We start from the raw sequence: 72,089 nt of genomic DNA on the forward strand, positions 1-72,089 counted from the left end.
GAGAGAGTTGGGGAATGTCCTCAGTTTGAGTTCTAGATGAGACTGGTTCTCTGCAGAGAGGGGACTCTAGGAAGGAGCCCGGGAGGGCTGTGCTGGAAAACTCTAGTGAAGAACCCCAGGGAAAGCCTTGAAAAGAGAGGGACAACATAGTAGAGACCATAGGAAACAATAAAACATGGGGGTCTGGGTTGAGAGTAGGCACCCCTTCACAGTGTCCATAGTAGGGGGCAGGTGGGCATGGGCCTCTCATTGGTGCCACCTAGAGAAGTGGGGTAGAGACCCTTGTACTGAAGGGTAAAAGACTGTTAGCCCAGGTAGGCTAAAAACTATTGAGGCCCTGTAGTCAAGGGCTGAAGGGCATGTTTGTGGAAGGCCTGTTTGTTTTGTATTTGGACTTTTGACTTGGGCATAGGTTCAAATCACTAAACTAAACATCATCAGTCGGAAAGTGAGGCATGAAAGAGATAAAACTGAGGCATGATTGTGCAACTGATGTTGAAGAGGTAAGCCATATCCTCCTCACAATGACCAGTGTACACTTTCTCATTTTTTAAGTGCAAAGGACTAAAATTATTTGCAGAGTTAAAGTTGTCCTCAGATGGGCATTCTGCTCCCGTTGAAGTCAATACTGTACAAGCTGTTGCTCACCAAAGCTCAGACTATGACCCAGAGTTTTTTTTACTTGGTTTAATGGTGGTGTCAGTAAACTTTAGAGTAACTATTTAGCACAGAACTTTTTTTTATTCCTCCCCTGATTATACAATAGCTAAAAATTACAAAGTTTACACAACTATTAGCACATAGTACTGAAAAGGCTCCTCTTATTTTACCTCTCACTCTTCTGCTGCCCCTGCATTTACACTGATATTACTATTGTCTCATTTCACACTCAATCCAATTCCTTGAAGTGAGTGGAAGTTTTTCCATTGATTTACTGGGAGTGAGATCAAGCTTTTTTCTTATCTGTACAATGGAGGTAGCATTACCTACTTACTTACTGAAAAAACACCCCCCTGAGCACAGCAAGTTTCAGCGCTGTAAAGCGCCAGTATAGACAGTGAACCAGTGCTGGGGGCCGTGCTCCCAACGCTGGTAGCTACGCCCCTCGTGGAGGTGGTTGTTTTAGAGTGCTGGGAGAGCTCTCTTGCAGCTCTGCGCTGCGACTACACAAGCCATGTTAAAGCGCTGCCGCGGCAGCGCTTTAACATTGCCAGTGTAGACTAGCCCTAATTCTCTCATTAGAAGGAGGATTCATTAATCATCATTATCATGCTGATGCCACCACTTCTGCTGAGGCTTTTCAGCGTGTGTTTAGTGTGATTAAGAAACTGTTCAACAAAAGGAGTGCTCCTCAGGAACAATGTGTCTATTTCAATAAGTCCAAGAGGCTACTTGAATTCAAAAGATGATGGACAGCATTTCCAAAGTGCCCACTAAAGTTGGTGCCCAAATTTGAGTCACCCAAGATGCTTAAGGCTGGAGGTGGCTTAGAAATATAAAACTAAGCGAACAAAAAGAAATATAAAAATAAGATAATTAATTGCTAAATTCAACTACACAAGCAAAATGAAGAAAAGTTCTGGTTTATTCCAGGACTCCATCCACACAACTTCCCAGATGGATACTATGGGCAGATCTACACTACAGCCTAAGTCGATATAGCTTACGTCACTCAGAGGTGATGCAAGTTTCGTGCTGTCCACACCGGTCGGCAAGAGACGCTCTCCCACCTACATAGTTTCTGCTTCTTGCCGAGATGGAGTAATTATGCCAATGGGAGAGCACTCTCCTGTCAGCATATTATGTCTTCACCAGACACACTACAGAGGCACAGCTGCACTGATGCAGCTGTGACAACGTAGCACTGTAGTGTAGACTTACCCTGAGTTACTAAGCTCTCAGTGACTCAAAAAAGAGTAGCATTATATCATCAGAACACTCACTGGTTGAACATATCCTGAGGAGAGGACAATACTGACTGGCAACTACTGAGAGCTGCTGGATTTGCAAATTAACCTTTTCAAGGGTGATTCATATATCACAATCACTTTGTAAAAATATTTGTATTTTCACTGATACCTACTAATGGATCAGAAATATTTATATTATTATAATTACTAAAATTGTCCATCAAATAATTTAATACAAAAAGAAAATAGTATCTAGAGAAGAATAAAGATGAGATTATCTTGGATATACAATGAATGTATTGATATAACATAGACAGACAGGGTATGTGAAGTAATATTTTTTTATTGGACCAACTTCTGTTGCTGAGACAGACAAACTTTCATGAAACACAGAGCTCTTCTTCAGGTCTGGGAAGGGTACTCGGAGCATCACAGGCACAGCTAAATACAAGGTAGAACAGATTGTTTTAGTATAAGTAGTTACCACATATTCTACGGGACCATTCAACACCTCTGCAGTCATAGGACAAAAAGGGGGGTTAGTGGGTTACAGATTGTTGTAATAAGTCATAAATTCAGTGTCTCCGTTCAGTCCATGATTTTTAATGTTTAGCAGAGTTATGAATTTAAGGTGGTAGGCTTATCTTTTGAAAATGTGCAGGTTTCCTTTGAAGATGAGGACTGAAATGTCAGACATAGAGTGATCACTTTGTGAAAAGTAAAAACAATGAGGAGTCCCTGTGGCACCTTAGAGACTAACAAATTTATTCGGGCATAAGCTTTCGTGGGATATAACCCACTCCCTTATGCCCAAATAATTTGTTAGTCGCTAAGCTGCCACAAGGACTCCTCGTTGTTTTTACTGATACAGACTAACACGGCTACCCTTCTGAAACCTGTCACTTTGTGAAAAGCGTTCACCCATACATGATAGGGTGTTTCTGTCTTTTATCATTTTCCTATGTGAGTTAATTCAAGAGCGTAGTGATTGTCTGGTTGATGTAACAGTTATACACATACAATCAGCCACCAGTCAATTCAATATACAACGTTCTCACCTGTTATTTCTGACCTTTAAACTCAACCGTTTACCCTTTTTAACAGTACTAAAATAACTAAGAGGGATAGTGTCCCCTCAGGGCTTCCATGCAACTGCTATTAACGCTAATAGTAGTTAGACACATGTATAAAAGGGGAATACACCCCAGAAGATTTTACAGATGATTAGATGGCATTCAAGATGCTTTTGATCTTACACTTTGCATTTAAATGTTATTATCTAGAACAGGTTACAGTATAAAAAGATTAGGATATATGTGTCTTTAAAATCTTTTCTTTAACTCAAGCCACCTGTACAATTTTTAACCAATTGATATATGTTTTCAGCAAGTAACATCTTGGACTTAGAAAAAAGCTCTCTGTCTATAACTTTTAATCTTATATGCTTTTTTTTCCCAAAAAGAGTCTAACAGCCCTGATGATGAATTCAGAAAACCAGGTGGTTTCAATTCTGAAGACTTACATTTAATGTTATGTCAGTTCTTCATTGTGGTCAATGGCCATAGCTCAGAAACATCTTGTTGTAAAAAGAAAGGCACCTCAAATGTTTTTGGCTTTGGGTTAAGATTTAGATTTGAACCCACCTCAGAAGTTTGGGAGACTCCAAATCTAACATTCCAGTTCAGCCTATTATAAATCTTAATCACAAAATTTAAGATCTAGGTTTGGGTCTGGATTTTAATCTTCCTCAACAAAGCACCAATTTGGATTCAGGCTTCCAGTTTTGGCCCCCCGAGCAATAATGCATTTCTAACTATAGTTAGCTGAACACTACAAAATACTATTTCCAAACATTCTTTTGAATTAAATTCAACCATGTTCATGACCTATTGCTATCACTCTTCACAAACATTCACATGATGAGTTGTTTTTTCTCTAAAGAGTTTGGGAAATGGCTATCATATAGGAATTACCAAATTGGACCAACTCCATGGGCCAGCTATTCAGTATCCTGTCTCCAACAGTGGGCAGCACCAGCTGATTCAGCAGATGTTCAAGAAACCCCACATTTGCCTAATGTGGGATAATCTGCCCCCAGGAAAGTTTCTTCCTAGCCCCTAATGGTTAGATATTGGCTTAAGCCTTGAAGCATGAGGCTTTGCAGCCCCAAACTATTTTATACAGATACTGTATTTGTATTTGAACAAAGGTATTTGTTTATGAACAAGAAAACTCATTCATTATTTGCTATTCTCTCGTTTAAAAAGTTTTAATTGTCCAGTTACGGAACAGAAACAACATCACATGACAAGGTATCAATCAAACACCACAAATAATAAACACCAAATATTCAAATTGAACAGTTTAAGAACAACCGTAGGCTGAAAAAAGCTTGGTCAAACTATTCAGTGAATAGATATGAATATCAAATACATTCACAGATATGAAGATGGGTTCAAGGATAATTCACACCAAAAAAAATATTTAAATCTGCAGCTAATATTATTCAAAATGCATCATTTGACCACTTCTATTTCCAATAATTTTCCTTAAAAAATGTGTATTCTTTCAATGCTAATGCTTCCTATGTGCAGCAAGCTTCATCCAGAGCTTTCTTCTGAAGTGAACAAATGTGAAGTCATTTGACTCAGTATTCCGCTTATGTACATACCACTAAACAGGATAAAAAGGTGGTTTGATGGTTAAGACACAGGTCTGGGAGTCAAGAAATCTAGGTTTTATTCCTCTGTCAGCCACAGATTTCCTGTGTGACCTTGAGCAAGTCTCTCAACTTTTCTGTGTCTCCTTTTCACTATCTGTAAAATGGGATACAAGTGCTTTGAAGTTTAATTTTTTGTTTGTGAGGAACTAAAATACTACAGTAAAGACCATCATAGAAATGCTTTTAAATAAAGACAAGTTTGGATTCAGGATTGGGTTTTACTTCTTAAAATAAGATTAAAGGATATAAAGGCATTTTAGTCAATAGAAGTTAGCCAGAATGGTAGGAGAGCTAAGTTAAGGTGGGAAAGGTGAGAAGACAATGATGAAGGTAGGCTGACTAACTTCTGATGTAACCCTCCCTCCACCACCAATGAGCTATTCATAGGGCTGCAAAAGAGGGAGAAAAAAAGGTAAAAAGAGGAAGAGAATAGAAGGTGATGGGGGCAAAATAAAGGGAGGGGAGAAGAGAGAAGGAGGGAAAACAAGAGAAGAGGGTCAACAGCAACAAGAGAAGAGAGTCAACAGCAATATGGGACAAGCTATCAACTATAGTTCTAATACTTTGCTTTCTGAAAATCATAAGCTATCTTAATTCATTAAGCATCTACCAAGCTCCTTTTTAGATGCTAAAAAAATCCCCTGGCTCCAGCAAACTTCATGAGAGACTGTGCATGGCCTCCTTTGTCCTACATATAACTTATTTTTACTTCAAAAAATCTTGTGTGTTACTTCCCCAGACTCTGTGATGTTATCAAGCATTACTGCAGATTCCAGTATCTCAAAGGCACAAAATACTATAAACTTTACCCAGGCTTTGCTGAGCACGGTAATTTTCCGTGCAAACAATACTTAAGTTTTAGGGCCTGTGAACATAGGGCACCAAACTTTGCTAGTGAGAATGGTGAGTGTCCACACTCAACACAGTTCAGAACAGTAGTGTTTAGAACTAAAGAGAAATGAGGACAGTAACACAGTTTTGCTAATAGAATTTGGAGACTCCATCCTGACCTTATACAACTGAGTTGCAATGCGAGCAATCAAGTTAACCATATTATGTCCATAACTGGACCCTTACACATATTCTAACATGAGTGCTGAACATGGTTATCACAATGCAGCTTATAACCAGGAGCGCCTATGCAAACAAAACTCCAACAATGTTTGGGCATAATAATGTTTGAAAATGGTTTTAAGAATGTTGCAAGCACTAGTGTGGATAAGACCAAAGATTTTGGTCCCTTCTACACTGTAAAATGACAGGGTTGCAGGACACAGTTACAACAGGTCATCAGTCTCCCAGTAAGAATAAAACATGCTTCAGAATGTAGCGTAGATGAGACAGAACTATGTTTTAAGCATGTTCATGGCCTGTATCACAGCCCTGCTAAAGTCTACAGCTGTACAGTTCACATCTAAATCACGGGTCAGTGGTCCCCTCTACTGTGCAAGACCAAACCATGTTTTAACTGTGCTGGAGAAGTGTCATATTGTATATAACTGGGTACCCCAACCTGGTAGTCACAATGTAGCTAGGACCTTACACAAAAGACAAAACCAACAACTTTTCAGGGCTAGTCTATGCTAGAATCGTTGCAGCAGCACAGCTGTACTGATGTAGCTGCACCACTGTAGTGCTGCTAGTGCAGATGGTCTATGCTGATGGGAGAGAGTGCTCCCATCTGCATAGTTACTCCACCTCCCCAAGCGGCAGTAGCTGTGTTGGTAGGAGAGCTTCTCCTGCTGACATAGCACTGTCCACCCCAACGCTTAGGTCGATGTAACTTAAATCACTCAGGGGTGTGAAAAAGCCACTCCCCCTGAGCAACGTAAGTTACACTGAAGTAAGCTCTAGTGTGTACAAGCCCTCAGCCTCCCTCTACCTGGATCTCTGTATATTTCCAGTGTTTCTCTGTCCTAATCTAGATAGATTCAGTGAGTTGGAGAAGTATAATAATAACAAAAGGTGTAGGAACTTTCAGGCAATATTCACAGGCTCACTCACAGTGTCTGGGGTTACACTGGGGCTACACTGACAAATATAATTTCCTATTCCTTTTCAGTTTAAAAATATGTATTTTTCCAAAATGGAAGATAAAGCACTTAACATACAGAACAAACTTTCAGCGGGTTTAAAACAAACAAAAGGAAGTATTTCTTTACACAATGCACAGTCAACCTTTGCCAGAGGATGTTGTGAAGGCCAAGACTATACCAAGATTAAAAAAAGAACTAGATTAATTCATAGAGGATACGTCCATCAATGGCTATTAGCCGGGATGGACAGGGATGGTGTCTCTAGCCTCTGTTTGCCAGAAGCTGGGAATGGGTGATGGGATGGATCACTTGATGATTACCTGTTAAAAGGAAACAGTCCTTGCCCCAAAAAGCTTGCACACCTGGTTCAACTGTATTAGTTATGATTGTTTGGTGTTTTTGGAGGGAATACAAAGTACTTTGCTCAGTGATTCTTGAATGGCTCCTGATGCCTAGCCATTGCTGTAGAAAGCTAATTTTGGATGGCCACATCTAAATTTGGTAGTGAACAGGTTTTAAGAAGATTTGGACAAATATCAAGAAAAAACATGTGAATATATTGTGAATGTTAGGGTTTCAGTTTGATTCATCCCTGTTTGAGCCCTATAAAATTAATGAAGTTTTGGAATAGACCTGCATAATTTAGTCATACGTATATTTGGTATCTTTAGTATCTTAGTCATTAATACACATATTTGAAGTAGACCATGTACATGCAGTTTACCAGTGACTTTTGACTGACTAGTTTTGAAGTCTAAATATTGAATACCAACACTGGATACTTCATGCATAATCCACAGACTGCTACTTCTTTACTTGTGATATTCATCAAATATTTTCAAATATTACATAATTTGCAAACAGTGGGAGTGGTTCATGAATGTGTGAAAACCAAAGAAAGCCAAAATGTGTCAAACTTTCTCTGCTTAAGGGACTCTCTGATTTTTTCATAGTGTGGACAATGTATTAACAAAAAGATGGTCTGGTGGGCCCCCTGGCCACTAATTCATAATCATATAACATCCCTATAGCAACTACAGTAATTGCCAACATAAAAAAAGTATTAAGGCTCACATGTTCAGAAGTGGTCACTGATTTTGAATGCCTCAGTCTGGAAACCCTGAAACATCGAAAACCTGAAAACTTTTTGATTTTCAAGTTTGCATTTTTTTGATGAAAAACTGAAAATTTTAAAGGAAAGGAGATATGTTTGGCAAAATTTGTCATTTAGTCAAAACCCAATATTTTTGTTGAAAAAAGATTTAGATAGAAAATTTTCAACCAGCTCTAGTCACAAGTTCAACCCCAAGTCAGTGAGCACTTCTGAAATTTTTGGTCATAATGTATTTTCATCTGTCTTTAATGTAAGTTAGCAGCTGAAGATAAGGAGGAGAGCCAGCCCTATGTAACCATTCAGCTTTCTACAGTTCTCAGTATTGCCAATCCTATGCATTCAAAAAACATGAGTCAGTCCCCCAAAAGCCAGGAGATAAACTTAAAACTCCTGAGATTTTTTTAAATTATTTTTTGCTGTTTTTATTAACATTTCCAAGATTTTCTTTGCAACCACGTGAGCTAAATATGTAATCTTTTTAATGAAAGCTGAAATTTTCATGTAATAACATGACTCCAGGAGCTGAGGCTTTAAGAAAAGACACTAAATATTACAAAACTTGGGCTAAAATCATGAGAGGTGGCAACACTGCCATCAGCAAATGCTCTGTTGCTCACTGGGGGTTCACAGACCACAACTTGAGAACTCTTCTAGTTTTAAGCAGCCTGATGTCTTGGATCAGAATCAGATGTTACAGTCAAATAAATCCAATAAACTAACAGTGGCAAAACTGTCATGCAATCCAGAAAATATAAATATTGCCATGACTCCATGGATTCATGGGGAAATGATGAGTGGTTTTGAAAATTCAATTAACAGAAACTTAGAAGAAGCCTGCCATTTAAATTGGTCTTTCCTCATTCCATAGGTCAAAGAAAAAAAACTCTGCTTATCTGCAGTGAGGACAAAGGGAAAAACAGAATTAAATCATCATTTTTGTAAGGTTTCTTAAAGCATTATTCAGCTAGCAATGCCACAGTCCAGGGGACATCTGCTGTATTACTTTCTGCTCAAACTCCCTCCTGGGATAATAGAAAGATATCACAAACACTCAATTCACTTGTTTGCAGCAAAGGGCCTCTAAACAAAACAGCTTTTGGCTATCCTTTTTTCCTAACTTGGATTTGAATGTCTAGCTTTCTAATCCAGAAAGCAGATGCTTTTACAATGCCTGGGAAGTGATTTTTAACATGTTTTGTATGAGCTAAACATGATCCAACCAATAGAAACTCTTACTGGAAGTTTTACCTCTTTTGGGGGATTTTTTTTTCTAGTAGATTTAGTGTTTAACATAGAACAGCTGGATACTGTAACATTTTTGGCACAAGAGGACCAACACGGAAAGTTCTTTCCCAGTACAAAATTGTTTGCACTCTTTGTCCTCACAGTGCCACCTGACTCCCTCTGGAAGGATTAGATTTCTTCACATCCATCATATCCAAATAGTGCAATGTCAAGAGACCGGCAATACCCTTTGCTTGCCCATCCATGACTGACATTCAGTACATTGTTTTCTGAGTAGACCAAGAGGTTGACGTAAAGGTAAATTCCAGACCAATGTCTTAGGACACAAGCCCTTTTGTATTCTGACTTTCTTCTACCCCTTCTAGCATTTTTGTTACCTCTGTTGGTGTTAGAGCACTTTCAAGTGCAAGCTTGCATGCTATCACTTTTCTAAAAATTCTAGCTCATAACCATTTGCATTCAGCTCTAAGTAAAAAGATATGCCAGCAAAAAAGCCAAACACAACAATTAATGTGTCAGGATCCAAAGTGCATTTCGCAATACCAGATCATATTACAGCTGATGTCAAAGCTAACACATTGTTAATCTAATAAAAGTGCACTGTCATTTATCAACATGCCTGCCCTGCCTATACTAAGATTTTATTTAAGAATTTGAATGAGAAACAAAAAAGTACGATTTTCTGTTAGCTTGTAATCTAAATTAACTAGTGATGAGCAAGCCTTAAGAGGTCTGAGTTTGAATAAGCACCAAGAAGCATGGAGGTGGAACTGTAGCTTTTTCAAACTGTCTGAACCTTTTAAAAATGCAAAAGAAATTAGGCTGGAAATTCCTAAGAACATGCATTTGCTGTTTTCTGCATCTATGCTATCATGAGGCCTCTCATGCTATCTTGTTATCTGTTGAGAGATTCCAACTGATCCTCTGCAAATACATCTGAGCCTTGGTTCTTACTACCTGCAGTATGACGGTTTCTTTTTAATGTACAATGAAGTGCATTTAATTGTATATGAATTACAATTCATACGAAATTTCATATGACTTCAGTGGGAGTTGGGTGCTTAGATGCTTTTGAATATCACATTAGGTGCCTATCTGCAGTTTAGGTGCCTAAATACCTTTACAAATCTGGCCCTAGAAGTCTACTTTCCACTAGTTTTCAGTTAAACAAACTCCTATTGGCCTAAGTCACTTCTGAAAATAGAACGGAGGCTCCTAAGTCACTGAGGTGCCTTCAGAAATGTTGCCTTAGGTGTCTAACCTACTTAAGTGCTTTGAAAAATCCCACTAGGTACCTAAATACCTTTGAAAATCTGGTCCTCCCTGCCTAAGTCCCTTTTCAAAAATGGGACTTAGGCTCCGAAATAACCTAGGCAATATCCACAAAAGTATTTAGGCACCTGCCTGTCTCTTTAGGCACTTCAGTCCACCCTTTAGGCTCACTGACATTCCCCAAACTGCTGCTCAGCTAGTCCCCTATGTACCTGAATTTCTTCCGGTTGGCATTTGCAAAGCTGCCTAAGTGCTGGTGCTGCTCCACAGCTAACAAGCTACTTAGACCCCGCGCTCAAGCAAGGTGTGGCAGCAGGATTGTCAAACTAGGCAGGGGAATGTCTATCATGCCAGCAGGGCCGAATCCCATATGTGTGCTCTGAGAACACATAAGACCTCTCACAAAGACAGTTGGTGCAAACAGGGCAGAAATTTGTGTATGTCCCCTGCTGGTTAAGGTGCACACCTGGGATGTGGGAAATATGGATTCAAGTCCCTGATCCAATTAATAATTTTTATTTCAAAGTGCAACAGCTCCAACAGGAAAGATTGAGAAACCCACCCCAGGGTATCCAATAGCCCAGTGGTTAGGGCACTCACCTGAACTGTGGGTTCCAGTCTCTGCTCTGAATCAGGCAGAGCAGGGCTTTGAACCCAAGTCTTCCTCCTACTACGGGAGCCTCCTAACCACCAGGCTATTGGGTATTTTGGAGGCATTCTCTTGCTCTAGTTTTTCCACAAAACTTGCAAACAAGATTGTCAAAAAATTAGTTTCTTCCAAATGGACTTCAGCTAGAGCAACTATCTAAGGAGCTGGCCTGGCTTAGGTGCCTAACTCAAGAAAAGGGTTCATGGCTAAGGATCCCACGTGAAGGGAGGCACCTATCAGGCCTGTTAGTCAGGAGATTAAGGCCCAGATCAGTGGGAGTTAAGTGCTTAAATGACTTCGAAGGTCTGCTACTTTCCTCTGTATTTTGTTCCTGGCTAGCTTAGGCAGCTCGCTGCTCATCATGCTGGTTTCTGAGGAGTCCCCTCTTTGATTCCTAACTCTCCCCATGTGTTGTACAGGGAGCTGGGGACGTAACACAGAGCTATGAATTCCATTGTGCAGCAGGGCCCCATTGTGTAACTGGCCTAGGTACTTTTGAAAATTCAACCATATTTAGAAATCCCACATGGTATAACGTGTCTTGTTGTGACTGCAGTGGACATTCTAGTTTTTTTAATAAACGTATACAATTATTAATATATTCAATTATTAAAAAAAAAATTCTTAGGCCACACAAAATAGTTCACAAAGATATAGAGCTCAGTTCAGTGACATTTACTTATCTGTGCTGCCACTGAAGTCAATGGGACTCCTTCCAAATGTAAGGGGAGAAAAAATGGGCCCACGTCCTGCAATAAACTATAAAAAATGCAAATTTAGTAAAACAGATGTCTTTTCTTTAATGTTTATTAATATTTTCTCTCCTTATTTTAGGCTTTATAACTCCTATTCCATTTTAAAAGTTCCTCCTTCCTGTAGCTGCTCTAGCATGGACATAATTGTGGGTCTCCCTAATGCTCCCATCTCTCCTGAAGCACCCCATGGCATGATTAGCTTCTTACCCAACCAGTAATGAATAAAACAGACCCAGTTACCAGATTTCCTGGGGTAGAAAATGGTGGAGGAAAGGAGGCAAACGGAACTTGACACAGCACTTTGAAGTTTTAAAGTATTTTTTCCTTCTAATGCAGTCTGGCAACAGCAGTTTTCTTGTAGATTCCACAAATGAAACCATTTATTTTTATTGTACATTCTGGCAAAATACAGATTCACCCTTCATCCCCTAGAGAACTGTCTGCGGCCTACAGTACTTTGCCTTGATGAAAAGAAAAACAAATTCTGATGATGATTGCACCTGACTTGTTGAAATATTTCATCTCCTACGCTGTGCACGACAAAAGCAAGTGGAATGTTTAAAGCAGGGTTTTCTGGGGATTCTCATTGCACATGATGGCCTTATAGCTGACTGGAAAGAATAACATATGTAGTTAAAAATACCTAATAAAGAAATAGAATCATAAGTGCAAAATTGCTAAAGATGGCTGCCACACTGTATTCAGGTGAGGATTTGAAAGCTCACCATTTCAAATGAGAAGTGAATTTTGTGAGCGGACTTGTGAAATTTTGAAAATATCTGAAAGAAGTGGCTGAAATACTGGGGAGATGGAAATATCAGGAGCTGCTAGCAGGGCGGCTCCAGGCACCAGTGCAGCAAGCAGGTGCTTGGGGCGGCCAACGGAGAGGGGCGGCACGTCCGGCTTTTCTGTGGAAATTGGGCGGCGGGTCCCTCTCTCCCTCTCTGAGGACCTGCCGCTGAATTGCCACCGAAGAACGACGCGGAAGTGGTAGAGCTGCCGCCAAAGTGCTGCCGATCGTGGCTTTTATTTTTTTTCCCGCCGCTTGGGGCGGCAAAAACGCTGGAGCCGGCCCTGGCTGCTAGCTCCTCAAATGTAACATGTGATCTGAAAGCCAGGCTGTGCTCTCTCTGCTCTTACCTCATCACCAGTCAGAAGGACTCTATAACTCAGTGGTTCTCAAACTTTTGTACTGGTGACCCCTTTCACATAGCAAGCCTTGAGTGAGACTCCCCTTACAAATTAAAAACACTTTTTAATATATTTAACACCATTATAAATGCAGGAGGAAAAGCAGGGTTTGGGGTGGAGGCTGACAGCTTGTGACCCCCTCTGTAATAACCTCACGACCTCCCTGAGGGGTCCCGACCCCCAGTTTGAGAACCCCCGCTGTAACTGTTTCTTAAGACAAGAAAGTAAGGTTTGCATGGGTCTCAAGGACTGATAGGAGGAGGTAGTTGGGATGCCCGGGGTGTGGTTCTTGAAGGTTTGAGTTCCCAGAGAATCAACAGGGATTGGCCCACTGATTTCACATAACAATATTTAATGTTTGAGCTGCAGATAAATCCCAGATTTTCCAGCAGAGTAGATATTGTTATAGAGACAGGTCACCTTGTGCAAAGACTCTCAGTTCTGCACTGAGGTGTTAAGCATTCCTTGCTCTGCTAAAAGACATTTATATTCACTTCATACATGAACTAGACACAGGAAAGAGCAGAGAAAGTTGTAAAATATAATCAGAAAAGTTGGTGTACATACCAAGACCCTTAAGGATTTTATGATCAAAGTACAGCAATAGTTGCATATGCATTCCCCTGAGACCCAATGTCTATGCAATAATCCCTGCCATTTTTACCAGGCAATAACTCATTGTTAACTGAATACTAAATCTTTACTGATAATAGTTTGGTCTAGTTCTAGAATTGGGGTTTAGAGGTTATGAACCAAACTTTCTCTATACAAACTCTTCTACAACACAGGTAGCACAGCAGGTTCAGCTGCCAGGCAGCCATTGGCTTCTAAGTCATGGGTGCATTCTGTGCTGCCTGGGGGTTAGGACTTGATCCCATTCCCACTGATGTCAATGGTGAAACTCCCCTTAATGCTTCTATGATCAGAATTAACTTTTTCACACACTCTTAAGGCTACTTTGAAGGGTGAACATGCTACACAGTGTGGTATTTCCTGAATCTTTTCCCTTGCTGCTGACCACTGACTCAGGTTCCACAGACCTGAAGAAGAGCTCTGTGTAAGTTGAAAGCTTGTCTCTCTCTCTCTCTCTCTCTCTCACCAACAGAAATTGGCCCAATAAAAGATATTACTTCACTCACCGTGTCTCTTAATTTATAGTCTGTCATCTCTAAAAATCCAGAATAGAGCCAGGAAAACAAACAATTTATTCAGTGAATTTAACCCTTTCCTCTTTTTGCAAATTGTGTGTGAAGAGAGTTCCATTTTTACTCATTTGTTTCCTGTTTAAAATTAATTGAATATTTTTATCTTAATACATTTCAGCTTATAGATTGCTGATGATCTGTCTGGTTTAAGTAATTCTGTATTTGCAATTCAATATTCCAAGTATGTGACTGCTCATCTAAATCATATAGTATTGTTTCTGTTCCTTAAACAAATAACAAAACCTTTATAAAATATTTCCCTTCTTCCCAAAGTGAATTTTCGTATGACATGCAACCTATTTTGCTTTGTGTTCGAACAAACGGAAAAGGGTGAGAATAGTTGTTACAAAATTCTATTTATTTTTCTAGTACTTATTTTAATGTATAGGCACACACAAAAGAGAGAGACACACACAAAGAAAGAAAGAAAGAAAGAAAGAAAGAAAGAAAGAAAGAAAGAAAGAAAGAAAGAAAGAAAGAAAGAAAGAAAGAAAGAAAGAACACCTATCCTCAATTCTAGGTGCCTTCAACAATATTTATTCTAGGAGCCTTCAACAATATTTTATAGTGTAACAGTTCTAATGTATAACTCCAATCCTAACTGCTCAGATTAAATAAAACAAACATTTACACATACTTGCTCCCCTCACTACCCCATGGAGAACAGATTAGGCTTTGCACGTTTGCAACACAACCTAATAGTCAGCAGACCTGGGATATTTGTAACTAGAGAGGGGAAGGGGAAGGAGTGATTTCCAAAGTCAAGAGGCCCTCACTTGTTAGCAACTCCCTGTCTTGTATACTGTGGGAATATAGCTTGAATGTCCCAGCTGATTGTAACTTCCAGCACTATGGCAGAGGTGAAAGGTGATTTCTCAGGTAGGCAGAGGTTGCCAACATTTTGCAAATATTTTTCTCGCTGTTCACCCAGCTCTAGTTGTCCTAAAGGTCCCATGAGTTGGTTGTGTGTCAACACAAAGAATGAGACATAGGAGACAGATGCCATGTCCTTTGAAGACAATGGCAGATTTCCCTTTATTTCAGGGCATTTTGGATCAAGCCCTAATGGAGAAATAGTGCAATTTGTCCAAAACAACAAAATTATAAATACTCTTTTCTGCCAAAAGGGGTACAAGGGAAGCAAGCTCATAAATTAGACCTGATCTGGCAAAGCAAAATTATGCGCTAACTATAACCCCCATTTGATCCTACTTCCTTCTGACTGTACTAAATACTATTTCTAGGCCCCAATCCTGCAAAGATTCAGAGTTTGTCTGCACTTGAAACACTACAGCGCTACAGCTGTGCCACTGAAGCGTTTCAGTGTAGACACTACCTACACTGACAGGAGGGATTCTTCCATTGACCTAGTACTGTCTACATGGGGACTTAAATCAGCTTAACTACTCCTCTCAGACGTGTGGATTTTTCACACTCCTGACCGCATAGTTAAACTGACCTAATTTTCTAGTGTAGACCAGGCCTTACCCAGGGACTACTCCCTCAACTAGGATGCTGCAGAAAGTTAAGCATGTGTGTAAGTCTTTACAGGATATGGGACTACACATAGATTAATCAAAGGCCAAGTTATTATACTTGTAATTGGCTTATCTTACAGACCTTGTTTGAAATTTTAAATAAATTGTGATTTTTCTCCTCTTGACTTTATTAATGAGATTTCACTTGAAGGAATATTTTTAAGAATACCTTATTTCTGGCTTGTGGCCAGCCCCAAAAGCAGTTGTTTTTTTCACAGAAATGCAGATCTTCACAAAAAATAAAACTTTTCAGCTTGTAATTCCCAAGCGACAGCCTCTCTAGCCAAATCACCCTTGGAAATATATTTTAAACCATTTGAGCAGGGGAAAATATTTGAATCTTTGCCTGTTTTGCTAAGGCTCAGCATCAAATTACACACACAGAGCTTCTGGTTCTTTTAAAATGTTTTATGTCTATACTATTTTGAAGTACATGGAAAGCGGTATTTTCTTAAATAAAATAAAGCTTACTGGCGCCAGTATTACATCAGTGACTGTAACTATTGTGTATGTTATATCCTTCTTATGGATTTCTCAGTCTTAATGCAACTGACTCAATACACCAAATTAGATGGACGAGGAGATGGGAATGCAATTGAGTTCTTCTGGAAAACAACAGCACTATTACTACTTGATTTATTATTTTCAGTTGATGTATGCCACATCCTTCATCTCATAATGGAGACTATGACTGAAAACTGGGATCAAAGCCCAGTTTTATGTTAGAAAGTTTTTTCATTAGCAAATAAGAGCCAGGAACCTGCTACACTTAATAATGTGAATAATCATGAGTGTAATTTAAAGCTTAGAGTAAGGTGTGTAGACAGAGAAGACATAGAGCCAGAACTTTAGCTGGTGTAAAATGGCATAGCTCCATTGACTTCAGTCGACTCCAATGGAGTTAAACCAGTCTTAAAGGTGCCACAGGACCCTCTGTTGCTTTAAACCAGTTTACATCAGCTGAAGTCCTGGCCCAAAGATGTGTGTTTGTGTGGACCATATATGTAGATGTGATATCCAAGTGATATATTACATTGCAAAGGCATGTGATAAATAAATATCTGAGCAATTTATCAAAAACCTATGATTGTATCACCTGCCCATTAATCTGTCTCCCAGGACTCATTATAACATTCCAAACTCCTGAGCTACTTCAGACAGCACCATTTATTTTTTAAATCCACCTGCCAGAGAATATTTCCTCCTCCCCCCGCCCAAAAAAAAGTGGAATTTCCTGACAATTTAGACCTGCCAGAGGTCCATGACAGACAAGATTCAATCTTTTACCAGTAACAGTTTTTCCAGACATAAAAATATCATATCTTTAAAATCCAATATCTCATGGTCCTGCAGGTCTTCAAAAAGGAGCATTATCCTATTGGAAGTGGGAGATTCTTAGCAGCTTCCCAATAGCAGTCAGCCAGCACTCACTTTTAAGGCCTGAGATTTAAAGGGCCTTAGATTGGACTTTAGAACTGTGACGTTCTTTTATATGGAAAAACTACTTTAAGGTTATTTTTAGAGGTGTTTTACATTTATTATTTTTAATTTTCCTTTCCCGCATTGTAATTAAAGGACCTGGCTTTACAGGCCAAGGGATACAAGAAATAGTCCTTCTAAGATGCTTTTTCTTAAAAGCTCTAAAACATTCTTAAAGAGTTTGTATGTAATATATGTGGCATATACAACACACAGCATGTGCTTTGGTGCAAAAGTTTTAATGACACTTGTTTGGGATGACGTCGTAAACTCACATGTGGCATAATACAACCACCCCAAACTCACGCTGATAAAACCATTAAGCCATACCATGGTCAGTGTTTCATATATATATAAACAACCAAAAAAACCCCAGCACAACCCTATGTTAAAAGAATGTTAAAGTTGCAAAGTCAAGCACTCAAAAGTTAGGACACGCCAGACTTAAAGGGTCTTGTGCAACCTTAATTTGGCCCCCTTGTGAATATACATTATGACAGAGTCTTGAATTACATGAAAAAACAACGAGGAGTCCTTATGGCACTTTAGAGACTAACATATTTATTTGGGCATAAGCTTTCATGGGCTAAAACCCACTGCATCAGATGTATGGAGTGGAACATACAGTAGGGAGATATAAATACACAGCATATGAAAAGATGGGAGTTGCCTTACCAAGTGGGGGGTCAGTGCTAACCAGCCAATTCAATTTAAGTTGGAAGTACTGTAGGCAATTCTCAACAGTTGACAAGACTTTTTTTAATTGACATTTATTTACATGATCACACTATTTTTCCCCACAGGACCCCTGCCTCATTCAGTGAGTAGATAGTTATTCAATGTTTATTTTTTTTTCTTCACATTCAATGTGTGGTCCCAGGCCTATTTAACACACATCATCCAAAACCTGCACTGAGTACAAAATTATTAATTTCCTCCTGGGTGTTTTTGTGGTGCTCTCACCAGAGTAGCAGTCGGTACGGCTACGCTGCAGTTGGGAGCACACCTCCCAGCCTGGGTAGAGAGACTTGCGCTATCTTGGCTTGAGCTAGTGCACTAAAAATAGGAGTGTGGATGTTGTGGCATCAGCGGAGATGGGGCTATCCAATCCCCGCCCAGATCTCACCACAACACCCTGAACTCCTATCCAATCTATCACACACAGACTGGCTCTTTCCCTCCTCCACTTCTACTCCTATCTCACTACACCCGACACACACCCCAGCTCCTCTCTTCCTCTCCCTTTGCTTCTATCCAACCCACCATCACCTGGCTCCTGTCCACATATATCCTCCCCAACTGCGGCTCCCTCTACACCTCCCCACCCTGTGGCTCCTTCAACACTCCTCTCCGCAGCCATTCATCACTCCTTTGCATTCCAGTGCTGCTTCTCCCTCCCTCGCCTCTGCCTGGGCTCAGCAGAGGAAGCGTCAAGAGCACAGGAGAGCCAGTCTTCCTTCCCTCAGTTCCTGGGCTCAGCCCCATAGAGACACACAGCAGACAGGAGGAACAATTGTAGGGAAAATACTGCTCAACTCCTGCTTCCCTGGGCTGGAGAATGTTCAGTGCAGAGGATATCTTTGGGGACTTTATCTCCTAAACTCTAACAAGTCCTTACTAAGAATGTGTGAACTGAGATATTTCAAAGACTTATAACTTGGCCAGATGTGGGTATTCTTTCACATGGACCACAAATGACACATCACTGACATCAAGGCAACTCCCCTTACAAATGTCAAGTCTTTGCTTCAAAGTATGGGTGCACTAGTACTTCTCAATGAAGTAGCAATACGATTAGTTTTAACATGAGCAAAACAGTGTATTTTTTCCTTAATACCATTCTCAGAGGCAGCTGAATCCTTTTAGCTGAAATTTCCCCCCAAAATTCAGCTTTAAGTAGAAATACAGTATAGAAAATTTCAGGCTGAACAGTTAAAATTTGGCTAAATTATAAGCAACTAAAAGCAGGGGCTTATAGTGGGAACCATACCTAGAGGCATAGCTCTGCCTATATTATATAATGTTGAATGTGAAATGGGTCTAAAATAGAACACCAGATTCAAACTTTAGCCAAAGTGTGATCCTAATCCAGACCTTAAAGAAGACTTCATTATTGCAGTCTCTTATTTTTTATTTATTTATACAGCATCCAAAACTGTGCTAGACACTTTACTACAAAGCATACCCAAGCAATAAAAAAATAAAATAAAACAAAAGGTCCCTGCCCTGACAGCTTGTAAACCAAGTAGACATGACTGGAGAACACAAAGACCTAGAGGATGGGTAGGAAGCAGGGGCCAGGATTACAAATGTAAGATCGTGAGTTGGCTTTGGCATGTGTCCTGGAGTTTTTTTGTTTGTTTGTTTGTTAATGTGTGCATTGTAGTAACTGATTTTTTTGTTTTTGTTTTTGGTGGGAAGGAAAGAGGTTGTGTGGGCTGGATGTGGATGGGAAGGGAAATCGTGGGGGCTTGTGGTGATTATAAGGCAGAGAAAAGGAAGGAGGAAGAGAAGACGAGAGACAATGGGCTGGGGAAGTGAGGATTGGCAAACTAAATTATAGCCAAACCTCCGCTTTTCCCAACACCTCTCTCTCTCTCATCTCTCTGGCAGAGAATATAAAATTTTATTGCATTCATTAATTTGTTTTCAAGAGTCACAAATTATGCTGAGATTTTATCTGCCAAGTCTGTACAAGGAGCTGGAATGCTACTGCCAAACCCTACTTGATCAGAGTAAAAGCTGGCAACACCCAAGGTTCTTCAGCTAGTAAAAGAACTCGTTAGTTCACATTGCCCCTTTGCTCGAGAAGGGCGGTTCCATGTTTCTTCACATTTCGGCTTCCTCGCTGCCTTGTGAAGGACACCATGTTGCAGTGATCCTCCCTATTGCCAAGGAATCCTGGGCGTAGCTCCCTCCGGAGTCCAGTTATTTCAGGTGTTGGCCAGAGGGAATTTTCTCCCCCCCAGGGCCTATCAGACAGCATTTGTGATGCTCCCATAAATTAAACCCTTCTCTTTTACCATTTTTTCCCCAAACCAACTTCTCAGTTGAGCTACAGAAGCTCAGAAAAATATGACACGGTGGATAAGAGCTTGACTTTTGATTTTTTTTAAAAACCTCAAAGTTGAGGAACAGTCCAGTGGCAAGGAACTCATTCACAGTAGCCAACAGAGCGAAATCTCTATGAAATGCTAAAATAAACAAGTAAATGATCTCACAGCAGCTGCACTGCTCTCTCTCTTGCTCCCTACTGCAACAGGACTATCTGACAAGATGACTGAACCATCCCAGGCTTAAATAAATGTGGTCCAGTGGTCACAGCAGACACTGGGATTCATGGGTTATGTTAAGAGTTCTCCTTATAGACTTGCTGTGTGACTTTGGGCTCTGTGCTACAATTTAATCACCTGTAGTATGGTTATAATGATCCTTACCTCTCACAGTGGAGTTCACTAATATATGTGGAAGAAGGAACTAATATTTGCATAAAGGAGTATTTGTTATGTGCCCTTTTAAAGCATGGTGGACCTGTCACTTTAATGTGTGGCACTCCAGGATGAATTCTGGCTGAGTTTGCCAAAGATTAGTCCAAGGATCCCAAAAAAGAGAGCCTCTCCACAGCCCTTCTATTGGCCATGGTTTAAAGCCATAATATGGCCCACAGTAGTTAGAAATGGAAACAGTTTATAAAATCATACAACCCATATCCTTGCAAATGCAGGATTATTATCTACACTATATTCTCTTGTGTTTTGTCCAGTCTGGTGTTAATAGCTAGAAGTGATGGGGCTTTCACCACTTCCCTTTCACTGTCTGATATATCCCAGTCTCAGGAAATTTTCCCTTTCTTAATTTCATCCCACTGCTCTTAATTATACCCCTGTGTACTAACCTAAATATTTATTCTCCCTTCTTGGTGTTTATAAGTATTGGACCAGATCCTCAGCTGGTGTTAAACCATTGAAGTAAGTAGTTATGCTGATTTATACCAACTGAGGATTAAGTCAGTGGAGCTACACTGATTTGCACCAACTGGGGATCTGACCTTTCCAATATTTGCAGACAGTTATTTTGTCCCCTCCCTCCGCCCCCACTTAGTCATCACTGTACCAAGCTAAACAGTCTTAGCTCTCTTAGGGTTGCACATGGTATACCAATGGTAAACTTAGTGTATATGAGCTTCTGACAAACAGATCTTGGCAGTTCTACCTCCCAAATCCTAGTGCTTTTACAATAGACAGAAAACACAAAGGACAGAATGTCCTTCTGGAAAAGGACCAAATATTAACTGTTAAAATTCAAATAAGGGAATACGAGTCAGGCAATGAAGATTGCAGATTGTGATTTTTTTCCGATCAGAAATGAGAAATGAAATCCAGTTTGGATTTTTATTAAAAGCTGTAGCTGTCTGTGCTCTGAAACACCCTGGAGGTCTATAGATGATATCAGTATATAAATATTCAGGGCTTCCTGAGTATTTTTTTCAAAACAGACTCCATCCCCTCCCCTTCAATTTCTTTGACCTTTAGAAAACAGTCATTATTTGTAGCTTGATTTTTTCAAGATGTTCTCCAGTACATAAAGATGGCAGTGAATTCAATTTAAAAGTCAACTCGAGAAATGCAGTATAATCGTCAGAAGATAGCATTGCTTTAGGCATGATTTGATTAAGTGAACAGCCATTCAAAATATTTTACCTTGAAGCATATTTTATCCTATTCAAAGGAGCTGACTTCCTTCAACACTGCAGCCAAAGTATTTTACAAGCGATACGATATTTGAATTATCCACAGGCATATGTACAGATACTGTATATTGCTGTATCTGAGATGACTCTTCTATGCTGTTGCTATAAAATACTGTAGAAAGGACTGATATATCCAAAGTTTTTTTTTTCTCTCCCTTGAAGGGAGTAATGCTTTCATGATTTCCCACAGAACAGCTGCAAAAATACCCTCAATCTGGCATCTGGAATTCTTGAAAGTGACTTGTGGATTTGTGGCTAATGAAACATTGCAAAATAACACTCACCATGTTGTAAAAAAATACCCGTAATGGTTTATTAGCCTTTTGCATGACAAAAATGAAAGGTGCCCCAAGCGTGTTATTCTGTTATAATTATAAAAAGCATAAAATGAGAAAGAAACAGTGCGAATACCTGAATGTTCTGCAATAGAACCTGATGTGGAGACATGTCTTTATAACCTCAAAAAGGGATTAAAGACTGTGTGGCATTAAAAATCATAATAAGATGACTGGAGAATCTCAGTGAAAATCAGAGGAGTTATGCCTGATTTGCATCAGAATGAGATCAAAATCTGGCCCCAAATATTTGCACTAATTCTATATTATCCAAGACAAGAATTTGTTTTTAAGATATGACCAGATTATGGTGGACATAGTAATCCATTACTAGTCAGGGCCGATAGTAGATGACTATGCCTGGCAGCAGGGAGGGGAGAGGGAAAGAACTGTTTCTTCCAAGGTCTCCTCAGCTCATTAGACACAACACACACCTATCATGTACCTATATATTCCTTTCAGAGATTTCAATTTTTTATCATTACAAAAGAGGACATAGCAAGATACCGTACATATTCCTATTTCCAATTATATAATTATCTTGTGCACTAAAATGTTTATTACATAAACTAGCTTTTGCATCATAAACAAATAAATGTTCTGGTCAGTTTGCTTAGTAGCAGCTGCATTTCTAAAATGTTTATTACATAAACTAGCTTTTGCATCATAAACAAATAAATGTTCTGGTCAGTTTGCTTGGGAGAAAGAAAGCCTTATTGATTTGTGCTTTATTGCAAAATTGATTACTGAAGCTGATCTTGGGTATGCTTTGTAGTAAACTGCCACTTACTAGGTGTTCTGAGGGAAACTGATATGGAGTTTGGCACAGATTGGCACACTCGATGGCAGAACAAGAAGGTATTAGGTGGAGCAGCCCAAGGAAGTTGCAGGGGCATGAGCAATGGCTCTACAACTATGGGGATCCACTGGCCATAACTCACATAACACATAGATTTCAGCAGCCACAGAACAGCTATACTGAGACTCTCACTCTGCTGCCCCAAGTTGGGGAGGAAGAATCTGCTTTCTCATTGTCCCCCTGTAGGTTCCATGCCCAAAGCTTTGCTCAGGGACCAAGATCTGCCCCTTGAGTGACTATTCACCCCAGTGCATAGAACCATCACAAAGGCCATGAATCATGTCGGTTCACTAAAGCCCAATTTGGGGTGATTAAATTGGACTTCAGTAGTGCATAGGCCTTGTGGCACTACAGCTGGGAGGTTTGATTCCCAGTGTGGGTAGATAGACTTGTGCTAGCTCCGCTCCAGCCAGTACTCTCAAAGTATCAATGTAGATGTTGCATGGGCAGAGGCTCAGGCTAGCCACCCAAGTTCAGACCTAGGGGGATGGGCGAGCTCAGACTTGGGTGGCTATCCTGAGCCACCACCCACGCTGCAACATCCATGCTGCTATTTTTAGCGCACTGGCTTGAGTAGAGCTAGCACAAGTCTTTCTACCCACGCTGGGAATCAAACCTCCCAGCAGCAGTGCACACCTATTCCACAAGGTCTATACACTACTAAAGTCCAATTTAAACACACGCAGGCTGCCTCTCCGCACAGGAGTGAATTGCACTCTTGGTGACCATAAATAACTATTGGCTTCAGAAGGAATAACTTGTGCTCTTCTTGAGCCCATTCAGATGTGTAGCAAGTAAGGAGTTGCCTGAATATATGAATATTTTAGAGTTAATACAGAGCTCCAAATGCATACTCTCACTCTCACAAATATCGTGTGGATTTGAACACTCCTTGGACAATGCTGGATCCAAAAATCATGCTTGTATGAAAACAATAAGAGTTTTCAGCATTTAACATAAATATTAGAAGAAAATTATTTTGATATCTGCAAGACACATCTTCTTATTTTATCTCCATAATTAGAACTTTCAAAAGACAGAAGGTTTTTTAACCCTAGATAAAATATGAAATAATTTAAATGATCTTTTACTACACCTTAAAAAACAAGCGAGATAGAAGGAGACGAGATAGAAGAGCAATTATTCCACCCAGCATCCTCAACACTCTTCCTCCATTTCTTTGCTTTCCCAGCTTCCTCCTGGCTTCTTTTACTGACCAATATCTTGCCATCTGTTCCCTACATCAGGGTTTCTCAACCTGTGGGTCATGACCCAAAACTGGGTTACCAGAATGCATCAATGAGTCACAAGGCTAGCTAGGCTCAACTCACCACTCCGGGCATTGCGCTGCTCTGGTTAAGACCAGCCTCCCATCTACATGATGACAGGGGGCTGGCCAGGCCAAATTTGAGCAAGTGGTGCTGCAACATGTGCCCGGTTGCAATGCCACTAACAAATTTTGTCTCAGGCAGCTCCCGCACCCCATCTAGCATTCATATTCTCAGTGATGTCCCAAAAGTGGGTGTGATTTGAGCCCAAAGTGAGAGTTTTCAATCTTGTGCATCAATTGTTTATATACTACCATCTTGGGCTGGGCTCTGCCTAATTTTGAGCTCCTTGAACTTCATGGGTTCAAAAGTCCAACTCAGACACTAATATTATATTATTAGGTTCACATTCCACTTAGGAGGCACTAGAGCTCCCTGAACTATTCATACCAAGCTATTTATTTGACAATTTAGTCCCATTTTCTGTTAACAAATTATCCACAGACAGACAAAGATTTTGACACATTTGTTTATTATTCAATGAATGGTTTATAAGAATGTATTTCAGTCTATGGAATGCTTACAACTATTTGCCATGATTTCAGCTTCAAGCCTTTACTAATTGTAATTTGCAATTTATGCTGTGATTGTTCACATCATGCTGTTTCTGCTCCCTGTTTGGATGACTCCAAAATTCACAAAGAGCTTTCAAGATGGCTGCATTGAACAGTGCTGGTACAAATACTCATGCAAATATTCACATACTGGTATGGGGATTGTGATGTGTCATTCCATATTCTTTATGAAAATATGCATATGATACAAATATAACATAACTGAGATATACTTTATGCAAGATGGCTCATGTGAGATATCATGATTTACTGCTAACACTTCAGGTACGACAGTGGAGAAGCCAGACAGGGCGGATGGCCCATCAGTGAGGACAATAGACTGTGAAAAGCTTGGCCTTCCTGTGGATGCTCCATACTGCCACTGACTCAGGGATGCTGTGATCCTACAGAGTCAGGTGGTCTTGTCACCTGATACTAAAACATTACCTGGGACTTCTTGTAACTTTCCACTGTAAGGGAAGGGGGGTCAAGTCTGGGAAACAAAGGATTCCCACCTTATGTAAATCCTATTTAAGGGTGGGGAGGAAGGCAAACAGGACTCCTCCTTTCCATGGCCGGTCTGCCCAAGAAGAAAGACAGCAAAGGAGAAGGCAAGGGGGAAGTCCAGACTGAGACAGGGGTCTAGTCTGAAAAGGAATATAACTGGAACTCTGAAGCACAGGAGCTTTGCAAACTGCCTGCAACAATATCTAGGGTGAGAAATACTATTTGTATCCAATTTCTTTAGTGAAACTAGCTTAGTTTGTGTGTTTGATTTCATTTGCTTAGTAATCTGCTTTGTTCTGTTTGTTACCCCTTTTACCACTTAAAATCTGCCTTTTATAGTTTTGTTTATTATTGAACCCAATTTCTGTAATTTCTAATGGGGGGGGAGAAGTGTGCACACCTCTCTCCACACTGAGGGAGGGGGGCGAATTTCATAGTATATCTTTGGGTCATAGTATATCTTTGGGTCTGCACTCGGAGGGAGGTGGACATCTGAGTTCTGGAGAAAGTCCCTTAAGCTGAGTCTTCCCAGAGCGGATCTCTGTCTCTCTGTGCAACTGGCTTGTGCTTGGCTGGAAAAGGCTGGGGAGCCGAGCCCAGCAAGACCAGGTAAAAGAGGGCCCAGGCTGGCAGAACAGTCTGACTCAGCGGCATCCCAGCCCACCAGGTGACATCCAGGGGGTCTAACCCGTCACAGGGATTTGCAATACTTTTCTTTCTGCAAACATCTCTGTGAACAAAATTTCAATCCAATGAACATCCTTGAAAAGCAAATAAAAGGGGTCACAAGAGAATCAAAGCTAATTTATGACTTATGAAAATAAATACTGCAAAAAAAAGTCTCTCTCAAGTTTTGGAAGGAACTACCAAAAAAAAAAAAAAAAAAAAAGAGAGAGAGAGAGAGAGAAAGAAGGTGGCAGAGAGCATAAATGGGGTGGGGAGTGGAATAGAGAGTAGACAGAGTGATAAATATAGAGACTGGGATAAAGGGAACAGAGATGGAATAAAGAAGAAATGTTAATGAAAAATGACTACAGCATGTGTGTATACACACATACACACAGCCTGTTTCCAGGCCAGTCGTTTGTGCTAGTTTAACTTTTTGAGCCTCTGTCTCTTTATATAGAAAAAAAAATGCTCCCAAAAAATCAGACATGCTATTGCAAAAAAATTTGTTAAGTCTGTAGGGGGAAAAAAGTTCTCAAAATGAACTACTTTGCAACCCCAAAAAGAAACAGCTTGAGAGTGTTGCAAAATCTCACATTCCATAAAGTTTTCCTCTCCATATGAAAAAATTTCTTGAGCATAGCTTATAGTAGACCTTTGCTCTAATAAGCAAAGCAGACTTGAGCCTCCTTAGATGTGTAGCCACTAGGGAGTTGTCTACCTTTTCTAGCTAAATCAGGGATTCTTATGCAAAGGGACATCATATAACTCAGAAATGTTATTTTCTCATATAATATTAAGCTCTGCTGCATTTCTTGTCTATGTTGTGCCTTGTAGATAAATGGCTAGGAAACTTGTCTTAGACTAAACACCAGTGTGCAGTACATGATGGTAGCCAAAAAATGCATAAGGAGCCCCATACATAGGTCTAGAAGTATAGGTGGAACATTGATTATATTTGCCAGAACAGTGGCTAAGGAAACCCTGCCCAGTCACATCTGCACTGGCAGAACTACCAAGACAGAGCCATATTATAGAGTTGTGGTATTGGTAGGGACACTATAAAACAGAGGTGGTAAAAATTTTGCTGCTTTTATAGTGTGTGAAGGCAATTCCTACTCGGTCCCAGCTAGTCCATCAGCTGTGCACACACTACCCTCATTGACTTCAAAGGGAGTTGCACACACACAACTCAAGGGACTATGAGGGCACTTATTCAAACAGAACTGAACACCCTTTTTGCCGCCCCATCCAGGTTGTGGGGGAATTGAAGTAGAACTGGGGCAGCCCAAGTGGCCTGGTCTCCCCAGCCACCACGGCTCCTAGCGCAGTGTGGCCTAATAGTTGGGCTCATTGCAGCAGTCCTTTGATGAGATTCCAAGTCGCTAGGGCTACCCTTCTGGGAAGGGCCATGCGGCCTAACAGCTGGAGCCAATAGGACCACCCTCTGCAGCAGGGCAGCATGGCCAAATGGATGGAGCCAATAGGATTACCCTCTGTGGCAGGGCACAACAGTTTCACAGTTCCAGGTTGTATCCCAGGGACCCCATCACAATCTGCTTGGTCTTGAACACTGTCATATGATCTAACACTGAAGGATATGTGTGTGTCTAGCAGAATACCACAGGCATTGGCATTGCTAAGGAATTTTTTAAGGTGAAACAATGAAATATATCTGGGGATAATGAGGCAAAATTAATATAGGTAAAATTTGGGCTGGCTATCAGGAATGCTTCCTAACAGTGAGATCCACTGGGTTATAGAATGGTGTCCCCAGGGAAGTGGTGGAATGAAATCCCATCTATTTTCATTTAGGACATTAAAAATAGGCTGGACAAAGCACTAGAAAACATATTGCAAGGAATAATCCTGTACTGGGAATGGAGGTCTTCTCCATCTCTGATTTCTTGGTTATGCCATTAAAGCACAGCCCTGGATGGAGCTACACCACTCCAACGGCATTGTGTCTGCAGCAAGCACCTATCTTTTGGAGTTTTGGAAAATGCAGAAATGCAGCTGCTACTAATCACCTTGTTCCAGCATGTAGTGTAGCATATGTTCTCCATTGCATCCAACTAGCTTAGTTTTGCATATCCTGACACATTCTCTGCCCCTTTGGGAAAGATGGAAAGGAGTGTGTGCCTCAAGAGAACACAAGGCCTGTGATTGGGTTTACATTAGTTTAAAAGCCAATTTGAGTTAAACTAGTACAACTTTTGTGTGTTTACTGTTATGTGATGAAGCAAGGATACCAAGCTCAATAGACTTTGGACATGCTTCTGGGTGGTACCTTTCATTATAGCTATCTTAAATTACTATTCTAAAAGTTGATTTTCAGGAAACAGAGCAATGGGAGATCACATTAGTTAAGAACCCTACCCAGAACATAGTTGAGGCCATAAATATGTTGAATCAGTTATTGTGGTAGACTTAGTGTTGGCTGAAGCCATAGAAATGAAACTGTAACTCCTATTTTTGGTCCTGGAGACAGTGGTTCTACAGAAGGGAATTCTTTGCTTTATCTACAAAGATACTTGCTTCCCAGGACTCATCAGGTTGAGAAACTCAAGACTTTCCCATTTCTTCCAACTTCTATTATACTGCTTTAAAGAGGCACATCCAGAAAATTAAACATAAAACTTAGTAGCCATTTTAGGGAGTTTGCTCCTGTCAATTTTTAGAAAATCTGCTAATCAGAACAGCCTAAAAAACAGCCAGCTGTTTTTGTGTGTGTATATATTGACATGTCCAACAAATAACTCCCCTAATACTGTGATGTTTGAAATTGTTTTTACATATAGACAACGGGTGTGGCTTAAATTAATCTTTGTAATATATAGTTTTGTAAAATCTTTTTTGTAAGTGGCTTAACAGGTGACCAGAAATGTACTTCTTTAACAGTTATTTTCACTGTTGTCAACACCAAAAAAGGGCTTTAATTCCTACTCTCTTTTTAAACTTGCTTTAACAACATGTGTGGTCTAGTTTGTAGTTTAGATTGGAAGAGAGTTCAATAAAGCAGAGGTCCAAGTAGCATTGTGCAATATTTCCATGTTTACTGTACTGGATGCATTGGGCAAATACCCTCAAAAATACTTACTATTTCATATATAAATAACAATCTCCAATTTTATGAGGATGCCAATTAATTTCTAAGTAAATATTGTAAATTAAGAAGGAAAATCTAAAAGAGAGCCTTAAAATGAAACAACTTTTTAAGGCAGTTTTTGTACACAGTTAACCCTTACAGCACCGCATTTTCAGGAATCTTATCCTTAATGTTCTGCAATGAGAAACTTAGTAACAATCACCTCCCGCTTCCAACTCCTCCAAACCAAACAGTACCACTCCCCACTCTCCTGATCCTTTCTGCTCCCTCTCAAGATAAGATCTGCTCAATTTCTCTTCTTGACCACCCCAATACTTCAAGCAACAGAATGTGATCACCTCCTAATGGCTGATTCACTACTTTCCCCTATTTTTGCATGATGCACTGCTAGCCCACCTACTTCCCCCACTGCTGAATGGTGTCCTGCCAGCCCTTTGAGATGCTGATGCAATTGGCCTCATTCCTGATTCCCAGGGGAGTTGGAAATCGATAGCAGAGGAATTGGGGTGCATTGGGAACACCACTTGGAGGATGGGGAGGGGAACTTTCTGTGAGATGGGAAAGGCACGGTAAAGTCAAAAGTCCCAACCCTTAAATCCTTTAGAAACAGACAGTTCCCAGAAATCATATCACTGGGAATCAGCCAGTTTCCTAAGGGTTAACGCATTCCAGTTTGTACGTTTGTTACTGATTATATACACCCCTTCACTGTGCCTTTGTATACCAGTTTGACATATGTTGACTGATGAATGCATATACTGGAACATTATTTAGCTTAGAAATTGATAATCAATTTTAAAAATTGAAGGATCCACTTATAAGAGAAAAAATCATTATTTAAGATTTGCATGTAATATATTTTAAACTTTCTTTAAAAAACCTTGCAAAAATGTCATTAAAATGGACCAATCTGTGCACCAAAAATTTTTTTCCTGCTCACCCTTTGTCATGATGACAGGGATGAAAAAATGAATGGTCCCAACTCCCCAAGTACTGCCAAGGAATTCACAAAACACCTCAGGAGGAAAGGTGGCCTTTTGCTGCCTTGATTCTGAGACAGCTGTGAACCTGGCCAGTACTCCAGCATAACTCAAGTCTCAAAGCATCCTGAAGAAGTCCTCTACCTTGTATAGGATTCCCCTAGGAGCAACTGAGGAAACCTGGTAGTACTGCTGAGGAGTAACAAGGCATGGGTGCTGGGGCCTCAGAGCACCCTCCCCCCCTAAACAAATGACTGTGGCCTCCCATAAATCTAATCCTCTGTTTGCAAGGATACTTTGAAAAATATGAAGCAAGTATAACTGATACAGTGATGTCTGACTGAGTCTGCAGAGCCTAAAACAATAGCTCTAAGAGGCATGAGCTTTCACTCAGTGGGGTGTTAATTCACAAATATGATTGTTTAAATGTCAGCATTTTTAACTATTTCTCTGCTGACCAAAGGGAAGAAGAGACAGGATTATAATATGAGGATCTGCACATTCTACTGAGAGTAACAGATCATTTTGTTGCCATGAATAGGTGGCACTTGGGAGAATTTCAACTCCCTCCCCATCCCCCAATCTAACCTGGGAAGCCAACAAGCCAAAGGCGAGAAGCAGAGTTTGCACAGGTATCTGAGCCCCACTGAAGAGAAGCAAAACCCCAGGAGCCTAGCAGAGCACCTGAGACCCACTAAGGGAGAGCCAAGATTGAGAATCTGATCCTCAGTGACTGGAGGCCCAGCAGGGTTAAACTAGGCATCAGAGTCTCATTGAGCTAAGTCTGTGGAGCTCAGCAGACTATCTGAATCCCACTCAGATGAAGAATCCAGAGATTATCCATGCCACACTGAGGGGCAGCCAAATCCAATGAGGCCAGCTGAGTATGCATTGCCATATTTACGAACAGCTGCCCAAGCTACTGTGAGTGGCATCTGATTTAGGCATCTCAAGTGGGTGGGCCTCAGTCTCTCGCTGGAGTGTTGAAAACTACCACTAACTTCCCGCTCCCCCTCTCCCCATTCAACCCCTGCAATAGGGTGACCAGATGTCCCGATTTTATAGGGACAGTCCCGATATGCAGGGCTTTGTCAAATATAGATGCCTATTACCCCCCATTCCCGTCCCGATTTTTCACACTTGCAATCTGGTCACCCTACCCTGCCATCACAGCACCAACATCCATAGAGAGCTTTTTTATTGGGTGTCGGGGAAGGCGGAATTCACTGCCGCAAGATGTTTGAGCCTCCTTTCAGCACAGGATGGAGAGACAGTTAAGCACTGGAATAAGTTACCTGGGGAGGTTGTGGAATCCCTATCACTGGAGGTTTTTAAGAGGTTAGACAAACATGTCAGGGATGATCGGGAAGGAGGAATGGACTAGATCAGAGTTTCTCAACCTTTTTGATACCAGGGACCAGCTTGCTTCCTTCCTAAACTATGTCAGGTCTCAGGGACCGGCGCCAGGCCGCGGATTGGATTGTTGAGAAACACTGGACTAGATGACCTCTTGAGGTCCCTTCCAGCCATACATTTCTGTGATTCTATGATCACGTGCAGCCAAATACAGATTTCATTAATATTACTGGGCTCCAGAACGGTAAACTTAGCTGGGATGAACACCGCAAATAAATTAGCTGACTATTTTACAATGGCAGTTTTAAATCTGCTGAAATCCAGAAAAGACAATATAATCCACAAATTTGCCTAGGAATTACTTGACCATTAACCAGATATACATGTATTTTTCGATTACGTGTGAATGTGAACTGCTGAATTGTAATGTTGTCTCCTTTGTGTGTGTGATTTTTTTATTTATCTGAACACTCCCAAAGTATAAAATAGCTCTGTGAGAAAAGGTGACAAAAATGTAAGGATGAGAAAAGAGTTGGAAAAGAGATCCACCGGGAAAGATAGTAAAAGACAGCAAGACTAAAGAAAATAAAAACATGCGCATGAGTGTTTATTGTCAATACATAGCTATAATACACTGGCCTTCCTCACAGCCAAGATGATCTTGCAGTGATGCCCATATAGAAAACTGGTGTAAAGAACTGCATAAACTGTCATTCCAGGAAAGGGCAATATACAGAAAACATAGCAGACTTCCAAATTTTTTAAACCATTTGGCCTTTATTTTTCAACTTATACAGCCTTTGCTGGCTGTATAAGTTGAAAAATAAAGGCCAATTAAAAGTCTATACAGGATGCTTTGAAAATGGAAATGCAGAATAAGAGTTGCATTCTTGTTTACTCCTAGAGCTATTCGATTTCAGAAACCTAAAATTGGACATGACAAAAACAGGTCAGCTGTAGGAAAACTTGAACTCATAAGAGGGATTCCAAAGAGTAGTCTCTCTAGACCCTGTACCACATGAGGAAGATTTCCTTCCTCCAAGGGAGAACAATGAGTTCCCATTCCTGACCACTCTGGCAGCTGTTATCCTTCGGGAGTGGTTATACTTGGGAACAGAATTTGCCCCTAAAAAACAAAAAAGTATGCTTCTCAAACATGTGTTTAGACCCTGGTTTTTGTTAATTTCTTTACTAAAATTGAGGGCATAAAAACCTGACCAAATGCTACTTTGTGTGCACAAACAGATAGCACACGCAAGTTACCTATTTTGCATGCTCAAATGCTATTTTTGCGTGTATAAATGGATATGGCCACCTATTTTGTGGACATATTTTTGTACGCTGTTACTGTATGATATTGTTGTTAATAAACTTTTATTAAAGTCCACATTTACTATGGTTATTAGTATGCGACTTGCATTCCTAGGTCAGTTAGGTGCTTTTGCAAATCCCATCCTACACTAAAAACCTAATGCTTCATGCCCTGCAAGAACTTTTTACCCAACACCTAAAATGAAAATGATCGCCAATATAATGGACTCTGGCCCATCCTCTGCCCCTAATCTGGCTTCAGGAAGAATCAGAATGATCAGCTCCCAGTCAAGAGAGAGTCTGGGGATTGTGGTGGAAGCTCCTCTATTCCCCCTACTAACAGGTCCTAGAGACAATTTCTTTCATTCTTTGCAACATAAATTTATTTAGCAATTAAACACACCCTTTTTCTGCTTCCTACTCAGAGAGTGAAATACAGTTGGAGCAAATGAGTTTTGCAGATCAAAACATGGGTTGCGAGGAGGACACAGTTCAGCCCACAAACCCCAGGCCTGAAGTCAGGAAGCTCAACAGTAACATCTATTATTTCAGTCCCTGGGCTAGAATAGGGCTTTCTGTATCCCCTGCGTGAAAGTTTGCAAATCTGTATAATTGTGGATTCATTGGCCCCTCTCTCAGGCTTCTCTACACTTACAGCGCTGCAGCTGCGCCACTGTAGAACTTAGCGAAGATGCTACCTACGCCGACAGGAGAGCTTCTCCCTTTGGTGTACATACTCCACCTCCCGAGAGAGAAGACCTCCCATTGACATAGTGCTGTCTACACTAGGAGTTTGGTTGGTATAACTACGTTGCAAAGGAGGGTGGAAAATCCACATCCCTGAGAGACGCAGTTATACCAACATAAGTCTGTAGTGTAGTTCAGGGCTTAGCTCATGGCTGTGGGCCTGAAACTCTCACACTCCCATTACTCCCTCTGCAATAGTATATTTGGGGCAGACGTGAATGTACCTCCTTGGCAGACAAGTGGTAAAGAAACCCCTGGCTCAGTAGCTCAATATGTGATCTGCCCCACTCACCTTTATTCAGGAATACCTCTAGGTTTTTGGCATAACTCTATGAGTGGCTGAAGTTCAATAGTGAACACACTGTTGAAGAAATGCATAGACTAGACCTGCCCAGTGTGTGGTATGTTCACTACTGCGGAGGGGCAAACACTAGAGGGAATTAACCAGAACAAACACCACCACCATTAAAGGAATGTTTAAAACAAATACATAGAACAGCAATTACATTTGATACCTAAGTTTTGTTGACAGCAAATTTTTAGCTTTATATTCTCATTGCTTTAAAAAGCGAGCAAGCAACCATGAGTTCTGCTTGTATAGCAGCAGTAGAATGAGAACTGCTGCACTGGAGAAACACAAACCAAGCGTAAAACTGATCACAATAGAACAAATGTTGATGAATGTTTTGCAACACAATCAATCATATTGATTTCTAATTGTATGGCACTTCTATTCCACCTTGCATAGGATTTCAGAAAGACAGCAATCCACGTAGGATAGAAACCCAAGTTCCCTTTGGTTCTGAAAAGTAGATTTAGTCCTAATTTTTGTGACAGATGGGGTTGATAGTCTCCCGATGAAAAAAGCGCCAGTTTTTGACAGGCAGCAGACACTGATGCCTCTTGTGGTCAAAGCCCATGTTGCTCTGGAATTAAGGTAGCACTAAAATTAAAAGAAACACCTACAAATGCACTATCACCAACTCTGCAATGTACAGCTTATGCTGGTCTGAACATTTTATATTATATTTGTTATTTTAATCTTATCTTTTCTTTTAATCAAAGGAAGAATTAAAAATGTAATGAGAATTTTAATGCCTCCATGACCAGTCTTTTATCTCAGTTAATAAATTTCAGGCAACTTTTAATAGCTAGTAGATCCCAATAAAGAATTCAAATAACCATTTCAGACATTGGGAAACATATTTCAGTGTTCTATTTGCAAAATCTATTGTTATAAATAATGTATATAAGAGGATAGGTTGTTTTTTTTACTAAATCCTAGTAGTTCCGTGCATTGACTCCCCAGAGAAAATCTTCATGCAAATATATAATTTGAATTTGCTTAAAGGCAAAAGAAGTGCAAAACGGTGAAATGACAAGTGGTCATGCTTAAGTACTGCAGTTAATGGACCAAATTCTGTTCTCAGTATATGGATGCACTCCCATTGAAGTCAGTAGCATTGCACAAATCTTAAAAGAACAGTTTGATTCAATATGAGACCGAGCTTACATTCCTCGCAGGAAGAATTCTTACTCCCATTGCGAGGGGGAGAACGAGATCAGCAAATGATGCGAGAGCCCTTTCTGTTTGCATATTGGTATATAATGGCATATTTGATATATAATAAATCTATAATTGTTTGGACTTCTATCAGTGAAATGTATAATGAAATTTATTTTACAGCATCTTTTAATAACGTATGCCATGATGTTACATCTCAGGCAACTTCTATAAACCAAACGCTGCTTTGTGACCACTGGAAAACAGAGATGGGTGCAAAGCTTTGCCTGATGCAAACAGCTGCAAAGTTTCTTCTTGAAAAGCTGTGTTGTTGGGAGCCTCCTTAACAGTAGGAGGGGCTCCTTGGGGGCTGCTGTCAATCTCGTTAAGCCTTTCCTTTCAAGCTTTGAATGTGAGCTGCCCACCAGCCCCCCTTTCTCCCGTAGATCGTAAAGAAAAAAAAGTTTCAACAACAGGCTGGACCAATAGTAAGTCGAAAAGCAGGGAAAGGGGGCCGAGCGAAGGGAGAAAAGTGGAGAAAAGGAGAAAGAGAGCGACTAGCGAGAGAGAGCGCAGGCTGGGGGCATGTGTAAAAGGGGAAGAAGCGTTGCTAATTGTTTTGTTTGTTTGCTTTTCCATGCATGCATAATGAGGCTTCATCAGAGCACGTTGCTGCTGCTCGGAGGCCACTTTTGTATTTAAAGCCTTGCAAAGAAAAAAAGCTCCACACCGCAGAGCAGAGCAGCTTGCAAGCTTGTTGACAACAGAAGCAGCATCAACCGCAGAGACGGAAAGAAAAGGGAGACCCTGAGCCAGCTATTTTCCCCCTTTCTCTATTTTCTTGCCAAAAGGGGGATTTCTTTCCCCTTCTTCCCAAAAGTGCAACAGTATAAGCGAACGAGCGGAGCCGGGACCGTGAATGGGAGCGGAGCGGTTTGTGCGGCTGGCATGTGCGGAGATGCTGAGAGCGGAGAGTTGAAAGCTCCCGAGGAAGCAGCAGCAGCTGGGCGTTTATTTTGTACAAAAAGAGGAAAGAAAGAGATCTGCATGAGAAGCAGGGCAGCAACATGAGCTCCCCCGGCGCAGCCTGCAAGCCCCCGAGTGCACTCAGGAGCCGCTCTCCTCCCAGCCCCCAGTTGCACTGATTAACTAAGGGAACTCTTGCGGCAACCGCAGCCCGGGACTCGGGGGTGGGGGTTGTACTGCAGCCCGCTGTTCCAGCCTCGGAGGGGCCGCGTGGATGGATTGATGAGGGGAAGCCTCATGCACACCGCTGGCAGGAGTTTTGCAAACTTTTCTACGGGCAGCTGCTCCTCCTCCTCCCCTCATCGACCCTCTTGCAGCCGCCGCCGCCCGCAATGGTGGTAGGTTCGCCCGCTCTGCATGAAGGAGGCGGCGGCGGCCGCCGGTGGCTGATGCCGGGCGCCTGGCTCTGGCTGACGGTGGTGCTGGGCGCGGTGTCCCCCCCGCGGGTGCACGGCCGGAGGCTGATCTGCTGGCAGGCGGTGCTGCAGTGTCAGGGGGAGCCCGAGTGCAGCTACGCGTACAACCAGTACGCCGAGGCGTGCGCCCCGGTGCTCCTGCAGCAGCACCCGGCCGGCAGCGCCGGGGCCGCTGCCGCCTCCTCCCGGCGGCGGTGCCCGAGCCACTGCATCGCGGCCCTGATCCAGCTCAACCACACCCGGCGGGGCCCGGCGCTGGAGGAATGCGACTGCGCGCAGGATGAGACCTGCTGGGCCACCAAGCGCGCCATCGAGCCCTGCCTGCCCCGCACCAGCGGCGGGGCCGGGGGCGCGGCGGGCGGCGGAGGCGGCGGGGTGATGGGCTGCACCGAGGCCCGGCGGCGCTGCGACTGGGACAGCCGCTGCAGCGCGGCGCTGGGCCGCTACATGGTGTCCTGCGGCAAGCTCTTCAACGGGCTGCGCTGCACCGAGGAGTGCCGGGCCGTGATCGAGGACATGCTGGCCGTGCCCAAGGCCGTGCCGCTCAACGACTGCGTCTGCGACGGGCTGGAGCGGCCCATCTGCGAGACAATGAAGGAGAACATGGCCCGCCTCTGCTTCGGCGCCGAGGCGGGCGGCAACGGCGCCGGCAGCAGCGGCGGCTCGGACGGGGGGGCGGAGGATTACTACGATGATGAGTACGAGGACGAGCCCAGGCGGGACGAGCCAGATGAGCCCGGCCCCCAGCCCGGCTTCTCCGCGCCGGTCGATCGCGCCTGCCGAGCGCCCGCCCCAGCAGCCTGGACCGCGCTGGCCTCCATTTTGCTGCTGCTGCTGCTGTAGCCACCGAGTCCCCATTTGCTTCAGGGCTCGCGCGCGCGCGGCGCTCGGGACACGTGGGGTGATCCTCGGTCCCAGACGTCCCCCCGGGATCATTTAGTGGGACATTCTCCTCCTCCATCTCCGCGGTCGTTTCTCCAGACACGGCCCCTCCCTCCCCCAATACTTCTCTGCACACCCTCTTGCCAACACCTGCCTGGACATTTATCTTAGGCACTGTCCTCACACACACACACACACACACACACAGAGTTAAAATCATTTTGATGGCGACGATACCAGTTGATTGGCCTTGTAAACTGGCCACTGTGTTCTGCACGGGAACTAAGGAGATGGAGAGAGATGGACGGAGGGAGGTGTCCAGGACCGCGGGGTGATTTGGCTTGGTTTTAGCGTGCACTATGCAATTTGTTCCACACCCCGGCTTGTTGTTAGCAGCAAGCCGATGAGTTAAGAAGAGGAACTGTTAGCAAAGCTACTGTAGGTTCATTACCATCCCGCCAAAACAAAACACAAATAGTAAGGTGCTAATAGTTGTTAGCATTTGACATGAGGGTGAGAGAGAGGTGGGAAACCCGAACTTGCTGCCAAAACAACTGCCTTACTGGTTATAAGTAGACCAACAACTCGAATTCAAGTACCGTTCTCCGTATCACCATTCAAAATATTCACAATGATGCCTGAAAGAGGATTACGTTTCAATTGCCTTTAATTAACTGGCGGGGGGGAAAGTTTGGAACAAATTGATGGGATCTCAGCCTCCCCTCACATTCACTGTCCCCGTAACAAATGCTTGCCAGCAAACATCTCTTTTTCTTCAACCTAACGAGAAAAAAATGCAGATTTTTCAGAATTGTTGGCTGCACTGAACAATGCAACTTTGGTCTTAAAAGAGCTCTGCACTGCCATCTTCGAAAGACACTTTTTAAACTCAAGAACTTGTATGTACAAATATTCTGAAAAGTTATATTGTCTCTAGTCATATCAGGGTGCTGACCTCTGGTAAATCTTATATAAAATGTATTTAAAACTGGGATTTGTTACCAGTCACTCTACTTTGTATATAGAATTTTATAAATTGTATGCTTGGGGAATAATTTATTTTTTAAAAAATAAAAGTTTTAAGTCTACATCCTATTTGCCAGATAATTGCATTTGCTGTTCTTTTCTGGAAAGATACAGATTTCATTTTATGTGTAAAGGGATACAAGCAACAATAATGAACTATTCTGTAGAACATCAAATGTACAGTGTATTTTATAGTTTTGAAAGTAACTTTCTTATTTTAAGAGACTTTATGAACACTGTAGAATTGTATAAATGCATTTCCGAGCTGCCTTAACGTATTTTTATAGAAGGCATAAAAGATCCTATGTTTTAAATATCTACGGCTTTGTGTATTTCTTAAATGTGTAAATTAGTAAAGGAAGAGTTTTAAATATGGATGCATGATGATGTCCAGAGACACTGCTATTGAGTGAATTATCAGTCCTGTTTGGGGGAACAGGGGAGGAAGGATAAATAATAAATAAATAAATAAAAACTCAGTATCTCTCTATGGTACTTTAAATAGATGTCAATTACTTTTGCCCTTACTTTAATGAATAATTGGACATAAGTAGTAAACAGGACTTTGAAAATACTACCTTCAAAGCAAGTGGTTGATTTTTGTATGTGTTGGCATGGTAACGTACCAGTGCAGAGCGGTGTAAAACAATTCTCAGTTTGTCTTCCAAGGACACTGCTCCTATATGTGTATAGAATTATCAAGCCAGCAGCTCCTTCCTTATGAAATGGAGGATGGTATTCCCACTGATGCTGCTAGACTTCTCATATACATGCAAAATATCTTGCCACACATACAGTGTCTCAAGCAACTTTCAGAAATATTTAGATTATATACAGTAGATGATAGGCATTTGCAACAAAATTCATGAAAGTTTGCAAGCCAATTCGCCTTTCTCCACAGTGAAGAGTGCAAAAGTAAACAAACTGGGGTGATCAACAATTACCAGAACTTGTAATACTGTTCTTTGGAGTTGTTTTGCATTGGGCTGGAGCCTGGTTTTCTGCCAGAGCTACTGATCTACACTCAAACGCCCTTAGATAAATAATTACACTCTTAAGCTGTGTCGAGTGCTGATACACTTGACCTTGTAAATAGAAATGTTTGCAGTAGGAATAAACTCCGGCATTGGAAAATCTTTTAAACATTAACACAAAGGAGGGAGCTTGGTCCTCTGGGGATTTGAGTTTGAACCGCGCCAAGCTAGGCACTTGCAAAAAAAAAAAAAAAGTTTGTTTATCTTCTATTCATGCTGTTTATTTAAAGCTTTTAGTTTTAAATGCGGTGATTGGAAGGCAAGACAGAAGTTTAAAAGCCACCACAAATAAACTTTGACTGATAGGGCGACAGATTAGCAAAATAGTGTCTTTTTCATCTTAACAGATCTTGAGAGAAGATAAACCCACATCTGTCTATTAAGTCAAAAAACACAGTTATAAATCCCCGTTTCTAGGATCAGTTATTTTAGATACTGTTTTTTGTCATTTCTTTAGTTCAGATGATTTTGCGTAATTTCATTAAGCAGTGAACTGATATTTACACACAAGCATTAAAAAAAAAAAAAACACCCTCCAAAATAGTTGTGATGTCGAGCAAGCCTGAGTATGGTGTGTGGCTATGAGCTAAATTCGTTTTTTTTTTTAAAGTCACCTGAACGGTTGAGTAAACTTATTGTTAAAACAAAGCTGAAAACGTTGTTTCTTTAGGAAGAGAACAAAGAAGAGTCGGGAGAGACTTGTAAATGGAATCAGCTTTCTTTACAAAAATGCTGAGTTTGCAATCCTGTAGGTATGATCTTAAATATTCTCCCCAGTCCTCTAAGGGATATTCTTTAAGATATTTTCAGTTAATCAACTTTCCGTGTCCATACAGGCTATTTTGGCTCGTTTTAAGTGAAAAAAATAAGTCCCAGTAAAAGCCTCTGTTTTTCCTCAGTAAGGAGTAAAGGCATTAGCACTAGAAAAGGACTGATAATTAACTGCTACAATAAACTCAAGACTTGATTTTACAGGCCCCTGTCAAAAGCATCTGCCTGGAATAAATCAACACTGAGCACCACTGGGGAGGGAGGACACGAGTCTTTATGCTTCCTTCCCTGTAGAAAGTGTACATTGATCGGTGGCTCGTTTTAATTTAAATAGTGGTACACGAAGCATAGCCATACGCGCTGCATCCTGTGGTCTTCGCCTTATGAAAAAAATAATATAAATAAGTTGGGTTATCACAGCGAATGCTCCTGCCAGAGTGAATTAGCTACACTGAGTGTATTGGCCTGTATCCCCATGCTACGTGATTATACAGGAGTGGACGTCGTCTGTCATATTTTAAATTCAGAGACAGTGAAAGTCGGAAGTTTTCGAATTTCTAAGGGGAGGGCTGTGGGCATCACTAGAAGAAGAAAGGACGTGAGTTTCCCTGATTGAGAGGGAATTTTCCACAGGAAAAGAAGCCCGGATTTTCTAGATTTTTGAAAATGCTCCTCGTCTTGGCCCATTCCTAGCGATCTCTTCCGGGGAGAGAAGGAACTCTTTTCCATGCCATGTAAAATAATCCAGTGGCTTCAATCCCCTTTTTATTGCCAGTTACCAGGTTTGAATTCTCGGTGACAGTTTATTTGTCTTTGGAGGCACTCCAGTGACAAATGTTTAAGGGAGTGTGGGACAATGGTGGAGAACAAGGAGGCAGTTCATTGAACTGACAGTGACCATACAGTAAATAGAGGGAGATTCAAGCTTCACTGGTCACCCAAGCTCACAGCAAAGCTTTTGTACACCATCACAATAGCCATAACATAAGGTCTCTGTTTATTTTAAACAATATATACCAATGTATGCAGGCAGGCAACATTTACCTTGGTAAATAATTATGATGAAACTAAGATTTATAATAAGAAGAAATGAAATCGATTTTGGCCAGAGTATTTTTACACTCACACTGGAAAGCATGCAGGGTTATAGTTACAATGTACCTACCTACGCTTTACGTAACACTTATCCGATCTTTGGATCATCCATTGCCTACACCTATGTATAACAAATGTGTACTACGTGGGTGGTAAGAATATGCAAACTATATATGCATAGAACAGGAAACAACCTAGCTCGATGCAATGCAAGATAGTTCGATATTAAAGCAATAAATGTCTCTTCTTCTTTTTTTTTTTTTAAGTACCCTGGGTTGGGTGGGGGAGGGGAAATTGTAAAGAAGCCAAGATTTACAAGAACAAACTTGGAACATATAACCATAGTGTCAGCTTGAATCATGGAAAACATGCTCATCTGACTTGTAGGACCTGCCTCTTCAGTGCTGCTAAAAGAGATTCCGTTCTGTATCATTTTGGCCATGCACACCATATAATATCACGGAATGCCCCGCTGCCATACACATGTAAAGTAGGTAGACTCGCGGTACAAAACATTTCCAACTGGGAAGATCAGTGCTCCTATGTGAGATTTCAAGTCTGTTCAAGGGTATAAACATCTTCTAGAAAGCTATATGATTTGTAAGCACCAAAGTCGAAAGTTACTGTATTTGACTTGAGGCATTGGCCGTGGTAGACAGTTGAAAAGGCTTACATTGACTGTCTGAATGACATAAGTAATGCCCTATTAGCATAAATACTTTCTAAGGCATCCATTTAATCAATTTCTTAAATAACAGAATGATCTACTACAAAATAGTGGACTGTATACACTATATTTTGGCACAAAGATGGTCATTCTCCCAGTAGTAACCAGGGGCTCTAAATAAATGATTTCAACAATGTTTTATTAAAGGAGGACAAGAGCCCTCGAGCTGCATTAATCGGGGAGAAGTCGAGTGGCACTTTTGTTATGGAAATGTTAAGCACATAATAGTTCAGGCAAACAATGTGGAGCCACTTCATTCTTTCAGCCATGCTGACACCTCTTAAAGAGGAACTGCAGGGAAGGATGTGGGAAAGATTTGCTTTCTGAGGAAGCTTTCAGCTAATATTTTGGAGGGTTACCTCCAAACCCCTTTTAGTGTGAATTGAACTGAAGGGTATAAACAACCAATAAGGAGAAATGATTTAGATACTTAAGGCTAGTGACACCTCCTGCCTAAAAGCAAGTTGAGATACTTTTGCCAAAACAGTTTATTAAAGTTCTTTCTGTGACTTTATGATGAGTCAAATGGATGTTATTCTACAGGGCTGGTAGATATTTCAGGTGCATATATTATATACTCATATATTATATAAACAGACATCGTGGTGTAGAGCTAACATGATACTCTTAATACACTGCAGAGAGAGAGGCACTAGGGACAAATGAGAATAGAATGCACGTGGGCCAGGATTAACTAGGGCCTGATAGAAGGTGTAGATAAGGTGCTTAAATGTGATCTGGTAAGAGACAGGAAACCAAATAATGCTTTGGTGAAGGGGATGTTAGGAGAGGAAGCCAGTTTTAGTAGTGATATTATGAATAGACTAAAGGAAGAGAAAGTGAGTTTGGGAGTCCATATATGACTAGGTGAGATAGCCTATGAATGGATAAGGGTTGGAGAGAGAGGCAATGGCAGATTTTGTTGACAAGGAGAAAGAAGCAACACAATTTATCCAGGGTTTGGATAGGAGAGAAGTGGGAGTAAAGAAATGGTAAGAATTTAACAGTAGTTTTACAGGCTTGGAAACAGGCAGGATAGCGAGGTTATCAAGTAGAGATAGAGAAAGGAGAGGGATCAAAAAGAAAGGTGACAAGTTCAGTTTTTGAGAGATGCACCATGGAAGCAGCTAGAGATGTGAAACTGGCCAAAGGGTGTAAGAGTAATGAGTTACATTGAAGCGGAGATGAAGATGGTTGAAGACAATGGGAAGAGATAAATTCACTGGAAAAGAGTGCAGCCATGAACAGTGGATCAATAACAGAACTTTGAGGGACAGTACCAGATAGGAGAGGAGGTTGACTATTAAAGGAGATTTTGAAAGAATGGTTGATAAAGCAGAAGATAAGAGAAAACTGTCCTGAGGAAGCCAAGGGAGAGTCTGAGGAGGAGAGAGTGATCAACAGTATTAAGAGCTGTAGACCAATTAAGAATGATGAGGCTAGAGAAGCACTCCTTACATTTAGCTTGAAAGAGGTCATTAGTGTCTAGAGTGGAGGGGAAAGGGCAGAAACCAGATTGGAGAGTATCAGCAAGAGATTAGGAGGAGAGGAAATGAAGGCAGTGAGAACTAACCCTTCACTCCAGGATTTTGGAGACAAAAGGGAGAAAGGATATAGAATGGTAGTTAAAGAGGGAAATTTCTTCAAGATGGGGGGAATGTGTGTTTTGAAGCAGAGGAAAATAAACCAGCAGTGATAGAGCAGTTAAAATACAGCAGAGGAGAGGAATTAGAGAGGATCTAAGGCTGACAGGAGGTAAAAAGGAGTGGGCTCCAGGGTACAGGCTGAACTGTAAGAGGCAGAAAGTAGAAAATAGAGCCAAAAAATGAGTAAAGAAGGAGAGGCAAAAATTAGGTATGGAATGAGAATTCTTATCCGATGATGTCAATTTTGAATTGAAGAAATTAGCTATACCCTGGACAGAGAAGGATTAGGTGGGAGAAGGGGACAGCCAGCTGGGAAAAGGGCTTAAAAACATAATTGGAATTAGAAAAGAGATCTCTCTTCTCCTTCATTATGGGAAATATTTTATTGTTTCCGAGCATTTCTTAGGCACGCACCAACATAGTACCTGAGTATCTCAAAACATTTAAATATACAAAAGACTTCACACTTCCCCCATATATCTTGTATCTTTTTACCACAATGTGTATCCTGAGAAAATATGGTGCTCGATGTCATCCCAAAACACATATCATGGAAATGCACATATTGTGCTAGGTATAATCAAAAACTACAAAAATCAAGCCACATCTGTTTAAAATGCATTGCATTAAAATCCTTCACAAACATCCTTTTCTTTTTGTGTAATCATAGAAATGTAGGGCTGGAAAGGCTGTCAAGAGGTCATCTAGTCCAGTGTCTCTCAATCTTTTTGATACTAGGGACCGGCTTGCTGCTTTCCTAAACTGTGTCAGAGAGATCTCAGAGACCGGAGCCGGTTCACAGGCCAGTCATTGAGAAACACTAATCTAGCACATTTCATCATGCTAAAGCAAGATTAAGTATATCTAGACTGTCTCTGACAGGTGTTTGGCTAACCAGTTCTTAAAAACCTTCAGAGATGGGGATTCAACAAGGTAATTCCTAGGAATTCCTCTAGGTAACCTGTTCCAGGGCTTAACTGGAACTGACTATAGTTAATTATAGTTAGAAAGTTTTTCCTAATATCTAATCTCACTTGCTGCAAACTAAGCAGATTACTTTTTGCCCTATCCTTGGTGGATATGGAGAACAGCTGATCACCATTCTCATTATAACAACCTTTTACATATTTGAAGACTGTTACAACTCTCTTTAGCCTTCTCTTCTGTAGGCTAAACATACCCAGTTTTTTCAACCTTTCCTCACAGGTTACGTTTTCCAAACCTCTTATCATTTTTGTTGCTCTCCTCTGGACTTTCTACAATTTGTTCACATCTTTTGTAACTTATGATGCCCCAAACTAGACACAGTACTCCATCTGAGGCCTCACTAGTGCCAACTACAGGTGGACAATTACCTCCTTTGGCTTACATACAACATTCCTGTTAATTCATCTGAGAATGACATTTGCATTTGTTGCCACAACATTGCACTCTGGGTTTATATTCAATATGTGATCCGCTATAAATTCTAAATCCTTTTCTGCAGTAGTGCTGCATACCCAGTCATTCTCATTTTTTATTTGTGCATTTGATTTTCCTTCCTGTCTGTAGAACTTTGCACTTGTGTGTATTGAATTTCATTTTATTGATTTCAGACCAATTCTCCAATTTATCAAGATCATTCTGGATTCTAATCTGGTTTTGGAAATGTTTACAATCCACAATTTACAATTTGTTAGCCACAAATTTTGTAAGCATACTCTCCACTCTATCATCCAAGTCGGTAATGAAAATATTGAATAGTACCAAACTCAAGACAGACCCCTGCAGGACCCCGCTTGATATGTCCTTCCAGTTTGACAGCAAACTATTGATAACTACTCTTTGAGAATGGTCTTTCAACCAGCTATGCACCCACTTTATAGTAATTTCATCTAGACCATATTCCCCTAGTTTGCTTATGAGAAAATCACGTGAGACAGTGTCAAAGCCTTACTAAAATCAAGAAACATTATGTCTACTGCTTCCCCCCAACCATTAGTCCAGTTATCCCATCAAAGAAGGAAATTAGATTGGCTTGGCATGATTTGTTCTTGAAAGATACATGTTGCCTATTTATTATCCTATTCTCCAGGTTTGAACAAACTGATTGTTTAATAATTTGTTCACGTATCTTTCAAGGTATCAGAGTTAAGCTGACTGGTCTATAATTCTCCATGTCCTCTTTTTTCCATCTTTTAAAAAACAGATACTATATTTGTCTTTCTTTGGTCCTCTGGGATCTCACCTGTTCTCGAAGATAATTGCTAATGGTTCAGAGACTGCTTTGGCTGGTTCTTTAAGTACTCTAGGGTGAATTTCATCAGACCCTGTTAACTTAACTACATTCAATTTATCTTAATTTTCTCTAATTTGTTCTTTCCCTATTCCGGCCTGAGAGCCTTTCCCCTTGTTATTAATATTAATTATGTTAAGCATCTGGTCACAATTAATCTTTTAAATGAAGACTGAAGTAAATAATGCACTAAATGTTTCAGCCTATGCATTCCTTCATCATTCTCTTACTTCCAATCTATTTATAAAACTTCTTATTGCCTTTTATGTATTTTGCTGGATGTAATTCATTATGTGTCTTAGACTTTCTGATTTTTCCTTGTTTCCACTTTTTGTATGATTCCTTTTGATTTTTAGATCCTTAAAGAGCTCCTGATGCAGCCACATTGGTCTCTCATAGGCACCGACTCCCTAGGTGCTCCAGGGAAAAATTAATGGGTGCTTAGTACCCACAGGGAGAAGAGGAGGGACTGAGGTTCAACAATACAGGGGCAGCCCTCCTTGTCCCTTCAATACGCTGGAAGAGGTCATTCTAAACTTGTTTAAATATTTTTGGTATTACACTGTAGTCACTTTCGGTGGGACCTGTTACCCTAATTCACTTAGGCACTTTTGAAAAAACTCACCATAAATTCTTATGCATCTAAATGTATTGTGGGTGTATATTGGTAAACAGGTACCTGATACAAGGAGAAGAAAAACAACAACAACTGGATCTATCCCTGTGTGTCCTGGTCTTGCCCTTCAGTATCTGGAGGCCTCGAAAGAGTATACACATGAATGTAGGTGAGCAAATAACCATAACAAATAATTTACTCAACAAATTTAGCCTTTATTTATGATATAAAATTCCATTTTCAGTTACTCGGGTCTAGATTTCAGTGGAGTTACTCTGGATTTACAACAGTGTAAAGAACAGCAGAATTTGGCCCATGGCATTATTTCAGTTCTTGATCTGAAAGACTGAAACTTTTGAAGAAGACACAGGGGCTTTGAACTAATGAGGTTAACCCTGGGGGGAGACCTACGGTATCTAGCATGATTTGTAGTGTGATCAAAGCGGTTTTTGGTTGAGACACTAGGCATGTTAGAGTCCAGTTAGAGAAAACAATTGTTATTAGACACAAGTTATTTCTCTAGTGAAGACAAAGATTCAGAAACAGGGAGTAGAAAAGAACAATTAGGGAATTTTAGAAATTATTTATCTGTTGGGCCATACAGGCTTTGCCTGTGGCTTCGTTCCTGGAAAACTTAGAGTAAACTGTAAGATTTACTGACTGGATGTAGAGTCTAAGTATAATTTTTTATTATCACATTCACAAATAACTGTAATGGTGCTCGGGCCTAATTGGGAAAGGTATGGCTGAGTTTTCTCTGGTTTCTCTAAATCTTTCTGTGCTAACAAAGGCAAGGGCTTTTAGGAACCATGCTCTTCCGCCTGTATCAAGCAGCATGCCATCCTGTATAAAGTATACCTGCAAATACACAGCTATGCCAGCTTAAAATTCTCTTTCCACAAGCATTCATGGGAGCAAAGCTCATTTTCTTGAATGCTTTCAGAAAGTGGACACAAAAGGGACTAATGGAATATTATTTTTAAGTTTGAGCAAATAGTTGCAGAAATGTTTTTCATTATTCACCTAGCTCTACATGTTATCCAAGGGTGACCACTCTGGAGCCCAAAAGCCAAATGTGGCCCACTGCTGTTCAAATGAAAATGGACAGTTATTCTGGGAGTTGTAGATTTGCCCATTAAGCACTGAGGACAGCTGAGAGGGGAGCAACAAAGGAGCTGTATGCAGGCCCCCAATCTGGACTTGGTTTTACATCACCCCTAACCCCAAAGTAAGGCCTAAGGGTACTCTAAACTACACCTGTTTTTCATTGTCCTCTGGGGCTGTTACATCACTGGAGATTGCTGGAACAAAATGTGCTCCAGCCATACCCCCTTCCTACCCTTGGAACTTCTCCTATGACAGGGGATTAAGAGCGGGTGGCATAGAATGGGCTGTGCCAGGTCCACTGCAGCTGAAGATTCTTCCACAATGTGGCAGCTTTAAGTCTCTTTTTGTTGCCAAAAAGGGCTTAGATCTGGCCCATAGTCTGTTTTGGCAGGACCTACATTAAAAATAAGGATGGCTATAGAAATCAGATATGGCCTTTGGGCTCCTGAAATGTTACTAATATTACCTAACCAAAGCACATTGAAGTTAATAGGAGTCCTTGCATTGACTTCAGTTGTCTTTGGAATGAGCTCATGGTCCTTAATTAGGCAAAATTTACAGCATAAACAATTCTGAAATTAACTGGGATGGTTTTTTTTTCTTTAGTTCAATTGTCACTTCTATATTCTGTCTGAGCATTCATTTAAAAATGAGGCAGAAATATAGATTGCTTAAAATCTGGAAATAATTAATGTACAACTATTCTATTGTCTGTTTTGGTTCTATATGATGATAATAACATAAGTACGCATGATGCCATTATTTCTGAAATGTTAACATAGTAGCTCATGATAGATTTGAATTTTAACATTTGATTTAATGAGTACATAAATACTGCAGAAACATCAGTGAAAGTGCCAAGGCTCAAGGCTAGAATAAAAAGCGCTGAAACCAAAAATGCTGTTTGCTGGGAAATGGTGACATTAATTGCTCATCTTGGGAGATAATAGGTAACTAACACTTGGCCAACAAGGCAATCTAATTTATGGAGGAGAAAACTACAATTTCTTATTTGAAGTTTCAAAATACTAAAATCATAAATCCTTAGAAGGGGTCATGATTTCAAAGCTAATTTAACCTTTTACATACTAGTAGCTCTATTCTATTCATATTATACTAGTCTGAAATTCCTTGTGTAATGCAGAGGATACACACACACACACACATTTGCAAAGAAAATAATTAATGCCATACTAAAGCTGGGACTTTAAATACAAAAACCAAAAAACATAAACCTACCAACCAACTAACCAAACAAAACAAAAAACAAACAAACAAACGGAGGAAACGTTTGACTAACAGGTTTACTTTTTAAAAATAACTGCTTATAAATAACTGTGGCTGAATGTTTAGTGTGAAGGAAAAGTAATAAACGGTATAATATATTAGCTAGGCTTGCTTTTTTCCTAGGTTTTCTATTCTCCCATTTGTTTCAGGTTTGTTTAAAAAAAAAAAAAAAAAAAAAAAAGAATGTGAAAGACACGGTTTCAGAAACACACTGCCACTTTAAGAGGATACAACATGCCTATTAATAATTGTATTACTCCTCTATTATTGTTAAGAATAATGAAGGAATGGCAGCATTGGCCCTGAGCTGAATTTATCCTGAAATGTTTTCAATTAACTCTTGGCACCGTCAGGAAAGCTTCAAACCTTTCCCATGCTGAAATATGGAAAATCTGCAGGGAACATCTCAGCAGGAGTGGAATTTCATTAAAACAAGCACATCATAATTCAACGACTTCTGCACCCTCTTTAAGCCTTTCTATTGATAAGGAGTCCGAGGCGATTTTTATGGATTTGCAAAGAGAAATGATTTCATAAGATCTTTTCAGAGAGTTTGTTTTGGCCCAGACCTTTGACTTATTATCTGCTCTCTGATGAAAAAATGTTAAGACATTTGGCATAACTGTGACTACTAGATAAGAGGCAGAACTGACGAGACTTTAGGAGAGACTTTATCCTTCAGACAACTCCTTTCTGTAGTCTCTGTAGGAACTGACTCCACAACTATTTTTCCCAGATCTTTTAAAACCGAAATGCCATTGTAACCTGCACTTTTGAATGACCCATCTGGAGACCAAAAAAAACCAAACCAAAACAAAAACCATTTAAATTTCTTTGTAAATATACATTTAATTATATGATCTCAATGTAATAAAATTTATATTCTCATGTCCACGACAAACAAAATTACCATCTATGTGGGATTTATGAAGGAAATATTTTAAAAGATGGGGAATGTGCAATATTTATTCAGTGCAAAGTACCTGCTGTGTGTTTTTTTCCTGCCCTCACTGTTCTCTCCCTTCATCCCTTTTACTTCTTCTAGGTGGTCAGTGGTCTCTTCTTCATGACACATCCAAAGAGTCAGGAAAAAGAGAAACAATTGCACATTTAAAAAACTACTGTCATCCATTATTGGTCACTGGAGACAAAACAAAGACACAAGTGCTCCTGTGGGTAGACACAGGACTGGGTGTAAGGAGATCTGGGATCTGTATTTGGTTCTGCCACTGTGAGACCTTTGACAAGTTATTCAACTGTCCCCTCAGCTTCCCTGTCTTTAAATGGAGATATAATACTTACCTACAGAAATGGGTCTCAACTTTTTCACCACTTGGGACCCCAAAAACACCCAAGGTTTCTTGATATGTCCCACCCAACCACACTATCATATACCAGATATAGATGGCCTACAGAGCTTCCTTTACAGAGAGATACTAGAGATGTGACTTCCATGAGCTACTTCAATGCACTGCCAAGTGTAGCTGAGCTATTCTCAGGTAAGGTATGTTACACAAACCGCCATGTAATGGCAAATACAGTTTAGCATTCCATTACATCCCCCCTTCAAGTTTTACATTCCTATCACTTACAAAATGTTACAAAATGTCCATTATCACACTGTCTTTAAAGATCAGCATATATCACTCTGTCAGATATCTCTGAATCATACTGGCTTTCTAATTATACAACTTGACCATATAACAACTTGGTCATCTGGCTGTCCACAGTTGCACTGACTCTCTGTGGTCGGTTTGGAATCTTTGAGTCATCTTCTTCTTCTTCTACATCTACCACCTCTAGAGTTTGCTCTGTTGATTGTTCTTTCTGAGGAACAAACCCTAGATGTTATTGATTGCTGTTAAACTCTCCACTATCAGCCTCAATCACCAGGGCCGGCTCCAGGCACCAGCTGAGCAAGCAGGTGCTTGGGGCAGCCAAGGGGAAGGGGCGGCACGTCGGGCTCTTCGGCGGCAATTCGGTAAAGGGTCCCTGTCCCTCTTGGAGGGATGGACCTGCCGCCGAATTGCCGCCGAAGAAGAAGAAAGCGGCGTGGTGGAGCTGCCACCGATCGCGATCACGGCTTTTTTTTTTTTTTTTTCTTCACCGCTTGGGGCTGCAAAAACCCTGGAGCTGGCCCTGTCAATCACATATGATCTGGGCGATTCATTCCTTTCCTTTACGCCAGCTGGCATTCCTCATCCTTTTTCTCCATCCAGTTTGATGAATTAGATTAGATTCTAGACTAAGCAGATCTCTAACTAAATGACATCTGTTGTAAAAGTGTTCATAAACTCTTTTTGCCTTTTTATTTGATTTGGCTATTCTCTTCATGTCTGGCCACTTTGGAGATTGGAAAAGAACTTGAGTCAGGACAGTAGTTTTGAGTTCTCCTCCCATCAGGATTTGTGCTGGATTATATCCAGTAGCTGCTGGTGGTGTTGAACTGTAGCTCAGCAGAGCAAGGAATGTATCTTCCTGCTGTAGGATTTTCTTGGCTGTCTGTACAGCTCTTTCAGTGTCTCCATTCACTTGTGGGCAATGCAGGCTGCTAATAATATGGTCAAAATCATATTTAGTTTGGAATTACTTAAATTCTTCTGGGGTGAATTGTGGTCCATTGTCCATCACTAGTTGTTCTTGAATACCAAAATGAGCAAAAGTGCACTTCAGTTTCTTGATAATACTGTGCCATATTAAGTCTTTCAAGTACATTATTTCTAGATACCTACAAAAATAGTCCACTATGACCAGGTAATGATGTCCTCTGAATTCACATAAATCTGCAGTTAGTTTCCTCCAAGATCTATCCGGTAGAGGTATTGTTATTAAATGTTCCTTGCATTGGTTTGGTCTGTTATTTCTGCAACATTTGGATGCAGATACTTTATGTCCTTGCTGATGCCTGGCCACCACACTGGCTGGTTGGCCCATTCACCACATTTAGTTAGTACTTGATGTCCCTCATGGATGAGGTTTAGGATTTCTTTTCTCATTTAATTTGGAATTACAATGCAATCTCCTTTAATCACGAGTTCATTTAACTTGCTAAATTATCCGCAAAGTAGTTTCTTGTCATTTCCAGGTGAAGTAAAAATTTTGCTTATAGTTGAAAAGGATTGTGAGATTGGGACCATGTGGGGGAGAAAATGTCTGTTTTGGGGGGTTGAGTTGTTAATGGGGGGCTGGTGGGCAGGCTGGTACTCTGTGAGCCTATGGGTTCACTGCATGCTAAGCAAGGCATCAAGCAATCCTGAGGTAAGTTAACCTATACTAGTGCAATCACATTTACTGTGCTGTCATGCCCCATGTACTGCTTCTCCTCTCTGATACCTGAGTGCTTGTGATATGTCTTGCCCTGATATTTCAAATTAACAGAGTGGTGCTATAGAGTCACCAGGGCACACTCATGCCATTGGAATCCTCGCCAGTTAGGCAAGGGAAGAAAAACTCCTACAGCCAAATCAGCCCAAGTGAAAATCCACAAAGGACCCCTTTCACTGAGTCTCTCATCCAACCTTTCAAGAAGGGGTTTTTGCATCCACATACCACTCTCAACTATCTCTATTTAACTGAATACCAATGTCTTGAAACAATCAGAGTAACAGTGAGGATCTTTTTATTTATTTTTTTCCAGACAGAATCGTATTGCTTGAAGGGAAGAAGTGGCCTTTCCTTACTCCGTTTAGAGAGAAAATGGAGGCACTACTTCTTCCCCTTCCTCTAGGAGGTCTACAAATAATAAAATGGATGGGGATTAGTCATGACATTTAGAGTCCTTTCAACCTCAGGATACCTGAATTAGTAGTGAACGTAAGTAGTTATGAGTGTCCTAAGTGAAATGAATTAGCTGTCTCATTCCAGTTCCCAGTTAATAAGTTTCTACATCACAAACAACCGCCACAAATTGCCATTAGTTGGCACTTTTGTTGGAAGACTCAGTGGGGAGACAAAGAATTGAATGGCCAAGGAGAGAGAATTATCTTTTTCCCCCATATAGAAGGGCTCTCCCGATTAATATTAAGGGTAATATTGGTTGGTCAATGTCTGGAAGCCTGCATTGATACTGTCCATGGTGCATCACTTCTGTGGATAGAGGACTTCATGATGAAGTGGTTAAAGTACAGCAGTGTGGAGTCAGGAGGTCTGGCTTCTTTGGTTCTGACAAAGGTTTGCCGCATGACTGGGCAAGTCACTTATCCTCTCTGTAATTTGATTTCTCTAAAAAGTTGAAGAAAGTACCAACCACATGGAGTGTTGTGAGGTTAAATTCATTAATGTTTGTTAAGTACTTGGAGCTCCTCAGGTAGAAATTGCTATAGAAGTACAAATTGTTAAAGGAACACCATCAACTTGAAATCTAGTAAATTTTAAAAAAACCCTTTAAAGTGTTTTCTGGTGCTATACTCAGCAGCGGCTCCAGGCAACAGCGCTCCAAGCGCGTGCCTGGGGCGGCAAGTCGCCAGGGGCGCCCTGCCGGTCCCTGCGAGGGCGGCAGTCAGGCAGCCTTCGGCGGCATGCCTGCTGGAGGTCCGCCGGTCCCGCGGTTTCAGCGGCAATTCAGCGGCGGTACGCCGAAGCCGTGGGACCAGCGGACCTCCCGCAGGCATGCCGCCAAATCCACGGGACCAGGGACCTCCCACAGGCGCGCCGCCGAAGGCTGCCTGACTGCCGTGCTTGGGGCGGCAAAAAAGCTAGAGCCACCCCGGCTATACTTGTCTCTGAATCCCTCTCCCAATTTTTCTGGTTTTACAAATATATTTCGTATCTTTTAAAATATTTTTCATTCCCCTGTTGCTGTATGGACAACCCACACAAACAGCAGAAAATTACTATAGTATGCAAAGGGAACACTGAAACTCACTACACACAGAGTATTGTCAAATGCACAAAATATATACATCGAAAATCTTTTTTTCCTCTAATGTCTTACAAATAAGATCTAAGGTGACTATAACTAACAATAAAGTTAAAAATAGCTTCAAAGGTGTTATCTATCTGGCATCTTTCAGAAAGAAAGAAAGAAGAGGGTGCCCTTAATTTTGCTTTTTAACATGGTATCAGTGCACTTGGGTTCTTTGAAATTCTCGAGGACATCCTTTACAAAATTGAAGTTAGTTACAGATTCCATCTATGAAAAAAGTTTCCCTATCAACATTCTGCTCTAGTATTTACATCATATAAAATGAATGTTATTGACTCATGTCACGACATCCACTCTATTAATCAAAGCTACAAAACCCCATGAATTCTCTTTCCATTTGTTTGTTTCACCTAGCAGGTATCCTAACACAGCCTGGGCCTTCCGCTGGGACAGTAATCTTCTTATGGACCGCCAAGAGAACATGATATGGGACAGGAGAGAACAAAACATTGAGCATTCTGAATTATTAAGGGCAAATTACACTTCAGTCTCTCACTTCCACAAAGAGATTTCTTACACTCTCATCATTAAGGTTCCCACCACTCACACACCCATCTGGCTCCTGCCATAGATTCCTCTCCCTATTAGATTCTTGCCATGATCTTCCTATTTAAAAACCAAAAATTGCATTTTATCTTCTCTGCTCTTGGCCCCTCTAGCATTTTGGCATCTGGTCTAGTGTTCTGTTTCCTCTCCTTTTGCTTTCCCACTATTTGGAGAGGTTAAAGCAGTACTGTGTGTAAGGCGGCAATCCCAGAACTCACTCACTCATCCTCAATTCAGTATCATAATCATCATTACTTATGAACACCAGTGGATGATCTGAATTCCATTGTGAGAGGCACCGGGAAGACAAAGACAGTCCCTGCCAAACCACAACCCACTTTTGGGCCAGACCCACAAATTAAGGACCATTGATCTAGCCCATTTCCTGGATTATGCCTTTAATTTCAGATTTTTATAGGCTTCTGAGATTAATAGAGCTTGATTTTACATAATACCTTGCATACTTAAAGTATGTCAAAGAGCTTTGCAAAGCAGTGATTTAGATACTGGGAGTGCAGTGACATCATAAACCCAGAAACCGGTCCAGTAACAGCAATTATGAGATCAGCAAAGTGGGGCTAGATTTTCAGAGGAGCTGAGTACCATAGCTCCAACTGGCATCAATGGAAACTGCAGGTGTTCAGCTCCTCTGAAAAATCAGCCTTCTTGTACGTTCAGCTATAGCTCACATACAGCCATGGACATTATAATTCATTTCTTTTAAGTCTGAGAGAAAATAGGTGACTAAGACATGAGGGTTATAACCTACTCCTTTTAAAAGGTCCAATGGGATCTTTAACTTCCCTTTCAACAGCCATCAGAAGCAGGAAAAAAACCCACCTCTATTTAATATCTTATCCAAACATTGTCACCTGTAACTGTACAGCAACATGTAGCAATATAATGAAGTGTTCACATTGGGCATGTTTAAATACAATTGTGAGGAATCAAATTAGCTGACACAATGCTGGCCAGGACCGATGGGTCTACACTGACCAGCTGGTATTGGTTAAACCCTACTGGGGACAGTTTTCCCAGTGAAGGTAAACCCTGGTAAGAAATTATGAGACCTTAACATGGAGGGATAATTAAAAGGTTGAAATGGAAAACTCGTACCAAGTGGCATTGGGTAGTAAATTGAGATGCATCAGATTAAACAGATGATGGTAGTACAGATGAATACTAAATCCTCATTTTAGCTCTGAAATGCCTTCTAGAGGACAAAGCTACTGTTGTTTAACTTAATGTATTTCATGTTCTGAAATAATTTATTAGTGGTGTGGCTGCTGTGGCATGTTTCCCCATCTCCTCACTGGATACTATCATGTGTAGTTTCAATAATGCTGGATTTTGCTTATTAATTCATACAATCTGCTACTGCTTTTTGACACTTTAGACATAAACTCTGTTTTCTCTCTAAAATGAAATATATTCATTAGTGTATTTTCAAGTACCAGTTTGGATCACAGCCACCTCAGGAAGGATTTGCATTTAAAAATGAAATGATTGACATGAGGCATAAATCTTTTTGTCTACTCTGGTCAGATTCTTATATAGCCTTCATCACAGTAGTAGATGAAATCCTTCCAGGAGCGCATTGAGTAATGTAAGTAGAATCTGTCATGTGTGGTTCTTTCTTTCTCTCTTCTTTTTCACAAGGAGATTTTTTTTTTTGGAGGGGTTCTCTCTGTTTTTTTAAATAATAATATAATATAATATATATACACTGCACTATATGTTTATATTAGCAAAAACAAGGTCAAAGAAATGCATCATCCCTTGCAGCTGATGTTGTGATGGTCCTTAGTTCCTGTGGCTATTTGTTCTATAGTCTTGGACTGGCCCCTGAGAAATTTCTGTCTCCTGCACAGAGGAACTTTATCTCTAGCAATAAATAGGCAGCTCTGTAATGCCTGAGGAGCAGAGCTCCTGACTACCATTCTCATTTTGGTGCTCAAGGCAAATTTCTGGGTATCCCGTGCCCAAACTGCACTTCATGAATTTTACTGGTATGTCATTATTGATTAAACGATGAAAATTGGTTTCTTTCACACCTCTCAGATAATCCATAGAGGGAGCTGTTAAATCCATTCCATTATACTGCTTGATGTGTTGTGCAAGATGATGTAGAAAAATGGCAACAGGGTAGGAGCCTTGTAGCTTTTTCACCTTCCTCTGGACTACTGAGTAGCTATCAATCAGCCTTTAACACCAGGGATCTGATCTTTCACCATTAAGTCAATGGTAGTTTTGTCATTAACTTCAAGGAGTGAAGAACTGGGCCCAGGGAGTTTGAGAATATCACGTACAATAATTTTCTTGCAGTTGCAGACAAGCAAGCTTTGATTGGTCTTTTCTGTGTTAAATAAGGTAGCATGCAAAAGTATTGTATCCCTTGATACAGGTAAGTATATGAATGTTGTGCACTCCACCTACAAGTGGTTGTACATATATTCTTTTAAATGCATAGCTGTTGTTTAATGAATCCAACTCTAAACTTGTATTTCTTAATATATGTACCATTTCACTTTATTATTATTATTATATATGTACCATTTCACATATATTATTCTTTGATTTTGTGAAGCACAACACAAGTTTGGTAATAGCAATATATTATATACTTATTCTTATGTGGCCCCCATTATCATAGTATCTGAGTGCTTCACAACCTTTAATGTATTTATCCTCACAATTCCCCTGGTAGATAGGGAAGTATTATCCCCATTATACAGATGGGGAACTGAGGCACAGAAAGACTAGGTGACTAGCCAAAGATCACACAGGAAGTTTGAGGTAGGGCAAGAATTGAGCCCATGTCTGAGTCCTAAGCTCATGCCTGAATCACTGGATAAAAACAACTATTATTGATTATTATTACTATTAATGTAGTGCTATGAATTTCACAGGGGCATTTTCCATTGATGCCACTGGGGAGTTCTGCTAAAATCCTGATGGCACAATACGACCCAATCATTTCAAAATGGAAGTTCTTTTAATTTTAACAGTTTTATTGTTGTTATAATCAGTATTATTTTAGCAATATAATATCCTTATATTGTCTCAAGCATAACTCATTCTTTATAAATGCATTGGTGCTTACCACACATTTATATCCATCCCAATCATTCCCTCAGAACTAGACGTTAGGAAGTTCAAATCCAAATAGTTTTCAAATCCAAGCTGCCACTTTGATTTCATCACATCAAACCCTTGTGGAGATCAAACCTTTGAAATGAGAAAAGATTTTTAATCCAGTTACACAAGATGGGGTCCAACTCTCCAGGTCCTGAGAGCTACAGGATTAGAATTTCTCAAACCTCCCCTCCCCCCACCCACACATGCACACACACAGAGTCACAAACTTACACACAAATGTACTGTCTAACTCCTTTAAACATTTTTTAATAAGATGTATTCTAAATCAGCCACTGTACAAAAGGTGGACAGCCTTTCTCTCTCTTTTCTGATCTATGAACATTCATACTCACCATATGGTTATTTCTGGCATTATTTTGCATGTCTTACTTTTATTATTCAATCAAATGATTTCAAGGAATGATGAAATTCAAACGATGACTTTAAAGTAAATGTGATACAGCATAAATCTCCATATAACCATGATATTATTTTCAATTGGGTTGAGCAAATTTTGTTTCACACTTTTTTCACTTCCTTTTTACTCATAAATAAAAAAGTGATCTCTGATTCAGTCTGCAATAAACTTTATTTTTTACACTAAATGTTGCATGGAAGTAGAAACTAGCTAGTTCCTTTATCCTATTTTCAGTTATCAGAGACAAGGGATCATAGTTGATGTTCTCAGATTCAAATAAATTTTGGGGGACAAATATTACATTCTAAAGCTGAATAATCCACTAGTATAATTATAAGAACCCACATACATTAGCCATGTTTAGCAATTCCTGGATTTTGGTAAATTTGATAAAATCATATTCAAACTATATCCACAAAGTATGTATATATGTATTGCTACTAAATGGTTGGTATGTTGCTCTGTGACCCATGAAATGGGATCAAGAAATTAGTCATGAGCAGAAAGGCAGAATATGAGATGGGTAAAAGCATCAGTGAGAAAACATAAAGCCGTGTTTAGTTTGTGGCAATTGCAGTTGGCATTCCTCCAAGGTATGTGTGTATTGGGAGGAAGGGTTGTATGTCTGTGTATTTTTTGTTTGTTTGTTTAATCATTTTTGTATTGTCTAAATTATCCAGAACTGAGTAGGCAAGAATTGTAGTTGTTTTTCCGCACAATACAACTATAATTTGTATAGTATCTTTCATTCAAACTGTATCCCAAAATACTTATATAATGTAATTCCCAAGCTATATCATAAGCAATGACAGAGGCAGAGACAAACTAACAGAACTAGGTGGGGGAGAAAGTGGTAAACTTTGTGTCGTTTTGTTGCTTTTCCAAGGAACAAAAAGACAGGCAACAAGTACCTTAAAAAAAAAAAAGCAATATCTCTAAACCCCATGTTTACAAGTAATTCCCCCCCCCCCTTGTGAGTGAGAGTAAAGCAGTTAAACTTTCAGCACAATGAGCAACAGCCCAGATTTATAGGGACCCCTTCCGGACCCTTTGCAAGTCCAATTCATGGGCTCCCCAGATCAAGCCCCAGAACTGTCACTCCAAAAGGGGGGAAAGGGGAGGTTTGTCTCTTTTTTTTTAAATCACCATTTATTATTAGAATACAGGCTTCCAAATGGCTATGGAGAGGAGGGGTAGGGATGGGGGAATTGATATTTCTCCCCTGTCCCTTGTGTGGTCCAGCGTATTTAAAGCGGAGGCCTGTCTAGATTTACTGAGAAGGAGGAATGAGCTGATTTAACATGGATTGCAGCACAACTGAGAGAGAGAGGGGAAGAGAAAAGCTTCCAATCAAACTGTGAACTGTTTTGGTGTGTGTATGTGTAGGCATGTGTGAGTGAGTGAAGTGGCCAGTCTCTAGGCACCTCCTTTCTGAGCACTCAAGGCCAGATAATTACTGTGACAGACAATTCCCCTTAACCCCATGCTCCCCTCACACACCAAGAGCCTCAATTTGGGTCAAGAAGTAAGAAGAAGGCTTCCCTTGTAGTGAATAACAACAACAAAGCAAAACAACAACCCATTCCCTACCCCACACCAACAAGCAGTAATCAACTGAGGAATCCAAGAATATATAAACACGTTATCTTTAAACGTGAGGGAATAAACTATGCCAGTTTAAGCACCTTCATGACTGAGACTAGAGGGTTGTAGTGCCTTAATTATACTGGTATAGTTATAGTACACATAAAAGATGTACTGCTTTAGGGTTGGCAGTTTTGGTTGGACGTGTTCCTGGAGGTTTCATCACATGACATAATCTTTAATTAAAGATTAATCTGCAATTCCTGGAGACTCCAGGACTATCCTGGAGGATTGGTAACCCTAACTGATTTAGCTATACTGGTATAGTTGAAACAGTATATATTTTGTGTGTTGACCAGGCTGTAATGTTTTACACCCACTTTGCACACATGTAGATGACTACACAAGGTGCAGGGCAGTAGCAAATCAGCCCTTATTTTTTCCTCCTCTACCATTTACAGAGAAAAATTATGTCACAGTTTCTGCCCAAAAAATAGATTTACACTAATGTTGCAAAACCAGCATTAATTCTGTATCTATATAAGGGGTGGCTACAAACCCCCCCACCCCCCATCCCATGCACAGTCTCTCAACTGACATTATTTGTGCCAAGTAGCAATTTGTGTGGGAGTGTGGAGCGTGTGTGATCAGGGGATATATTTGCTAAAAATTCACAAACTATATCCACGGACTCTAAGTCCTCAACGTGCATGTCCTCTCTGTGGAAACACGCATGGAGTACCTGTCAAAGACCTGCAGAGCCAACTCTCTGAAGATTTTGAGGGATCAAGCAAAAGAGCAAAACATTTTTGTTCTGTCCTATGTCTGACTGCAGATTTTCTGGTTTACATGAGAGCCCAAATATCAGGTGGAATTTGGCTCATGATGTACTAGACTGATATCTTCGTGGTCCTATGCACTGTCTGAATTATCTACATGTCCTTATATCAAGGGGCAAAAAACTACATAAAGATGAATTCATGTTAAAATATTTGTATTAAAATCTTAAACCAGGTTTTAATTCTTGCTTCTTGCATGCTGAGTCACTGGTGTAACTCACTGCAAAAGTCTGACTATCCCTTCAGCTGACTGATGTTTAAAGATATGGAAAAGTTTTCCTATGGAAGAAAATAACCTGTATATACGGGATGCTTTAATAGCCAGCAACCCTTTATAAACTACAGTAAATTAATTATGCAAGCATCAAACCCTCATGCTCTAACCAGTTAACCTGGAATGGATAGAAATAAAGATACAAAGAGCCCACTTGTGGTATCCTGGCATTGGTGAGCACTGACACAAACAGTCCCACTTATGTTAATGACTCATATGAAGAAGTGATCACCAATATAAATGAGGGCTATTAAGCAATGTGCAAAAGAATTAAGACAGAAACTGTTGACATGCAAATGATTGTATATTGTATGCTGCAAGCATTTTATATTGGTAATATTTTTGTACGTTATGAAATTTGAAAAACTTTAGATTTGGATCTAACTTAGGTCCATCTTTACTTCTTACCTGTTAAACCATAAAATTACCACAATCACGTGATATCAAAAGTGAGTATAAAACCTTTATGCAATTAGAGAATGCGTGCTTTTAACTCAACTTTTATTACTTGTCTTAATTAACTTACAAAGCTTCAATAACAAAGACATGCCAAGTAGCTGTGACTTGATTGGGGAGGGATAAAGAGGGTTATTTCCTGCAATAAGTGGGTCTTCTGAGCTGGGGAAGTATCACCTAGAGCAGCAAGAAACTTGCCACTTAATTCTCCCCATTCTTCATCTCTCTCTCACTCTCACACAGGCAGGCTCCCATTAGAGCTTGTAAAAGGGCTAGGGAGATGTATTTATAGTACTGTACTGATTTCTTCTCTCTTGGTGTGTGTGTGTGTGGGGGGGAGATGGAGGCATACAGGGGAATCTATGACGGCCCAAACGGGTTTTTTAAAATGCAAAAGGCCCAATAAAGCAAAGGAGGTTCTCCCTTCTGAGGCCCCGTCCTGGAAGAAACAGGCATCTTTGGCAATGAGAGATCGTAAAACCTCCTGTAACAGTTTATCTGTATAACTGAGCTGGTCTGGTGTCATGAGCCAAAAAGCTGGGCTGGGGGAGGGGTGGTAGCAAGCTCACTACGCTCAGAGAGAGAGAGAGAGAGAGAGAAAGGTGGCTGGGCATGGTTGTTGTATAGATTTGGAAGGTAAAGGGAAAGCAGAATGGAGGGGTAGGTGTGTTTGTGTGTAGGGAGGGGCGGCTTCTGTGTCTTGGCCTTGCTTAGAAGAGAAGGAACAAAAGCCTCCATTTTGATGGCTCTTCTTCACTAAAGCCCCATCAGCTCCATTTACTAACACTCAATAGCTGAGGCCCAACAGCAGCAGTAGTAGCAGCTCCCACCGAGCTCCCAGCTCCTCCTCAGATGCGCACTTCCCAGCAGAAAGGAGAATGAAGAAGGAGACAGAGAAAGAGAAAGAAAGAAGGCGAGGGAAGAGGGGGAGGGGAGGGAAAGAAAAGGGAAAAAACCCTTGCTGACACGGGGCATAACTTAATTTTCACGGTGCCGGGACAGCTGTATCGTGTAATCTGCCATGGCATGCCATTAAAACTTCAATGCCTTTACTGACCCAGAAGGGAAACTCAGACCGTGGAGAGTCTTTTGAAAAGAAGTGGTGATCTTTCACGATTTATGAGCTTGTCTTAAAGAAACAGACTCCACTCACTTTAAATTAATCACCCTTTTCAGGGTACATTGAAATCTGGGGTCTCAGCTGAAGAGTGTGGAGACCTGGTACCTTGTGAATGCCTGCCCTGTCTTTATTATTATTTTTATTTTATTTTATTTTTCTGCCCACTAAAAAGCTTGGAGTGCAGAGGAACTGTATCTTGCAAATTGAGGTGCAAAATCCAATTACACCGACTCAGTGAAAGTTTGAATGGGGTAGTTGTGGGGCTTACACATTCTTGTCCTTGCATACATTGTGCAAAAAGGAAAAAGGAAAAGAACCTGAGAAATATGAGGAGTTAAGGTCTTGAACACTAATGAAATATGAGACATCATCTATGATTCAGCAGCTAAAAACAAAATTGCAGCTATTTCCCCAGCGCCCATTCTTTCACAGTCCAGAGAACAAAGAGTTCTAAACTCACCCTAATAAAATTTAAACAATTTGGAAATCATAAAAAATGTCTGTTGTAAGGAAGTGTTGATAAAACACTTCCTTACAGTGTTCCTAGCAAAACAGGCAGGATTTACAACAAGAATTCCCAGGCCAGATCCTCAGCTGGTGTCAATAGGCCCATCTCCATTGTCTTCAGTGATGCTATGGTGATTTACCCCAGATGAGTCTCCAGTTCCCTGTCTTCAGCACTTGCCACAGAAGATTTCCAAGTTCACTTGGTTAGGAGCATTTCTTTGTATATTTTTTTAAAAATGCAATGATAATAAGTGACCATGCAATACAAAGATGCAGAGTAAGGTACCAATAATGTACATGTCCTTACAACTTTCAGTGTCTCTGAGCATCAACACTAATTTTCTCTCTGCAGTGAAAGCATTAAGGGGACCCTCCCTCTTGCAACTTAAGCCAAACAAAAAACTTCATTAAGACAGGGTTATTGCAGGAAATAAAGTAAGATATGGGAATAAGATATGAGGTCAGAATTAAACTTATTTGTGGAACCTAAGATATGAATTAATTAAGCAATCACCTACCTTAAGAAACGATTCCAATGACTCTCAAAATGTACTATCATTCTACTCTACCTTTGCTAGAAGTCCATCCCTGTTCAGCAGCCAGTTTTGCCAGTCCTTTGAATAGTTAATTACGACAAGTGTCGTTCGTGATCATTCAAGAGACTGACAAAAATTGGCTGCTCAGCAGAGGTGGGCTTCTAACAAAGGCAGCGCAGAATGGTATGAAGTACATTTGAGGATTCATTGGAATAATCACTTATGGTGGGTGGTAAGGTTCCACAAACAAGCTTAACTCTGACCTCATATCCATGCTAATGTTCCACCTACAGCCAGAAACCCCCTAATCCCCACTCCATTTACATTTCACCATTTTCCACCCCCATACACTCCATGTTGACATGTGTCATAACTATAAAGGGAAGGGTAACAGCTCTCCTGTGTACAGTACTATAAAATCCCTCCTGGCCAGAGACTCCAAAATCCTTTTACCTGTAAAGGGTTAAGAAGCTCGGGTAACCTGGCTGACACCTGACCCAAAGGACCAATAAGGGGACAAGATACTTTCAAATCTTGGGGGGGGGGGGAGGCTTTTGTTTGTGCTCTTTGTTTTGGGGGTTGTTCGCTCTTGGGACTGAGAGGGACCAGACATCAATCCAGGTTCTCCCCATCTTTCTGAACAAGTCTCTCATATTTCAAACTTGTAAGTAAACAGCCAGGCAAGGCGTGTTAGTTTATCTTTGTTTTCTCAACTTGTAAATGTACCTTTTACTAGAGTGTTTATCTCTGTTTGCTGTACTTTGAACCTGAGGCTAGAGGGGGGTCCTCTGAGCTCTTTAAGTTTGATTACCCTGTAAAGTTATTTTCCATCCTGATTTTACAGAGATGATTTTTACCTTTTTCTTTAATTAAAAGCCTTCTTTTTAAGAACCTGATTGATTTTTCCTTGTTTTTTAGATCCAAGGGGGTTGGATCTGTATTCACCAGGAGTTGGTGGGAGGAAGGAGGGGGGATGGTTAATTTCTCCTTGTTTTAAGATCCAAGGGGGTTGGATCTGTATTCACCAGGGAATTGGTGAAGGTCTCTCAAGGCTACCCAGGGAAGGGAATTAGCTTTGGGATGGTGGCAGCGGACCAGATCTAAGCTGGTAGTTAAGCTTAGAAGTTTTCATGCAGGCCCCCACATTTGTACCCTAAAGTTCAAAGTGGGGAAGCAGCCTTGACAACATGTGAATCACTATCCAGCCACCACATTCTGTCCACAGTTGTGCCCATCCTCTATGCTATCAGTTTGCCAGATTTGGATTTTTCCCTTTACAGACAGACAATCTATAAGCACCATTTCCCATCACTCATTCCATTCTGAGCTAGGGTACCAAGTCTTCACTATTCATACTCTATATATAGACTAGAAATCTCACGGTGTCTATCTGATTTCCCCCATTGATTTCCTCCTGGCTAAGTGATCCTGTGCCCTTTAGATACAAACCAGATATACATCTTTACCAGGGGTGAAAGTAATAACAAATTCTTACCGGTACGGGGGCCAGGACGTAGGGTGGAAGGGGCGGGGTTGAGGAGGGTCAGCCTCCCCCAGCCAGCCCATCCATGCTGCCTGGCCCCTGCTGCCCGGGGCTCCGATGGTGATTTAAAAGGGCCCTTGACTCCAAGCCCCAGGCCCTTTTAAATTGCTGGCCCCGGGGCAGCTGCCCTGTTGGCAGCCTGAGGGGGAGAAGGGGCAGCGCCATTAAAGCGCTGCCATGGCAGCACTTTAAGGAGGGTCCTTTGCTGCGGCTGCGCTTTAACATTGCTGCCCCTCTCCTCTCCCCTCCCTCCCCCCCCACGGTCAGCAGCCCTGCCAGTATGGACCCTACCGGCAAGGCTGCCAACGGGGGAGGCAAAAGGGATGTTAAAGTGCTGCCATGGCAGCGCTTTAACGTGGGCTGCATACGGGCTGGTACTGGCTTCTTACCGGTACACCATACCGGCCTGTACCAGCTCACTTTCACCCCTCAATCTTTACCCTGTACTCTCTGAGCAGGTGAAGACTGGCCCCTTAGATGCAGGTGTCAGTGCATTACATTCACTGAAACAGGCTGAGGCCTTATTTCTTTCCCCTGGAGGAAAGTTGGGAGAAAGCATGTGTGAAGAATGTACATGACTCTTTCATTTATAATCAATGGTATGAAAAGTTTCCAGAGTTGCAATACTTTTGAGATCTCTACTTTCATTACGTGGAGAGCGGGTGAGTTTATAGGATTAGAGTCACAGTTGTGTATTTGGAACATTCGGCCAGATTCTGGGCTGCATCTCCTGAGCTTCCCTTTTATTCACCCAGCCCTGTTTGAGTAATCTTGAAATCTTCTGAGTATGGTTGAACACTCCTGGAGGATGGAGCACAAGGCACCCACTGGCTCCTCAAAACCCAAATTTAGCAAGTTCCATTTCAAGACTCAGAAGGTGAACACACAGGTGCACAAGGACACTAAATACATTTTGTTGCCTTATGGCAGGATGATTACATGCATATAGAGACATGGTGATTTAGAGCAAGACCCTCAATAGCACATGTCCACCTGACATCACCTTTGCTACTGTGTGAAGAACAGAAATGAGGAAGCAGAGTTCTCTTTGCATTGTGCAAGAAAAAAGACTTTGTTCAGGAAAACAAAGGAATTAAATAAGACGACAAACCTTGATTGTGCCTTATACACTGAGAAAATTGGTATTTTTATGTAAATATTGCCCCAGCGTGTTGCCATGGTCAGTGAAACTTTGAGTTGTTTCCCACATAGAGTATGTGCAGAGAGTGTAGGGAACAATGCTGTAGGTAGGGGTGAGAAGGCAGTTTTAGCTTGTTCAGCAGAGATTTTGAAAACAGTGCTGTATGTATTTGGGAATTCATTTCACTTGCCTATCTGGGTGAGACACTCCTCTTTTTCTCTTTTCTGTGGTCCTCCTTTGGATTTCTATCTGACCCCAAAAGCATGGAGTTGAAGGAAAGATGGAAAATCCCAAGGTATACCCTAACTTGAAATGAAAAACCCAAATGGCAGAACAGAACAGCTGTTCATGTAATACACACACAGGAGAGATATAGGTAGCTATTTTCCCATCTATAAAATAGATGCTATAAATGCTATAAAATAGAATGTACGAATGTATGAATCCAGTCAAAATTAAGGTCTAAAGTGTAAATGAATTCTTCCCCAGTAGAACTACTGTGAAGAGTGCTGTTTTTTTTCAAGATGAAGGAAACAAAGGTTATTACATTAATAATATATATGTTTTGTTTGATCTTTTAAGGGAACCATGCTACAGTATAAATCAGTGGTCCCCAAACCTTTGAGGGTCACGCCCGCTCTTACCTCTGTCCGCCCCCCACCTCCGAGCCAGGGCCGGGAGCAGGGCCATGGCTCAGGGGATGGGGGTGAAACAGACAAGTTAAGGGGGCCGTAGCTAGGGGTGGGTCTGGTGCTGGAAGTGGGGACAAGGACGGAGCTGGAGCCAGGGGTCGAGACTAGGCGTGAGAGGGCGGTTGTGGGGCCGGAAGCGGAGCCGCACCGAGTCTGGGGAGAGGAACAGGCGCGGGGCCAGGAGCCGGGAATGCAGTTGCAGGCGAGACTGGAGCAAAACTGGGGGTGGGGAAGGGCGGGGTGGTGCTCCCTCCCCGTCCCCTGTGGGGGTTGGCCCAGGCCCCCCCAGAAGGTTCCTCCACACCCCCTTAGTGGGGCACGCTCCACAGTTTGGGGATCTTTGGTATAAATCATGGTAATACAAGTTATATACCTCAAATCCATTTCAGGTGGGCACAAAAATCCAGTCTGATATTTTATCTGTCATCATCATAGGCATATGTCATTGATAATGTCAAATCAGATCACAGATCTATGAAAGCAGAAGGTGCAATCCTGCCATCTTTAGCGCGCAAAAACTCTCAAATAATCACTGTTTTAAAATTCTGGTTTAAGAATCATGATTCTTGCAAGCTACTAAACCAGCTGAGTTAACAAGCCCTGCTAGGTACAAAGCTCAGGTTTAAAGAACCTGTAAGCTGTACAGACACACATGGTAGAGAGTGTAGATTCAGTGAACCAAAAAGCTCAGGTGCAAGAAATCCACAGACACGGTTCCCATAGCAAACTCCAGAAGATAAATAGTTCCTCCTGTTCAAGAAATTTACAAGTTCCGCTGCAGGAACTGGTGGACCTTACATAGTCAATACACCAAACTTTGGTTCAAAGAACATCCAAACTGTGCTAGAGAAACCTTCTGGTAGTGGAACAACCATTTATTTTGTCACAATCTGCACATCGCTTTTTATCCTGTTGAGAGTTGCATATACTTAAAAGGGAAGAGAAATAAGTGCTAGATGTTTGTATAAGGAAGTCTGAACTTCCAATTCAGGTGTTGCATTACTAATTATAATATGAAATAGAAATGCCTTCATGGGATTTATTGATGAAAAATGTAATTGGTTAATGTTTCTATAATGCACTGAGTTTTAAGTATTGTTATATACAAATTATTATGATAAAATTTGAAAAACTAAGGAAATTCTCAAATTTCTTTTTGCTCAGATAGAGGTTAGGTGAGAAATCAATATACCTTCAACAAACAGAACCTCATAAGAATACTCTAGTTTGATTTAAAAAAAACACAGCACTCTGAATGGTTAAAAATCAGGAAACTTGAAGTTAATGGTCCAGATTCAGTTATTATGCACAACATTTAAAATAGACAGCTGCAGGACCTGGTGCTGCCACAGGGCTCAGGGGGAGGGTTGTGGAGCCTGCCTCTAAGGTAGTCTGCTGCTGGTGGGTGGTGAAAGAGCCAGCGCCTCCCCGCTAAATCCTGTTAATTGGGGAGACCACGGAGAACCCTTTAAAGACTCATGCTGGAGATAAAGCATTCTGGGTGATTATGGTGGTGGAGAGAAGAGAGTTCTAGCTCCCGGGAGGTATTTCAACAGGTTCAGCAGTTCTCTGAAAATTCCCATCCAAAGATACCCTCCAAAACACTTGATGTTAGTCCACCACTTATCAGAAGTAGAGCCTTGGTAAGATTTTTGCAGCTGGAACGAAATCAGTGAAATATTGGCTCTTTGCTAGGTATTCCCTGTGAGGCTTTAACCCCTTGGTCCAGTTTGTTTATGGGTCCACCATTCCTTGGTGGGCTACTGAAGTCACACTAAAAACTATCATGGGGAAATTATTCCCCGGCCCGGAAGTAACACTAAGGTCCAGGCCTTGTAGGTCTCAGACTTGAGTCAATTAAAAATCATTCTATTACAGTAAAGACTCGCTACTTGGTGGGGAGTTCCATTCCCTCATTAGATTTTCTTTATCCATATTGTAGGTCTCTCTGTTGGTCTAGTAGTGGGTATCCTGCATTATGATACAGTCTTGCTATTTTTTCCATAGCACCCATGATTCATTCAATGCACAGGCTTGACTGTACTCATTGAATGAATCAGGGCTGTGAAATGAATGAAGATATTGCCCACAGCATTCAGGGTTATTCATTGCAAAAGTTGGTAACTGTGGGGACAGAGATCTGCATGAAAGGAAAGGATTGTTTTACAGTTAAGGTAGTTGACTGGGATCCAGGAGAACTTGGTTATAGCTGTAGCTTTGTCATAGTCTTCCTTATATAGTGATGCTGGACAAGTCACCTATATGAAAATATTGACAGATATCCACTATTTATGTGTCCTTTATTTTCTGTGTGCACATATTTAGACACCTACGGTCTGACATTCAGAAGTACTGAGCACTAGCAAGTCCAACTGAAGTCAATGGGAACTATGAATGCTCACCACCTCTGAAAAAATCAAATCTCAGACTGGGCACCAAATCAGCGAAACATCCAAAATTAGTGGACGCCTACACATTTTGACCTTACCCTATTTGTGCCTAAATTCTACACATGTAAAATGAGGAAGGTAATACTTTCTTATCTCACAATGGGGTTGTGAAGATAAATTCACTAATGTTTGTGAATTATTCAGATACCAGGGCAATGAGTTTCAAAGAAAAGCCTTTGGAGGAAATTAATAATTTGATATTCAGTGTAGGTCTTGGATGGTGTGCAGTAAATAAGACATGGGGCCATAGAATGACTGATGAGGAAAACAGAAATATTGAATAGCTATTTTCTTCACTGAGTACTATCCACCCTGTGCACTGAATGAAGCAGAGGTCTTGTGAGAAAATACTATGTGATCATGTAACTGAAGACTACATTATAATGCATTTGCACAAGGGGGGACAAATTAAAAGTGCACAGGCAACCGTAATTCTAACACTACTTAACTTTTGAGTGTGTGACTTTGCAATCTTAGGGCTTGTCTACACTACAAAATTAGGTCGGATTTATAGAAGCCGGATTTATAGAAGCCGGTTTTATGCAGCCGACTGTGTGTGTCCCCACATAAAATGCTCTAAGTGCATGAAGTCGGCGGACCGCGTCCACAGTACCGAGGCTAGCGTCGACTTCCGGCGCATTGCACTATGGGTACCTATGGGTACCTATCCCACAGTTCCCGGAGTCTCCGGCGCCCATTGGAATTATGGGTTGAGATCGCAATGCCCGAATGATGCAAAGCAGTGCCGCGGGGGGTTCTGGGTACATTGCGTCACGCACCTCCCCCGCCGTCACAGCAACGGCAGACAATAGATTCGCGCCTTTTTACCTGGGTTACCTGTGCAGACAACATACCACGCCAAGCATGGAGCCCGCTCAGCTCAGCTCACCGTCACCATATGTCTTCCGGGTGCCGGCAAACGTGTGACTGCATTGCTAAACAGCAGCAGCAGATTACTGCCTTTTGGCGGTAGACGGTGCAGCATGAGTAGTAGCCTTCATCGGCGCTCGGGATGCTGGTAGCTGTGGGGCTGGCAGCCGTAGGGCTGCATTGCACCAGCCCCTTGCCTTTTGGCAGTAGATAGTTTATTACGACTGGTAACCGTCCTGTCAGTATTGTCTGCTGAGCATCCAGAAGAGGCCGAGGGCAATCTGGGTGCTCAGCAGATCTGAAAGAAGAGCTTTCCTCAGGTCTGAAAGCAAGTAAATTTAGAGGTTGCCTGAAATGCTCATAGATTATTGTAGCCTGAGCGCCTTTACCGAGCCTTCTGGCTACTGTACAGCAGCAACCCCTTGCCTTTAACCGTCCTCGTTGGACAATGATGGTTACCAGTCGTAGTATACTATTTGCTGCCAAGTATTGTCTGCTAAGCACCCAGAAAAGGCCGAGGGCGATCTGGGTGCTGGCAGACATGTGGCTGGCACACGTGGGGCTACATTGCTACACAGCAGCAACCCCTTGCCTTTAACCGTCCTCGTTGGACAATGATGTTTACCAGTCGTAGTATACTATTTGCTGCCAAGTATTGGCTGCCAAGCACCCAGAAAATGCCGAGGGCTATCAGTCATGCTGCACTGTCGTCTTAAGATGTAAAAAATAGATTTGTGTTTTATTCATTTCCTTCCCCCCTCCCTCCGTCAAATCAACGGCCCGCTAAACCCAGGCTTAGGAGTTCAATCTCTGGGGGGGGGGGCATTCTGTGTGACAGTTGTTTGTATTTCTCCCTGATGCACAGCCACCTTTCTTGATTTTAATTCCCTGTACCTGTACGCCATGTCGTCAGTCGCCCGCCCCTCCCTCCCTCCCTCCCTCCCTCCCTCCCTTCTTCCCCTGGTCTTTAGATACTAGTTTCGTGCCTTTTTTCAGACCAGACGCCATAGCTAGCACTGGGATCATGGAGCCCGCTCAGATCACCGCGGCAATTATGAGCACTATGAACACCACGCGCATTGTCCTGGAGTATATGCAGAGCCTGGACATGCCAAAGCAAAACCAGGAGGACCAGCTGAGGAGGAGGAGGCGATTGCAGCGCGGCGACGATAGTGATGAGGAAATTGACATGGACCTCTCACAAGGCACAGGCCCCAGCAATGTGGAAATCATGGTGTTACTGGGGCAGGTTCATGCCATGGAACGCCGATTCTGGGCCCGGGAAACAAGCACAGACTGGTGGGACCGCATCGTGTTGCAGGTCTGGGACGATTCCCAGTGGCTGCGAAACTTTCGCATGCGTAAGGGCACTTTCATGGAACTTTGTGACTTGCTTTCCCCTGCCCTGAAGCGCCAGAATACCAAGATGAGAGCAGCCCTCACAGTTGAGAAGCGAGTGGCAATAGCCCTGTGGAAGCTTGCAACGCCAGACAGCTACCGGTCAGTCGGGAATCAATTTGGAGTGGGCAAATCTACTGTGGGGGCTGCTGTGATCCAAGTTGCCAGGGCAATGAGAGGCCTGGTGATATCAAGGGTAGTGACTCTGGGAAACGTGCAGGACATAGTGGATGGCTTTGCTGCAATGGGATTCCCAAACTGTGGTGGGGCGATAGACGGAACCCATATCCCTATCTTGGCACCGGCGCACCAAGCCACCGAGTACATAAACCGCAAGGGGTACTTTTCAATGCTGCTGCAAGCCCTGGTGGATCACAAGGGACGTTTCACCGACATCAACGTGGGCTGGCCGGGAAGGGTACATGATGCTCGCGTCTTCAGGCACTCTCTTCTGTTTCGAAAGCTGGAGGAAGGGACTTTCTTCCCGGACCAGAAAATAACCATTGGGGATGTTGAAATGCCTATCGTGATCCTTGGGGACCCAGCCTACCCCTTAATGCCATGGCTCATGAAGCCATACACAGGCAGCCTGGACAGGAGTCAGGACCTGTTCAACTACAGGC

At 41.3% G+C, this 72,089-nt stretch overlaps 1 protein-coding gene across 1 annotated transcript; it reads left to right on the forward strand.

Moving 5' to 3' along the window:
* The first annotated feature begins 36,480 nt into the window (after positions 1-36,480).
* On the forward strand, positions 36,481-37,617 carry GAS1 (growth arrest specific 1). Its single transcript, XM_065405904.1, is given in 1 exon segment — positions 36,481-37,617. A coding segment is annotated over 1 exon segment (1,137 nt).
* The last annotated feature ends 34,472 nt before the right edge of the window (positions 37,618-72,089 follow it).

Source organism: Emys orbicularis, chromosome 6 (assembly GCF_028017835.1).
Source record: "Emys orbicularis isolate rEmyOrb1 chromosome 6, rEmyOrb1.hap1, whole genome shotgun sequence".
In the NCBI taxonomy this organism is placed as follows: Eukaryota; Metazoa; Chordata; order Testudines; family Emydidae; genus Emys; species Emys orbicularis.